The sequence below is a fragment of the Dermacentor silvarum genome, chromosome 2 (genome assembly GCF_013339745.2).
Source record: "Dermacentor silvarum isolate Dsil-2018 chromosome 2, BIME_Dsil_1.4, whole genome shotgun sequence".
NCBI lineage: Eukaryota > Metazoa > Arthropoda > Arachnida > Ixodida > Ixodidae > Dermacentor > Dermacentor silvarum.
Window position 1 is genome coordinate 87,541,725 of NC_051155.1, and position 72,089 is coordinate 87,613,813.

The window sequence follows — 72,089 nt, forward strand, 5'->3', positions numbered from 1 at the left end:
AATCGGGTAGTTGAGGCGTAGATAGGGATGCCTGTCACCGTTTTCACTTCTGTGCTTATCAGGATGTCTAGCTTGTTTGTTTGCGTCTAGGTAAGTCGGTGATAAGGTGCGTGATGGCTACTGGGGCTTTTGACTAGGGCCTGTGCGATGAGAACGACGTCCGATTCTTTTAGGCCATGGCGGGCGGCTCGTGATCCTTCGGATCGTGTGAATTGAATGTTTAATTTGTTTTGTTTTTTTCAGTAGCGCCAGTGTGTACGTGGCCTTCGCGTTCATTTGGACGTACAACGCCAGCAATCGCAGCCTGTTTACCCTGTTAACGGGGTCACTCTCGACAGTGACCATGGTATCAGGTGGTTGGTCGCCTTTTCTTTGGCACTTTCTGACTATGAGCCTTCTTTGTAATTCCGGGAATAGTAAAATTCACTTGAGGCTGTCGCAGGCACCACAGGGGAGATGAAGGCTTCGCCGCCGGTGTATAAGATGACGGTATGCACTCTTCATGTGCGCTAATCACTTTTGAAAGAGTTGCTTGAGGTCTCTCGGCTGGTAGAGAAGCTAGGTGATGGTCGGGGATCCTTGACAGATGACGAATGTGCGCTCTGAGGGAGTCGGCAGCTATCTATGTCAGGATCGTATGGTCTCTCGCAATGGCTATTGTTGCTGTTGTTGAGGTGCACCGAGGCCGCCCTGAACACGTGCGTATAGGGCTTGACCTTGTATGTTCTCCAGAGCGCGAATGTTCTTCTTGCATGTATGTGACAAAACTGGCAGACCATAACGGAGGAGTCCCAGGAACAGTACCCTGTACAGATGCAGCATAGAATGGACTGATGTACCCCCGTTTTTTACGCAGAGAAATTTGAAGACCTGAGCAATAAGAATTAACTTCTTTAGATAGACGCAGTAAGGGGCCCACGAGAGTTTGCGGTCAATGATGACACCCAGAAAGCGACGCGTCTTAACATAGGACACAGATTGACCGTTGATCAAAATAGGATACAATTAAATTTGTTTGTGCGTAAAGCCAACCAATTTCGGTAGACACATTGAGGCATTGTTCTCGTAGATAAGACGCCGTCATGGTTGCTGCCCGCTGAAGCCTTGCCCGCATCTGAGGGCGAGTCACCGCAGAGGCCCACATCGTCGGCGTATATGGAGACATGAACTGTCCGCGGTGAATACTGCACAAGTCCTACCAAGACGTGGTTGAACATGGATGGATGGATGCTATGAGCGTCTCCTTTGAAACGGGGTGGTGGGTTGCGCTACCAAGATCTTGTTATTATTTTGCTTAATTTCGTACCTTTATTTTTGAGAAACAAACAAATACAAAGAATTCTAGGCATCAACTTTTTTGAACCATTACTGCTAACTCTGTTTCTGCACGTCTCCGTTGTTTGTGGTCTCCCTACTTTTCTGCCACCAAACCTCCAACCGCCTCTTACTTATCTCTACAGTGGACATGTTTACTTTGCCACTGCTATCCCTGAACCCAAGGGCTTCAAGAAGGTCATAGGAGCCTAGACTTGCAGCTGGGTAGATTTCTTCACATTCCAACAAAACATGTTCCACCGTTTCTCTAGCTTTATCACAGCAAGCACATGCGGCTTCGTCCTTGGTGTACCTCGCTTTATAACTGCGCGTTCTAAGGCATCCTGATCGCGCTTCGAAAAGTAAGGAGCTTCCCTTTGAGTTTTCATAAATTCTTTTTTCCTGATTTCCTTTGAGGTAGTTAGTCATAGCAGGTTTCTTTTCCATTGCCGCCACCCATAACCTTGTCTCAACCTTTCTCACTTTGCGTTTGACGTTCTTTGTAGCCGTGTTGCTGACCATACTGGTCGCGTATAATTGCTGGTAAGCTTCCTAGTTATTTTCCTCCACTGTGAGTCAATGTTTTGCCTGCACTAATACCTGAAAACCCTCTTGCACCCCATCTACTTTCTTCCATTTTCCTCAGTCGTTCTTCAAAGTCAATTTTACCCTGAGCCTCCTTTACTTCAAAATTTCTCGAGCCCATATCACCCTACACAGCTTCATTAGTAGTCTTCCCGTGGGCGCCCAACGCGAGGCGTCCCACTGACCTTTGGTTGCCATCGAGTCCTGATTGTACTCCGGACTTCAAGCAAACGACCGCAGTACTAAATGTAAGCCCTCAAACCATTACACCTTTCCACATACCCCGGAGGACCTCGTACCTATTGTATCCCCTTAGCACTCTGTGTTTCATTATCCCCGCATTTATCTTCCCTTTCACGATTATTGTTTTTCCTGTGTCTCTAGATATCTATCGCCTTCGCTTATCCATATACCAAGGTATTTGTATTATTTTACCCGAGATATTTCTTGGCACTGTATCAACACTGTCTACTCACTGTTTTCATTAATACCATAAAACCTGATTTTTAACACTAAACTTTATTCCTAACTTCTCACATTCTTCCCCACAGATATCAGCCAGGCGTTGCATATCACTTTGCTTGTTAGCAAGCAACACAATGTAGTCCGCATAAAATAAACCTTGAAGCTATTGCTCAACTATTGTACCGGCTTGTTTGTATGAGAGGTTAAATCCTATATTGATTCCGTCTATCGCTCTTTCCATCCTTACCACGTACATCATAAACAGCAGCGGGGAATAAAGGGCAACCCTGTCTCAGTCCCTTGTTGATATCAACTTTATCCTCACTCGTCATCCCTTCCCATTCAACGCAAACAGTATTTTCTCGGTAAATCTCCTTCAATAGTTGTATGCAGTCGTTGCCTATACCTTCTCCTTCCAGAATATTCCACAAAATGCTGCGATCTACGTTGTCATACGCTCCGGTGATGTGTAGAAACGTCACATATAGCGGTCTCCTTTCTTCTCTGGAAATTTGAATACACTGAGTACGGACAAATAAGTTATCATCCAGCCGCCTACCGATTCTGAAACCATTCTGAAGTTCGCCCAATATGCCATTATTCTCTGCCCATGCTTGCAGCTTCAATTTAATCACCTGCATTGCTAACCTGTAAATTACCGTTGTAATGGTCAGCGGTCTATAAGAGTGAATTGTATATTTTCCCCCTTACATTTATAAATTAGATTCATTCTACTTTGTCTCCAAGTCTCCAACTGTCTGGTATTCGCCCATGTTGTAAGCATTTTTCCACTGCTTTCAACAGAGCTTCCTTACTTTTTGATCCTAGCTCATTAATCAGTCTAACGGGAACCTCGTCTAAACGTGTGGCTGTGCGTTTAGGAATTTTCACTTCAGCTTTCTTACAGTTGAAATTACTCAGCACCAACTCCTTTTCCGTCTGGTTTTCGTTCATTCTCTTTGTTTCCTCAGAAACCACCTCGCCATTGCCCTGAAATGATTCGGCTGTTATTTTTCGAACATACTTTATTGCCGCGTCTCCTTCCAGTTTATTTCCATCTTCGTCAAGGATAAGTTGCTGTACTGTTCCCAACTTCCTGCCTAATACGTTAATGTGGTTCCAACATATTCTAGGTGCGGCCTTCTTTATCTCACGTATTTCTGACAACCAACGCTCACTTTCACCTTTAATCTTTGCTTCAACTCATATATAACTTGTGTATGAAAGCGTATATATATATATATATATATATATATCCAATTTTCTGTCTATTTCGTCCTGCGGCAGCTGTGCGTTTTTGCCTGCCTGTATTCTCGTGATGCTTTCTTTCGTTCCTCGATCGCCTCCCGTATCTCTCTGTTCCACCAGTTTTTCGGCTTCCTTTTTCCTTTCAACAAGTATGTTGCTTCTCTTTCCTCATTTCTTTCGTGATTACACTTACAAGCTCACTATATTCCCACTCCTTGCTTGGCCATTTGTCAAGTTCTTTCTCAACTCTTGTGGCTACATTTGCTATTTGTTCATCGTTAAAATTTGGACTGGTGATTCTTCGTTCCTTGCTCTCTTTCCCAACCACATATCCCATTTTCAAAATGATGCGTTTATGATCACTCCCTATGCTGCTATCCCCTTCCTCGTCAATGACCATTTCCCCCTTTCAACTTATCAGAAATTCCTTCTGTCATCAGACAGTAATCGATGGCCGATTGTCTATTTCTGCCTTCCCATGTGATCTGGCCATCACATTTTGGCCCCGTATTCATGATAACGAGGGCATGTTGCTCACTATCTCACAATCTAGGGCTCAACACTCCACCCTGCGGCACACCACGGCAGATGTAATGTTCCGAAGTTGATCCGTCTTCGTTCTGCAAGAACAAGCACCTCTCAGTCAAATAGTCTCGATCGATTGATACATCTGGCCACCAACTCCCACAGCCTCAAGTGAGTTTAGTATGGCATCATGGGCGACGTTGTCGTATGCTCCTTTGACATCGACAAAAAGTGCAACTGATAGGCGCTTGAGGCTTTTCTGTTCTTGGACCCAGGTAATGAGGCCAATAACATTGTCGGTGGATGAGCGACCTCGACGAAAGCCAGCCATGGCGCCCGGATAGATTTTGAATCGCTCAACGTACTATTCCAAGCGAGCAAGAATCATTCTTTCCATCACTTTTCCGGCGCAGCTCGAAAGCGCAATAGGACGATATGATGATAAATCAAGCGGAGACTTTCCAGGTTTCAGAATGGGGATCAAGCGGCTCGATTTCCATTGTTTAGGGACGCCACCGTTTCACCAAGACTCATTGTAGTAGTTGAGCAGCTCACCACGTGCGCCATGTCCAAGGTGGCATAGGGCAGCGTACGTGATGCCATCTCGTCCTGGTGACGAAGAAAGCCTGCATGTTGCCAACGCAGCGTCGAGCTCTTCAAATGAAAATGGCACATTCATTTCTGGTACACGTGCCTCAGGGACGCCATTCAGTGCCGCGTCAGTAGGGATGATCACGGGCCCAACAACCAGCACACAGAACTCTTCAGCCACTTCAAACTGCGAGCGGTGTTGGTAGAGGGCCAGAGCAGCAAAGGACTTCCTTTGGTGCGGACATGAGCGAAGACCCCTAACCGTTCTCCATATGTGCGAGAGCGATCTTCGGGGAACACGCGTCTGACAGAAATATTTCCATCGCTTGTCTTCCAATTTATTCATACGACGCTAGACTTTTTTTTGTATGCGTCGGGGAGCCCTCAGATCGAGATCGGACTTCGTGCGCCGACACCTTCTTTCCGCCTGTCGCCGTGCCACACGCAGCCTCTCCGGTTCTGTGTCGAAGTGTGTTCGCCTTGCCGACGTTGTAAGCGAGCACATGAATGATTTCATTGCTTCCTCGATTGCATCTTCTATATTGTGTGAAAGGCTTTCCCGACATGCGTCATCCATATGCGCCTTAAACCTTGACCGATCAACTGTGCGCAAGACAGTAGAGGAGCATTGCTCAACTCCACTCATTTTATGTAGGTTGGAATATGGTCCCTTCCATGTGTCTCTATGTCCATAAACCATTGGACGCTCGAGGCGAAGTGCCGTGGCACCAAAGTTTAAGCAGGCACTATAGGCCCTGCCTCGCAGAAATATAGAGCTGTCATCATTCACACAGCACATATCATGGTCGGCCGCAAATAAGGCAAGACTCCTGCCTCTGGAGTCAATTTTAGTGCTTCCCCATAGCTGGTGATGCGCATTAAAGTCACCCAGGAGCCATTGATCATTAGCAATATTTTCTTGAGCCTTTTGCCGTCAAAGTGACCCGCTGCGTATATGTAGGCTCCAATAAGTGTAAATGACAATCTTATTTTTGACATGCTGGCGGACATATTGGTTGTCGTCATGAGGCCAATCATCCATCGCCAGCTCTGAAGCAACTGACGCTCCTATACTGCACCAGGCATATAATGACTGCATACATATATATACCGACGGTTCGACGTCACCTACCAGTTCAGCTGCCGCATTCGTCGTTCCAGCCAAGCAGGTTACAGTTAAATTCAAATTGTCACATATGACTACATCTGCGTCGGCAGAACTTACAGCCCTCCGTGCAGCTGTGACCTACGTTATCGAAGAGGCGGCAAAGAAATGGGTCATATTTTGTGACTCTGAGGCACCTCTTCACAGTTCAATTATGCCTTACATCACAGAACTTACGAGCAGATGATATCCGACATCAGGGGAAGTACGTCACCATGCTCTGGAAACAGGGTACAACATAATATTTCAGTGGATTCCCGCTGACTGCGGCATCGTCGGCCACGAATTTGCTGAGAGTGCTGCCCGGTCTGCCCACGAAGACACCCAGACGCGTCCAATACCTCTGGCGAGGACAGACACTGCCAGGAACTTGCACACAAAAAGTCGCAAGCTTTCTGGAGTTCAAGTGCCTTCAATTGCCGATTGTATTAGTTGGACCCCTTGCTACGGCTACAACTGGCCATGCAGCCTTTCCCGCGGCGAAACACCCTTGCTGTGCCGCTTGTGGATGGGAGTGGCGTTCACGAACGCTTACTCATATCGTATGGGAATGGCTGAGAGCCCAATGTGCGACTCCTGTAGGTGCGAGGAAACCACCGAGCACCTACAGTCCTCGCCACGACATACAACGCCTCTCTCTTAGGACAACTTTAAGCCAGGCGCGTAGCCAGGGGGGGGGGGCTGATGGGGCTTCAGCCCCCCCCCGAAATTTTTTCGTGCGGGCATGCACCACCGACCAAAACTACCACCGACGCCGGCAATCATTCTGGATTTTGTCTACAATGTCTTTTTCACGCTCGAAAAGACATTTCGGCACGAACATTGCGAACTGGGGCTGGATTTCGTGACAACGCCTTTGCACCTGGAGTCACATAACGCAAGGAGCCCCATCCGAGCACAAACTTTCAACGGCTTTTCGATAGCGAGCGGGCGCGTTGCGGCATCTCGCAGCGGCCGCGGAATGTACGGAGCGCATGGATTTCAATTACGAAACTTCATGGGTATAAAGTTCTCATAAACTTTTGACGCGAAAGGTGTGCTGACATTTCCAAAGGCATGCTTTAAAAGATTTTCAATTCTAGAACTTTATGGGGTTAATGTTCTTATAAACTTGGGCCAACATGCGCGCACTGGAACGCTCGTGCCCAAGCCGTTCCATAAATGGAAGCGCGCGCTCGCAATCTCCCACACACATGAAAATACTAAATATCACCGTGACTGTCAGCTAGCAGCTGATAATTGTCTCCAAACATTTTCAGGAAGCGTGCCTAATGTGATTAATCAGCTGGACCAGGGCAGCCAAAGTAAAATATGAGAAAACAGAAGAAAGTAAACAGCCTATTATTGAGATTTTTTTTTTGCGGGCGACAAGGTCTGACTCTCCGTGGCCACAGGAACAGGGGCCCTATGGATTTAAGCAATGCCCCTGCTGAAAACACAGGCATTCTCAGAGTGCTTCTTCGATTGCGAGCTGATTGTGGAGATACATATCTGAAGAACCATTTGGAAAGTTGCCCCACTAATGCCTCGTATTTAAGCCCAGACGCACAAAACCAAATTATAGAAACTTGTGGTGACATTATCAAAGAAAGCCTAGATTCAAAAGCAGGCTGCTTCTCCATACCTCCTGACGAAACGACGGACATCGCTGGAATCGAACAGCCTACTGTTTGTGCAAGGTACCTAAACAAGGATGCCAACGACATCGAGGAAGTGTTTTAGGTTTTAGAACCGGAATGCTCTTTCTCATTGCGACTGCAGGTTCTATGTAAATGTGTAAATACTGTTGCAGCTTCTAGTCACCCCTCCAGTGCCCACTGCTAGCGCAGAGAGAATATTTTTTAACAAGAGTTCACTAAAAAACTACTTGCGCTCTACAATATCTGTGGAACGCGTGGTTAGGCTGGCGCGTCTATACACCCACAGCGACCTCGGCATCAACGTGACCGCTTCGCTCAACTTTCCCGCCGAGAGAAGTTTGTCCTTTAGATAGCGAAGCAGCAAAAATCAATGCAAGTAAAAAGCACTGTTCATTCAGGTCCATAAGTTCTTAATTATGAAAACGTATGACCGTTCATTAGCTTTTAAAACCGCAGAAATTTTCGCCGTTTTTTCTAGCAGTTAACATCATGATCACAATTATCACGCGAATACAAAAATTACGAGAATACCAATAACCAATTTTGACCGACCTTGCTCATTGAAAGCCCGGCCCACGCGGCGTTCGCCAAAAACACACTCGGATATTGGGTAGTTCAACTTACCACATCATCTGTGGCCTTCGTTTGTCCTTTTCTTTCATTTTCAGCTACCTGCTTTTATTTCTTTTTTGAAACGAAGGAATACCCTCCTTTAATTTTGGGTGCAGAATAATTGTTGGCGTTGTGCAGGCAGTGAAATTACACATTTTCGTACTGATTTATGCATTATTCCTCTATTATTCTACCACATGGCGCTGTCGCGACCGCTGCATGGCCCAAGTACATATCACGATTTCTGCGATCATAGTTATGTTCTTGCCTAGATCATCTGTCTTTCTGTGCGCAAAGTTTACTATGTGTGATTGAGCAACGTGTTTATTTATCTTCTTTGACGCATTATATACACTGACGTTTGCTTAAATACGTAGATTTATTGGAGACTCATACGTATTTTTAAATATCTTATTGCGAGGTTTTGTGTATAGAAGCAGTCAACTTTGTTTCCAGCGACTCTCTTTTTTTGCCCTTTAGCGAATTGTATCTTCGCATTTGTATATTCCATTCTATCTTCGCAATTTCTAATATATAATTTGCAGAACTCCCACTTTTTATTTGTACTCACTGCTGCGAGTATTATCTTGGTGTAATTACAATACACGACGAGTTACAGCTGCCCCTGCGCAATCGATTGTAACGAGGGATAGCGTCATTGAGGTTTCTTCCTGGGCGTTGCATATGTAGAAAATCTAAACAAGGTTATTGAATGACAAAGATTCATCAAAATATTTGTCCTCAACTTATTCATTTCATGGCCTTTACGCTTTTCATATAAGCTGCATGTACTGCTTTGCTGGTTTCGAACTGATATTGACCCTTTTCGCGGCGATCCCGTGGGCGCTGCCATATTTGATCACGTGGTGACGCGTCCATTGCTTGCCTAAACTGCCTTCGTTGCCTCCTTGTTTACAATGGAAGTGTATGACACCGGCGCGGCTTAGAAAACCTCTGTTTTCGGAGATATCATAGACGGTGACTAGATGGACGACACAAAGCTTTGATCACAGCTTCAGAGAACATGCAAAAGCGCTTTCGGAGCTGATTAAGCTATGTCCAAATGGCATAAGCAACGTATACGGTGCTTGTTCTAAAAGCGGGGCTAAATATGTATTCCAAGCTGTCCGATTATGAATTCAGTGAAGATTAGTGTGTTTTGCTCTTTGTTCTTTATTCGGCAAAAATTTGGACCAGTGGCTTGTCAGTTTCTGACTCAGTGAAGTTCCTCGGTGCGGCCACTATCTGATTATTTTCTGCCTAATCACTCGTGGGTGTGCTCAGTTCCGAATCCGATAGATTTGTTCTTGCTGCGCACAAGGCTTGAAACGTAGCTGTTTTGTACATTGTAATACCTTGTAGCAAATATATATTACAGCTAGTAACTTGCTTACTCTTGTGGACCATCACGAAACATTCAGCTTCGACCATTGGTTGGCCATAGGTGTAGTCCGCCATTTATTGTGTGTATACAGTGCCCATATATTCAAGTGTGAGTCCGTTCACTTATTCTTGATACGTCGGCGATAGAGTGGGCGTAAGTTTTCCTACCATTTGGACAGATGTGTATAGATAACGTGCGCGAAACTTACTATGACAGGAAGCGGCGCTACTCCCTTTGTCACTGTTTAACGAGTGGTACTCACTGTTGCCGACGTTCTGGGGATGAAGCCCTTTCTTTGAAGGTTAGCGATACAAGGCTGGCGGATGAGCAAATTTCTGTATCCTCGAGGAAAGCCGTACATCACGAAGTGCCGGTAACACGTTCGGACAGTTGCAGCAGCGGTCCGCGAACTTCGCCACACAGATTCATTCTATTCCTTAACATGCCAGTCACTATTTTTGCAGCCAACTACTGCACACGTCTTCAATCCACATTATTCAATCTAGCATGATTGGAGCACAGTGTGTTAGCGAAAACTCAGTTGCATTTCCGACAGCTGATCGCAAAGAAGCAAGGTAGAAGCGGTAATGGTTTCGTATTCGTGCGCGGTCGCTGAGGAGAGGTATGGCGCGCCGCCGTGAGCGCCATCTCGTTTCTCTGAAACAAACTGCTCCGCGAAAACGGTCAATAGTTCTAAAGTTCATGTGATGTTTTCTTTACTTATTAATTAGACAAACAAAAAAAAACGTGGAAGCATTGATATCAGTTATTTATGGCACAATTTTTGGGGAATACGAATTTATTCCTTTATGACAACATACATGTTTTAATGGACAGTGCATAGCGTTCAATATTTCGTTTGCAGCATCTAATATACAATGGAATTGGCAATGCAGTTATTATTCATGCATTTGATCCCTCGACAAATTCTATAAGGAGGAGGCCGCGCTGCAACCTGAGCCCCCCCCGAACAAAATTTCTGGCTACGCCACTGCTTTAAGCCGATTGGACTCAAGACCGTTCTCTGAGTCAAAGGCCCGTATTCACAAACGGAACTTACCCTCAACTTATGACTTAAGTAGCCGGTCAATGCTTAACGCGTTTCATAGACAAATCTTGTGCTTAACGTAAGCTGTAATCGACACTTGAGTGCCGGAAAGTAAAGTACAGTCATTGGAACCCTTAAGTGCTACTTTCGCTACTCTCGCCTAGCAAGCAACATGTTCGACTGCTACGGCAGCCTCGCCGACTTTGCCGAATTCTCCGGACGTGTCTTCGACTGAGGGATACAGCATTCGTTTTCTTGTTCTCGACCACGCTGCGATGGCGCGAAACGAGCTCAAGGAGCGCGGCTCGTTCTTCATCGGAAAAGTTTGTTTTCTTTATTTCCATCGTCCGCGCGGGTTAAAAATACACAACACAAACACACACTACGCACAAACACGGCACGTTTTCAGGAGCAAAACCAAAAAAAGTCGTGACGGCGACATACACAACCGCAGTGGCTGCGAGAACCAATGTAAACTTGTGGCCAGACGAGTTTGAATATAGGGGTAAAACCAAATAGTTGTTTGTATTTCACTCAGTAGAATTCCCGTGCAAGCACTGCGACATATATATCCGCATTACTGTGCTGCAAATTCTTTTTTTACGATTGAACCGATCTTACACGCAAATTATTTAGGCATCCTCGACCCCAGACGACATACTTGACCCAAAAAGGGTACTTTCGAAATGATACCTAAGTGTCGTTTTTAAAGTACTCTCCTAACACTTCCCTAACACTTGTGCTTTTCCCGCACTTATTGACGCCATACTTAAGTTCCGTTTGGGAATACGGGCCAAAGATAGTCGGACCGTGGCTAGACCCGTAACTGGTACAAAAATGTCGCAATTTCACCCGAAAGGCGAAGTATCAATTGTGATAGCAAATTAGTAGAGAGCAATACGGAGAAAGGAAAGTAGTTTTATCAGCTGTATAAACTTGGACATGCAGCAGCACCAGCAACGCGCTTAACTGTTGTCGACGCCGTCGGCGTTTTGCCCGCGTTCGCACGGAACGCGCGCGGCCTTGGTGACTGTTGGCGGTGCCTCTCGCGGTAACTCGGAGCTTTTCGACGAGATCAGAACGGGACGCTCGTCGATCAGCGTCGGAAGTATTTACTACCTTCTCGCCTCACAACGTTTTATTGCGATAGCAATTATATGGACGCTCAAAGCGGATTTCTGCCGTCAGCGTCGCTGTCGCCGTCGCCGTCGCGGTCGCCGTCGCCGTGAGGTTCCGTATGACGTCAAACGGCGATGAAATCCGCCGCGTGCCGTATGCTTTATGTGCGAGTGAAAGCGCGCGAGGGACGCGTGCTATCAAGGGGAGCGAATGCACGGCGGAGAACAAACGTGCGTTCTGCGCCGTGCTTCTTGAAGAGCTGCAGAATTAAGCGTCTCTTTGCTCCTTTACAATCGCCATATATATATATATATATATATATATATATATATATATAGAGAGAGAGAGAGAGAGAGAGAGAGAGAGAGCTAACGCGACACCTTCCGTCGCGCGAAAGGCCGTGGGGGACGGGAGGGAGGGAGGGGGCGCGACGTTTAGGTGCGGCACCAAATGCGTACTTATATAAAAACTTGGACGACGTTAAAGCTTCGCCTTTAAGAGTAGAACGCGATAGCGTTATCGGGACCCGTTCGCATTGCAACGTTCGCATACGGCAAGTAGGCTTCATTCACTGCAACAGTGAACGTGGGAAAGCCAGCTTACAAAGACCAAGCGTACACCAATCCCCTTAAAGTCGGCTTCACTTTTAAACTAAAATATATTGCTGGAAAGACGTTTTTCCAGGGGCAATATAAGTGGTCATTTATTAAAACGTGAAGGCCCTAGCACCTTTTTATTATTTTAATAATTGTTTGCTATTGCCCCGACGCGCGCAAGTCTGGTAGAAATGTTTGAGTTTCCTCGTAGCAGAATTCGGTTTTCTCGTACATTCAAATTACAATCCGACACCGATTGGTAAACAATCCGACGGCCAATCAGACGCCGTATGGTAAAGTCCTACTTTACCATTTTTTGGGGGATTTCACTGGGAGAAATTCAATTTTTGTTCACCAAAACCTTGCACCACGTGGAGGGCCTGCGCGGTCGACGTGGTTGGATGATTTTCCCCGCCACCCGCGATCACACGCCGGTTGCCGTCGCCGGATTTTCTGCGACACGGGGCCCTAAACGCTATCGCGTTAAAATATTACGAGGCGAGAAGGTGGTAAAGACTTCGGACGCTGCTCGACGAGTGTCTGTTTTATCTCCTCTTTCCCCTTCCCCTGATGCTGCGCCGCACTCCCTATTGGGCAGCAGAAATAAGCGTCATTTTCTTCAAAAAAATCACTACTACTTTTGATCTTGTCGAAAACCTCCGAGCCACTCCCAGAGGCTCCGGCAACAGTAACCAACGCCGCGCGCGTTCTGTGCGAACGCTGGCAAAACGCCGACGGCATCGACAACAGTTCTGCACGTTGCTGGTGCTGCTGCATGTCCAAGTTTATACAGCTGATAAAACTACTATCCCTACTCCGTATAGCTCTGTACTAATTTTCTATCGCAATTGATGCTTCGCCTTTTTTTATATAATTATGCATTTGGTGCCGCAGCTAAACGTCACCTCCCGTCCCCCCCACGGCCTTTCGCACGACGGAAGAAGTCGCGTTTGCTGTACATATATATGGTGATTGTAAATGAGGAAAGAGACGCGAGAGACGCACGCTTAATGAAAGCGTGCGTCTCTCGCGCCCTTTCACTCGCACATACAGCATACGGCGCGCGGCGACGATTTCATCGCCGTTGACGTCATACGGAACCTCACGGTGACGGCGACGGCAGAAATCCGCTTTGAGTGTCCATATAATTGCTATCGCAATAAAAGCGATTCGGACACTAGTACACTATTTGAAGTGCACCGGTTTAAAGGAATACGGACACAAAAACTGAAAATTTCACGAAAATGCTGAAAATGAACCCTCAGTGTGTGATTACACCGAAAAGAAGTAGTCACTTAGCTCATTTTTGAGCCGATGGCTTTATTCTTGGCGTTTTTGTGAGCGCGCGCCTTGCCGCCCGACTCGCGGGAGTTGGAAGGCGTAACGTCACAACACCCTCGTCTGATAGCCAGCCGGCCGGCCGCTGTCATTCGAAGCGCGCCGACGCCGCCATCGCGAGCATGGATTCGAGTTCTGGTGCCTCTACCAGCGGTGAGTACACGTCTGAAGACGAGGACCATTCCAACTTGGCAAGAAATATTACTGCTTACGGTTACGAGCCTTCCGCGTCAAGCGACGAAGAAGAGCAGGCGGCCGTGGAAGTGCCGGCCAGGTTTTCGCGAACCGTAGCGCGAAGATTTCGCTTTGCACCAGACACTTGTGTAAGAATTATTTGTCATTTCGTCTATAAACTTGCTTTTTCAAGAGCGCACGCAGGCGAGTCAGCTGGGAGTCAGCTGCGGGGTAGAGCACTGCACGGGCCGATTTTTTCAGCCCGGGCCCGGCCCGGGCCCGTTTTTACGTTCAGCTGCCCGCCCGAACCCGATCAAAACTTTTATGGCGAGACCCGGGCCCGGCCCGGGTCCGGAAATAATGTACGTTACCCGCCCGGCCCGGCCCGTCACCCCTTTACCTTAGGCCCGAGCCCGGCCCGAGCCCTACTCGAAACCGGCCCGAACCCGGCCCGAGACCGAAAAATATGTTTTTCATATAGTTGAGACGCCCGAGAATAACTCGCTGCACGTGCCATGCACACCACCAGAAAGCCCGAGCCCGGCCCGGGCCCGCGTCGAAAAACCCGAGCCCGGCCCGGGCCCGGGTCAAAAAGCACACGCCGTGCCCGAGCCCGGCCCGAGCCCGAGAAAAAACTGCTCTACCCGGCCCGGCCCGGGCCGTGGGCCGGGCCGGGCTTTCGGGTAAGCCCGAGCCCGTGCAGTGCTCTACTGTGGGGTACTTCAGCACTGCGTAGATGACTGAATAATAGTTTATGCCGTCGGCGTGAGCAACTGCTGTGAGGTATCAGTACCTCCGAGACTCTCACGTCCACTTCGCCAGCCGCCCGAAAGATGGCTAGCACCTGTCTGGCGTCCTCCCCAGTTTTTTCTGCCTGTGGAGAAGCAGAGCTGTGTGCGTGTCTTCCCCGCTGCCATGTAGGACTGATCTCGTGAGTCGCGCTCGCGCGCGCTAGCCTTGTATTGTTTTACTATGCTTTGCCAAAATTTTTAACGACATTACTGCCTTCGTGCCCAGCCTCGGGCATCTCGCCCCAGCCTCGTCCTCACACTGCAGAAGAAGGCTGCAAGTGAACGAAAACAGTACTGACATCTTTTCGCCTCCTCTTTTCAAACGCGCCGCTGATCATTTCTTCCTTGAGTTTTCGTGAGAATACCGATGGCACAGCGTCAGGCTTTAGGCGTTGCCTTTTGAGCGGCATGCCGAGGCTTTTCAGCAGAACCGGGCTGGTCACATAATCATCGTCGACGAAGCGGTCCGCGCAAATGAAGTCATTTTTTAGAGGTCTCCATGCTGGGCGTGACGGCTGACAGGCAGGTATCCAAAGTTTACGCACCTTCTCGTCTCTGGGAAACGTGTGCGACGGCGTGTCACGACCGACGATGCTGTTACAACAGCAATGTATGGGCATTTCCTTCCGCCGCGACGAACGCGTCAATACCGAGCGACGACCGCGGGAAAGCGCGTGTAGGACGCACCACCAGCGTGGAGCGCTGAGGGGGATAATGTTTCAGACGGACCACGTGCGAAGATCGCCGAAAGAGGTTAATTAAACAAACGCTGCAAGGGACCGATACCCCCGGAAACACTGCGACGACTGTGGCCGACCTTGGCCGCGCGCGCGCGGAGGGGGGGGGGGGGGGGGGCAGAAGAAAATCGCAAAAGAAGGGTGCAACAGAAAGTGGCAAAAGAAAATCGCAAGAGAAAGGTGCAACAGAAAATCGCAAAAAAAGATGTTTCTCTTTCTTTTTTTCAAAGCAGCTTGTTGTATTCGTCATTTTCAACGGTTCAACTTTTGTTCCGACGCAAAAAACCACCCGCCAACTTTTGTGTCCGTATCCCTTTAAAAGAACGCTTATAGTGTCCCAGTGCATCGTACTCACTCTCTCCCTCTCTTTCTATTCCCCCTTTTCCATAGCCCCAGTGTAGGATAGCAAACCGGAGGCTCGTCTGGTTGACCTCCTTGCCTTTCCTCTCCTTGCTCTCTCTCTCTCTCTGACTATGAGCAGTTCCCACTTCCGTGCGGCTCAGGTTAGTCCCCGTGGCCGTGCATACTGTTGCTAGACGTCCGCTGCTGCTTGTAGCCCGTCCTGTATTTCTCCATCTGAGCCTTTGGTGGCCCAAATGCTAACGTCGGCGGCGCGCAGCGAATGCCTCATCCCCGGTATGACTTTCAGTAGCGGGGGTAGTCGCTTCATTGCTGTGTGAGGGGTTATCCTTGTGGCTTGCCTTTTACGGCCAGAGGAAAGGAGTGCCGTATGTTTCATACGCCTATCGTGGTTCTGCGATCTTTGAGAAAAGCTCGTACGTAATTGTACGTTCATCAGTTGCATTTGGTTGCCACTACACTGTCGGTCGTGGGCTTCGTTATCAAGCGTGCCTTTCAGGTCTAATGCGAAGAAGTTTGTTTGGTGCTGATCTGGTCTCGATTCCTCTCGAATTTGCATCTGTACTTCCTGAATGGACAGCCCCAACCGAAAACAGAACATTGTGTGCGGCAATAAGGCATGCTATTCTAGTTATGGCTGAAGCCTAGCTATGAAAACGCATTTGAGCAACTTTACTACACATAAGCTTAGCGAGATGCGTTTCAGTTGGTTTAGGGATGGCTGCTTGCCTGGTCAGGGCGGTATGGTGATATCGGCGTGGCGCAATTCTTGTGGCAGCGTGCCATCTTGGCAGTGGGATTGAAAGTAGGCCGTCAATTTGTTTATCGCTCTGTCATCGAGGTTTTTAAGAAACCGATCCTGTATGCCTCCCGGGGCGGTGTTGCGTACTGCTAGGTGGAGTGCTGCTCTAAGTTACTGCTGTGTGATTTCTCTGTCTAGACAAGACGCTCAGCCAGACTGAACTTCGGCCGATTCGTTCCAGGGTCCTTGGTGACCGAGGTTGCATGCTCCTCTCCGACTCCAGCGTTTTGGTAGTTGACCTTCGTTGTGACCCATGGCTTCACAACATTCATCTATGAGTGTCCTTGCGCGCGGTAGGCTTCGTGATCTTGACCTGCACCGGTCCCTAGATTTATCTTGTTTCTTTGGGGTTGTTGATCGTGGGGGTGATTGGCCTTAGTGTGCGTTGGTATTCCTGGTGCCTGGCGATGTTATTGGCCATTGAGTTGATGGTTGGCTGCTGGTGGCACCGATGGGTTGGTGGCGACAGCGTCGTTGCCACCGCTGACAAGGCCGGCTTTTCGGGGGACGTGTAAGATGTACGGTTTGCGCTGTCTGGGGGCCAGGCAGCATGGGTCCGTGGCCTCCGCACAGCAGGCAATTAGATGACATTGGTGTACCTCTGGTGGGTTTTCATGTCCGCAGTTCTTGAATCGTATGTTCTCCGGCGGGGGGCAGACGTCCGCCCTGTGCCCTGTTTTGAGTCAGATGCTGCATCCCTGACATAGCGATAGGTAAAGTGGACATGCAAGTTCTTCCCAGTGTGATATGGCGATTTATTAGACGTCTCACGCAATCGAGGCTGTCCACGAACGCTGATGGCGCGCACAGCGACAGACGCAAGAGCACTTCTTCCTCTTCTTCACCACAATGGCCCCCGGGAGAGAAGATGAGCCATCCTGGCGACCTGCGGCGTAGGTAGGATCAGGGGGTCACAGTATGGCTTAAGTCGGCTGACATGAACCGTGTCACGTCCGCGATGTCTAAGGTCGTGTGATGGCGTCACAGGCTCGACAACGTAGTTGACAGCCGAGGTACGGTCGATGACGCGGTAGGGACCATCATAGCGTGCAAGAAGTTTGGTTGAAAGGCCAGGGGTGGGATCCACAACCAAACAAGGGAACCAGTCGGAAAATGTAGTGTAGGCACGTTACTGTCATGCCGCAGCTTTTGGCGACCTTGGGCGAGGGTCGTAAGGGTACGGGCGAGCTGCCTACAGTCCTCTGCGTATTTGGCGGCTTCAGACACTGGCGTGCATTCAGAAGCGTCGGGTCGGTATGGGAGCAGCGTGTCCATTGTACACGAGGGCTCGCGGCCATATAACAGAAAGAATGGCGAAAAGCCAGTGGTAGCTTGTGTGGCGGTATTATTGGCATACGTTACGAACGGCAAAACAGTGTCCCAGTTACTGTGGTCCGAGGCAACGTACATAGTCAACATGTCACCGAGTGTGCGGTTGAACCTCTCTGTCAAGCCGTTCGTTTGCGGGTGGTAGGCGGTAGACTTGCGGTGAACGATGCTGCATGCAGCGAGAAGGGCTTGTATTACTTCGGACAGGAACACACGCCCCCGGTCGCTGAGCAGTTCGCGTGGTGCTCCATGTCGAAGAACGAAGTTCCGCAAGATGAAGAAGGCAACGTCACGTGCAGAAGCCGCCGGAAGTGCGGCAGTCTCGGCGTAGCGCGTCAAGTGGTCGACGCCTACAATTATCCATCGGTTACCCGAGGAACTGCGGGGAAGTGGCTCGTATAGGTCTATGCCGACGCGATCAAATGGCCGGGCCTGGCAGGGGAGCGGCTGTAACTCGCCCGGAGGGCGCTGTTGAATTTTACGCCTTTGGCACGCCGTGCAAGCGCGTACGTACTGGCGCACGAAGTGATACATGCCGTGCCAGTAGAAACGCTGCCTCAGCCGAGTGTACGTTTTCAGAACGCCGGCGTGACCATTATGAGGAGCGGCATGGAAATAAGCGCATATGTCAGTACGCATGTGTCGTGGTATCACAAGCAGCCATTTGCGACCATCAGGCAAATAATTTCTGCGGTAAAGGACGTTGTCGTGGACAGCAAAGTGAGCGGCTTGGCGACGAAGTGTTCGAGAAGAGGGTGTGACGGATGGATCGTGGAGGAAATTCAGCATAGTTGAAAGCGGGGCATCCTTACGCTGCTCGGCCGGCACATCAGCGACGTTGATCGTCGACATGGATGCGAAGGGAGTTGACACTGAAGCCACATCGGAAGGTAGCGGTGATCGGGAAAGCGCATCGGCGTCAGAGTGCTTTCTGCCCGATCGGTAGACAATGCGGATGTTATATTCTTGTAAGCGAAGTGCCCAGCGGCCGAGGCGACCTGACGGATCTTTCAACGAGGACAGCCAGCAAAGGGCGTGGTGGTCGGTAACAATGTCAAAAGGGCGACCATGTAGGTATGGACGAAATTTTACGAGAGCCCAAATAATGGACAAGCACTCTTTCTCTGTGACAGACTAGTTGGCTTCTGCCTTCCTTAAAGTACGACTCGCATATGCGACGACGTACTCGTCGTAGCCGGCTTTCCGTTGCGCTAAGACTGCACCAAGTCCAATGCCACTGGCGTCCGTGTGTAGCTCTGTGGGCGCTGTCGGATCGTAGTGTCGAAGAATCGGCGGCGAAGTAAGTAGACGACGTAGTTTCGTGAAGGCGTCGTCACATGAAGTTGACCACGCGGAGATGCCGCTGCTAGTGGTAAGCAAATTGGTAAGTGGTGCGATGATAGTGGCAAAATTGCGCACAAAACGCCGAAAGTAAGAGCAGAGCCCTATCTATAAAGCTGCGGAGTGCCTTAAGAGTAGTAGGGCACCGGGAACCTCTGCGACCGCGCGAAGCTTGGCTGCGTCAGGAAGTACACCAGTCCTTCGAAACGACGTGTCCCAATATTATAACATGCGGGCAGCAAAACGGCACTTTTTGATGTTGAGTTGGAGGCCGGCAGAGGTAAGGCACGTCACGGATCTCACGCAAGCGAACGAGGTGCATAGGGAAATCGGGCGAAACACGACAATATCATCAAGGTAGCAGCAGACATGTTTTCCACTTGTAGTTACGAAGGATAGTGTCCATCATACGCTCGAAAGTAGCGGGACGCGTTGTAGAGCCCGAATGGCATTACGGTAAATTCATACAAGCCGTCGGGCGTGACGAAAGCGGTCTTCTCACAGTCGTCTTCAGCCATCGGCACTTGCCGATAGCGGGAGCGAAGATCCAAAGATGAGAAGTACTCCGCGCCTTGTAGGAAGTCGAGGGCGTCATCTATCCGAGGCAGCGGATAGACATCTTTACGAGTTATCTTATTGAGCCGACGGTAATTCACACAGAAGCGTATTGAGCCGTCCTTCTTGCGTACTAATACTACAGGAGACACCCAAGGACTCTGGGAAGGCCGAATGACGCCCCGATGCAGCATATCGTCGAGTTGCTCGGTAAGTAGCTGTCGCTCGGTTGCCGACACGCGGTAGTGGCCGCTGGCGTAATGGTGGATGGGAACCGGTGTGGATGCTGTGAGTAACGGTCGCCGTACGTCCCAGGGATGGGTGGTCGCAATCAAACGACGAGCGAAAATTCTGAAGAAGCGTGAGGACTTGCTGGCGGTACGGAGGTGGCCGATCGGCATCCAAGGCAGATTCAAGAACGTCTGACGACGACGACGACGACGACGACAATGATGATGATGGTGATGATGCGCACAGCAATGGAGAAGTGAGGGCGTCGAGCTCATAACAGGCCATGTCGTCGGAAGTATCGAGAATGTGAAGCGGGTCAAGGGGCTGAACACGACCAAGAGATTCTCCACGCAGTAAGGTCACAGGGGATTGAAGCGGGTTACACACAATCATAGTGGATAATCCAGATACAATGTTGAGGACGGCAAATGGTAGAGGTAGAGCCTTGCGACGTAGAAAAATAGGCGATGGTGTAAAAATGTCACAGTTTCGCCCTAAGGGCGAAGCAATGAATGCGATAGCAACACAGCAATGTCATACGAAGTAAGGTGAGCGGCTTTGGTAGCAATATGAATTGTAGTAAACATGAGGTGATTAAGTAAGCAGGTGTGCTGCGGCGTAAGTAGACCGACATGAAGAGAGACTCGATGACCACGAGAAGGCGCGTGTGAAACGGTGGTGTTGATGAGAAGTGCTTCCCGTGGGCAGCGCGTGCGAAGGGACACACCTGTAGCGCTGCACTGCCGATGCGGGCAGCATTGCATGTGTAGCGTGCGTTGGAAAATGTGGCCCGACAATTACTAACTGAATGAACAAGCGTTGTGTGAGCGCGCACAAACAAACATGAATAGATCACACTGAATGACTGCAGACAACGACTGTGAAAACGCTGGCAGCAAGCGCATACGCCGCAGCGGGCGAAGGTACGTGCGGTCTATCGCTTCAACGGAGAATGAGCGGCGAATGCACAGCGCATAAAGGTCAGAGCCGTGTGGAGATAAGAGACCGTGCGGGCGAGCGACGAGCGCGGTTGTTGGCAGAGTAGAAGTGCGCCCCCCCCCCCGCTCCCTCCGGCGCTGGCTTCCCGCTTCCTTGCTTGCGCGTGGGATATTGAGTGCGTTCGCTCTCCGTGATAGCGCGCGTCCCCGCACGCTTCCACTCGGGCATACGGCGCGCGGCGAAGATTTTACCTATACGGAACCTGACGGCAACGGCGACGACGACGGCGACGCCGACGGCAGAAATCCGGTTGAAGTGTCCATATAATTGCTATCGCAATAAAAGCACCGTAGCGTCTGGCGCGGCGGAGCAAGATACGGGCACAAGAACCGACATTTCGGGTGGTATGTTCGTAACTTCGTATCGGAGACAACGGTGAGCTTGGCGGCTTTACTTTCGGAAGGGTCAGGCAGCGAGGCTTCGGAAAGCGGGAAAAGCGCCACTTCGGCCCGAGCACAGTCGATGATGGCACGATGGTGAGACAAGTCCCAGGCGAGAATGATGTCATGTGAACATGAAGAAAGCACGAAAAATTCAACAACATATACAACGTCGGCAATGAGCACCTCCACCAAATGTGATATGGCGATTTATTAGACGTCTCACGCAATCGAGGCAGTCCACGAACGCTGATGGTGCGCACAGTGACAGACGCAAGAGCACTTCTTCCTCTTCTTCACTACACCAGTAGTGACCATACACCATATCGTTCTCGAGACTTCGAGCCAATCGAAGGTTTTGAGAGCAGCCGTAGACTTTCCAAACCCGCCGTGGTTGCTCAGTGGCTATGGTGTTGGGCTGCTGAGCACGAGGTCGCGGGATCGAATCCCGGCCACGGCGGCCGCATTTCGATGGGGGCGAAATGCGAAAACACCCGTGTACTTAGATTTAGGTGCACGTTAAAGAACCCCAGGTGGTCAAAATTTCCGGAGTCCCCCACTACGGCGTGCCTCATAATCAGAACTGGTTTTGGCACGTAAAACCCCACAATTTTTTTAGACTTTCCAATTACGCGACCGTAAAGAATCGATACTTACGGGGAGCATAGATTAGGCATTAGTTCGTCTGAGTGGGTTTCTATTTTGATGCCGGTGACGACTCCCTTGCACGATATATAGGGAGCTGCTACGTATGCGGAGACTTGGTACTCCTTGCCGCCGAGTTCTAGGGATATGATGCTTTAGAAGCGGAATACCAGCTCCTCGTTTGGCGAGCTGGCCATGGCTGGGCTGTGGTCGTTGCGGATCCTCAGCGTGAGTGCCTCGAATTCGGTGGCGGTGGGATGGGCTGCAGCCCAGCGCTCGGGCGACCTGATGGGTGTGTCATTTGCCGAAGTTCCGGCCGTCTCGCGGACAGAAGACAACCTTGTAGTCGAACAGAGGAAGTGGCCGTGGTTTTCGTTCGTGTCCCGGCTTACTTGTGATTTGAGTTCTCCGGTCGAGGTTGTCATAACTGGGGGCTGGCTGGAAGCGTGTTGACGTTTTGCGGGCCGTGGTGACCTAGTCTCCCCCGTCGTCGTCGGTGCACTCGCCTTCTAATGAGGCTGCGGTGCTGATTTCCACTTTGTCGGAAGTTCGGATGTCTTCATGTAACGACCAGGCCGGCTGCGTGGGAGTTCCTTTGGGCCACGCCTAGGGATATCCCCTACTAGGTCTCGGCTTTCCTCGATTACGACGGGCGGGCGGGGTCAATGCCGCAGTGGGTGGGCGGTGCTGTGGTCACTGCGGCACACAAAGGCTCTGTCTGGTTAGGCCTAGCTGGGTGGCCCTCACCTCGGGTCTTCGCGAGGCGATAATTTACGCGAAATAGATTCCCGGATGTTTCTTGGTATCGGTGTGATAGCCAAAATCATAAACATGTGACATCAAAGATAAAGTGACCTGTCCTCCCAATCTTGGAGCGACACGTACGCCTTTTACCACTGTGGTCCCTCTGTTCCTTGGTTTACGAGTAGGACGGTGTTGTGTCCGGCTTTGGCCTCTCCGGACCTTGAATTGTCCAGAAATACTTGTCCTGTAATGCCCAATCAGCTGTTCGTTTTCTCGAGAGGCTGGCGACAAAGTGAATCACTGCGGGAAGTCGCTTGCCCTAGCATGATTGGTCAGAATGGCGCTTTTGCTGACGAAAGCGCGTTACTACTCAATCACGCGAGGGCAAGCTAACTGTTGACTTTCCAAACCGTTACAAAATTGCACCTCTCCGAAAATACATGACCACTTACGGCTGGTTAGTTTTCTCGATCCAGCTACAATGGACTTCTCGTTGAGTTGCTTAACGAGCCGTAGCGAAGCCAAGCCGCACTTCATCCACACACTATCTTCATGCCATCTTGCTTGACACGCATGTGGTGCTGAAACCACGCGGAATAAAGCCAAAGCGCAAGTGAAAATTTACTGAATAGCTTAGAAAAGTTTGCCTTCACATGTACAAAACTTGGAATAAATGTTGAATCTAGTTTCTAAATCACAACAGCTGCGATCGAACACCATTTTCTTATCTGATTTATTCGTTTAGTTTATTTGCCTTGTCCCAAACTGCTAGCTCCGAGAACTTGGCTTCTTTAGGTGCCAGAGCGTTTCCTTGATCACTTTTGTCTTCACGTAAGAGCGCTCGATGAAGGTGACACCGAGCTGGGTGATCTCGTAGTCTTCCCCTAGAGAGAAAATATGACAACGTGGCACCGCTTAATGAAGCATTTGCGTGCGCGCTGTTCGCGCACTACAGCTAGGTGCTGTGGCTTACCATAGAGCTCCCGAATCAAAGGAAGTGAAACGTTCCGCGGAAAACCTGCGAGAGAGAAAGAGTCACATGACATACATATAATTCCTCCCCTTTGTGTATAAACTTGTCAAGCTGAACGACTCATGAGGTCTCACATTCCCGCAATGTATATCTACACGAACCATCTTCATCTGAAAGTATTCTAGAACTCCACTTTCTCAGACACCTTGATTTTATTTCGAATATCACTAAAGAGTATGAAGGCGAATGCCTGCACGCTCTGGAGCCATGCATTACATAAATTTACATTCTCATTACTTGTGTTCTCCCACCAAAGGTTGCGCGTTCGAGTGCCTTAATTAACTCTACCTTAACTAACTGTGCTTCCGTTAACTTCGCCCTAAATAGCACCAAAGATCGTGCCTTGGACTCCCACCAAAGTAGAGGGTTGGACTCCCACTAGAGGTCGTGGGTTCGAGTGCTTTAACTCTATCTTTCATCATCATCATCATCAGCCTATTCATGTCCACTGCAGGACGAAGGCCTCTCCCTGTGATCTCCACTTACCCCTGTCTTGCGCTAGCTGATTCCAACTTGCGCCTGCAAATTTCCTAACTTCACCATCCCACCTGGTTTTCTGCCGACCTCGACTGCGCTTCCCTTCTCTTGGTATCCATTCTGTAACCCTAATGGTCCACCGGTTATCCATCCTACGCATTACATGGCCTGCCCAGCTCCATTTCTTCCGCTTAATGTCAACTAGAACATCGGCTATCCCCGTTTGTTCTCTGATCCACACCGCTCTCTTCCTGTCTCTTAACGTTAGTCCTAAGATTTTTCGTTCCATCGCTCTTTGTGCGGTCCATAACTTGAACTCGAGCTTCTTTGTTAACCTCCAAGTCTCTGCCCCATTTTAGCACCGGTAGAATGCAATGATTGTACACTTTTCTTTTCAACGACAGTGGTAAGCGCCCCGTCAGGATTTGGCAATGCCTGCCGTATGCACTCCAACCCAATTTTATTCTTCTGTGAATTTCTTTCTCGTGATCAGGGTCCCCTGTGGGTAATTGACCTAGATAAATGTACTCCTTTACATACTCTAGAGGCTGACTGGCGATCCTGTCCTCTATCTTTAATGTGCCTTAATAAACCATGGCTTAATTAACTTCACCTTAATTAACACCAAAGCTCGTTGGTTCGACTCCCACCGAAGGTCGTGGGTTCGAGTGCCTTTAAAGTGACTGTCAACGTTTTCTGTTGGTGTTACTTGTAATCTGCCCACTAAATATCGCTACGTACGCAAAACCGCGCACGTTGCGTGCGTGGCTGTCTAAACTAAAGCTGTCTATTGACATTTGTGTCGCCACGAAGATGAAAAGAAACCGTGAATTGCGTTTCAAGTACCACGAGTTGACATGAACATCTGAGATACAACATAAACGTGTCAACCCTACACACGACGTTGCACCTTCTGTTAAATACCTCAGCAGAAAGCCAGCGCCACCTACGTGACCCATGAAACATAACCTCAAGAGTAATCCAGGCACCTATAGAGAAAGACCCTCCTCGAAGGCTCAGATGTAAGTGGAGGTATAGCTACGCAACGCAATGCACAAGTTCCTGTAGATCAGACCACCCTACCGCTCTTCGGGCCCCAACCAACAAAACAAAATATGGTGTCAGAAGACTGAACCTTACGGCCTGCAACGCCGTAAGACCCGCCCGAGCTTGGAAAGTGATTTAATTTGGTGTAAAGGTAACTGGCGCGTGCATGTTCTCTCGCGCATCCGGTCTACGCAACGCGACACACGCAGCGATCATCTCAAGGAGTTAATTGGCATTGGCACGGTACAAGGAAACGTGCGAGTACAGCCTAATGATTAGAGCATCGGGGTGCTTCACTTGGACACCTATAGAGTCGATCCCAGCATCGGGGTGTGAGCTAATCGACAAGACAATAGCAGCACGCAGCAGCCACGGTCACGCAAGTCCTGGAGACCACGCACAGAAAGCTTCCTTTTCAAGCGAAGCTTGTATACGCTAGCCTGCGCCGGCGATGTAACGCTAAAACTCCGGCTCCAGTGGCCGCTCGTCGGCGCCGGAGATTGTCATTAGGCACGGTGCCAGCTGCGTAGGCGCGCGCTCACGCCACGTGCGCAGCCAATCAGCGCCGTTTCGATTCCGCCGAGCCCGATGGGACGGCCGCGCATTGTCGGTACCCCCGAACAATAGGCAGCTCTCGCCCAGTGCCGACGGGAGATCGCCCGTGAAAGGGGGCGCCGTCGACGGGCCGTTCCTACGGTGCGAGCCGCTGAAGCTGCGGCACCGCGCCAACGCCGAGCAGATCACCTGACCTTCCCTTGGCCACGGTCAAGCTACTCACAAGAAACATAACTGTCAAACACAGGGTGCACCCAGCAAAAGCTTCGCTTACCCCCATTTTCTGGTATACGGGAAAGGCCGACGATTTTTAAAAAAAGTGTGTGTGCGTGTGTGCGTGTGTGCGTGCGTGCGTGCGTGCGTGCGTGCGTGCGTGCGTGCGTGCGTGCGTGCGTGCGTGCGTGCGTGCGTGCGTGCGTGCGTGCGTGCGACCAGGACTGCCGCACACCATGCGTCGCCCATTGGGCGCTCTGTCTGAACAGTCAGCACCAAGGTGTCTTTCCTAAGCTGGAATAAAATATCCTTCAGGCTCTCAGTGCTCACCTTGGAAACCGGTGTCGTCGTACTCGGTGGTGTACAAGGCGTAGGAAAAATTGCGCGCCAAGAGGGACTTCAGAAGCGCGACGTACCTGCGCAAAAAAAAGGACACGGCGTTGTCACCGGCACCCAAGCAACGTGTCGCTCTCCTCACCGGCCTCTGTCCTCCTCCCTGACGGACACTAGGCCACCACGGTCCCACACGATGTCCATGGTGCCTTCGCAGTCCCTGCGCCCAAGGCCACGCTGCCACTTTTGAACGGCGTACGACCACCGTTGAAACATTCGATCTTGCGGCTCTTGTAACTGTCCTCAAGAAACTACTAATAAAGCATTTTAACCACGGGCATTAGCCCCTGCCTAGCAGAGCATTGCAGTTATGTGCGCGTGCGTGCGTGCGTGTATACGTTATAAAACTTTGATTGAGCAATTTCACTGCGAAGGAAATTCTAGAAGCATGAGTGAAATACAGTTACCAGACAATATAGATGCCAAAGGTGATGGATTACTGATTGAATAAGGTAACACTAACGAATTTCTCTTGAGGAGTAGGAAAGTGTGGAGGAGAATTTGTGTACAGCAGAAGCATTAATTCTGCTTTTATTTCCGTTGTCTTCTCTTGTGGGTCTTTATATATCATCTTCATCTGTCTATATTTATGTCCACTGCAGGACGAAGGCCTCTTTAAGCACTTGCTTGAAGCACGTTCAAGCATGTTGAAGCACTTACTTGCTGAAGGTGTACAAGTCACAGATGTAGATGCTCAACATTAAGTCGGGTGTCTGAAAAGCAAAGGAGCCCAGTTTATTTTTTCAAATGACGCCATGCTTTCAACATCAGCGCATCAGCGCAGAAAAGTTGCTGCTGAAAACACAAAGAAAAACTATAGCATCGCCTTGTTCAGCAAGGTTTTCCGCTCAGTGTTTAACTATGCATGTGTAACTGCAGGGTACTGTTGGTCATTTGCAAACTAATTATATTTTGCTAATTAACAACACGCGCATTAATGAGCACGATCGTGCAGTATGCATGACAAAATTATTTCGTGACTGCCATCTGAATATTTTTGAAAGCATATTCAGGCCACTTTCCTGTCCGTCTTTCCTGTTTTAAAGGCCAGGCCTTTAAAAGGGGTACTTTACTGATTTTTCCGGTCTCAAACAGCACTAACCAAAGAAGAGAGACCAATACATACCTGGATGTCTCTTCTACGTTACCTACCTTAACGATGTCCCAAACTATGAAAAAGAATCAACTGCTTCAACTTTGTTACTGGTGTTAGTAAAACGGTTTATTCCGTTCAGCTTGTAACTCCACATTCTGAAAAACTTAGCAACTTGCCATGCCCAAGCATCTGTCCTAAAGATGTGTTTCGGACGCGACCAACATATTTGCGAAAGAGCCTTTACAAAACGCCTGTTCCCCCGACGCACTAAACCCTTGAACATAATTTACCTAGTATCTTAAACAGGTACAAGCGTACCATGGGCTTTACTTTGAAAGAGCATAAAGAATATTTTCGGAACATATAGCCTTATATTACTGTTAACTATAGATGCAATGCCGACTGTACAAGTGGTTTTCTTTTCAACGTCGACTAAACTTCGAACCTATACTATTGTTGGAAATGGATATGTTTAAAATTTTTACTGTTGGTATATCTGTGCGCTGTTGAAGTCTAATCAGTTTATTTTTCTATGTGTGTTTCTATGACGCCATGGTTTATATATGTGAGTATATGTGCAAGAATATGTGCATGTTACCTGTATGTGTTATTAATGGCTATGTTTTATCATTAATCTCTTTCATCTCCTGAATGCACCACTGGTAACAGTTTCCAAGTTGCCCGGGCACAGTCAAGCTGTCAAAAAACAGCTTTTTGCCCAGGTATCCCTACCAGAAATGTGTATTTTTTTCTGTAAAATAAAACTGAAATGAAATTAATTGATGCGAATTACGAAATACCATGAGAAAACATTCGCACATATTGTCTACTTTGCACTGAATGTCCATGTCACTGTACGTCTGTGCTCGCCTTGTCGAAGTCCTCTTGGAGAACAGGCCGCCCTCGATGACATATGAAAGCGCCAATATACGCAATCTTTCTTGTAGCTAGAACAAACCTGACTGCAAAACTTATTGGGCATACAGATGTAACGAATGGCATATTTTTCGATGTCGTCTAGAAATAACCGAAGCATACTTATAGCGCAATGATTAGCTATATTATGCTAAGTTTTAGATGTTCGATTTAGGCAAAAGTTGTACTTATGAAGTTCTATTTGCCTGTGTATAAACACAGCATCACGAAATAAAATTCTCCATGTACATAGCGTGGCAGCAAAGTCGCTCTTTTCGCAGTCGATTCCCCATCGTGTTCGGGCTGTTTTCCACAGCAGCACCCAACCAGAACGGGCCGTCGTCGCTTCGTTACGCATCACACCGACGGCGACACTTTAGTGGTAAGTGTACATCTTTGTATGTGAGATGGCATCGTAACGTAACCCTCCCCGTCGCCGCCCCCCCCCCCCCCCCCCCCCATTTCGTGACGTCTCCGAGGTCAATGCCGGTTCGGCCCCGCGAGCAGCTTGCGTTATCTCCGCGCTGTCTGCGGCGTTCGCAGTCGACGCTACAGGCTTATATGACGCCGTGCCTGCTGTATCTAAAAGCCCAAGGAGCGGGGTTGGCGCAACAGCCCAACGTGGCGCCCGACGGAATGACGAAGCAAATTTGGCGGCCCAGCGGCACTGAAGCCATATGCCCACGCCGCAGACAGCAAGAAGGTGAGGCATGCTGCTAGCGGAGCCGGACCGGCGGTGACCTCGGAGACGTGACGACAGGCGAGGGGGCGGCACCATCGAGGACACAGACGCGCTTTTTGCGGCCAGTTTCTGTTTCAAGGAGCCTGCCAAGGGGAACTAATTGTTCGCGTAGCTCCCACATGAACTCCGCTATTCAAAATTTGATCGTTGAGATAGGTAGTGTCTAGGACGGGCCCCAAAGTACTCAATTGTTGTAGCCACATATTGTTGATAATTAGAAAGTTCATTACCGTAACTTCGCTAATTAGGTATGTAAGTGCGGAAATTGCTCTGTATCTAGAGGCCGCCAATCCGTACACTCTAATGGTAAACATAACGTGACCAAGATTTATATTTTTCTCATTTTAAAATTTTAGTGCCGCCAGAAAAAAGCACCCTGCATAAATGCATTTCCTTTAGACCTATGTAATCGGGACAACTCGTTGAGACTGCTTTTATCTAAGAAAACGCTTTTGCTAGGAACTTCCAGCTATTCACCTGAAAATCACCAAGTATTGTTTACAACTTCAAAGCCAGAACTTCTCATATATAATATACGTAAAATGGCGCGTACTGGATCCAATAGAAGGCTGTATTGTAACTATGTAAAACACCGTTTTGATCACTACGGAAACATCGAACACAAAAGGTAAAATTGCCAGTTTATTTTCGTTGCATCCTGACAGTTCCGTTCTTCCCATTCAAAGCTAATTTTAGAGACTGAACCGTTTATAGAACAATTTGTGACCCTAAATGCGTGTAAAGTAACATGTCGGTCTTGTCATTTTTTTAGAGTTAGATGAACGTTCATGCTTTCTTAATTCCAGAAAAGGACACTGGCAAGCGTCAGAATATACATCACATGATTTATTATATTACTTGTTTCTGTGAACCAGCTTCGGTTTCGGCACACAGGAAATGAACGCATCATGAATTCATAATACATCGCCTTAAAAAAAAAAAGACGAATAAAAACGCGCGTACAACAATTTTTTTTCTCAGTAGCAATGGCGTTATTCCTTATCCCATTGCTACAAAACGTCAGCGAATTTCGCTCTATGTAATGACGTCCTGATCCTGTTGATATTACCCGCTCCGCATTTAGAGACCAGCTTTTGTGTGTACTAAAACGCTTTGTGTTTCCCGATATTCCTGATTGCGAAGTGTTATTCCTTTGCGTGCGAGTGCTTTGCGTGCGAGTGCGAGTGTAACCCCATTTGATATGAATTAATATAGCGTTTGAGAACATAAAGCTAGCTGTATGGCACTATCTGTGTGGTATAAAAATCTAATTGTTTTCAAAGGCATTCCATCAAATAGGATTAGGGAACTGGACCCGTTTACTCCAGTCATGTTTAATCGCGTGTGTACTTGTTTGGTCCATCATTTGCACCTATTTGCTCCCCATTTTGGTCCACTATGAACGAGTTCATTTGTAAGAGCAGAATGCATACAACATGAACGAGTTTGTATATACAACGTACGAGTGCATGTAGCAGGAACACTATTGGTGCTTTATTGTATCCTATAAACGTGCTGTTTTGCACAGTACTCATTTAAACTAACTCGCTAAGGACACCGGAAGGTATCTTGCTGGTGGAAGGTCTGCGCATCAAAAAGCACATTTACAAAACATCAGTCAAACTGCTATCGGTGTTACATTACTACAGAACTGAACATCCAAATGGAAATTCCAGCGTAGACTCCGTGTTTCAACTCCGCGCGAAGCATCCAATACGCACAAACTGCACTACTCAGCCCAGTGTAACCGATGTTTAATCACTGATTAGTTGACGCTGTATCAAAGTTTACATACAGACCTGCGCTGTGCGAGGATCCGGACCTGTGACGTATCCCTTTATAGCCTTGTCTTCCATGCCGTCACATCCACTAACCCATTTAGCTGTACCTTGTAGCGCTAAACTGCACACTCACTTGCAGGATCTTGCAGCCGTTTACGTTAGAGTGGCCTTCCAAGGGCGTCAGGTCGTTGGCGGCAAAGAAGCTACGAGCCACTGTCTCCAGAAACTCGACACCCACCACTCGAAAGCCTTGGTCGTAGAACCTATGCAGAAAACACTTCAGTTGTCGGGCTCTATTCTAGACTGCAAGCGACACAGTGTTTGGCACGGTAACACAGTGCACTGAATGTCCCATGAACCTAAGAACCCCTCCTGGCATATTAATATTGTCACATTGCTCTGCCAAAGAACAGACAAGTGAAAATTACGTAGAATCTCCTCAGGGAGTTATCTGAATGATGCGTAGGAATTTCGTAGTAACTACGTGGTGTTGAGTGCTCACACTCAACACTGCTGGTAACCCTAGCACTGCTCAGCGGCTGCGGTCGTATTCGCGACATTACGGTAACTGCGATGCGGCGACACGAACTGCTGTGGAAGGTGGCGCAACGTCAACTGATGAACGTGACAAGACGGCAAGTTGGGCCAGTTGGTTGGGATTCATCTTAAGTATCGTAACAGCGCAAACAATACAGGGACAAAAGGACAAAAGTGTTGTCGTCTTTCCTTCCTTTTGTCCCTGTATTGTTTGCGCTGTTACGATACTTAAGATGAATCCCAACCAACTGGCCCAACTTGCCGTCTTGTTGCAATATATTTCTTGTACTCAGGGCTCTTTTCTTTGTGTTGTCGTCTTTCCTTCCTTTTGTCCCTGTATTGTTTGCGCTGTTACGATACTTATGATGAACGTGAGCCGTGGAAGAAGACGACAACGAACGCGCGAGCAGTGGCACGAGCGCGACTCTGTGATCACGTGGCGTATGCGATAAGGCACGCACTAGGCACACCTTTAGTAAGCCAGAAATGTGGAGCAGCCGTGGCTTCGGATCGGAACGTCATCAGCGCACCTGGCGCCGCCACCTGCAGTAGTTTGCTTGCCTCGTCAGTTCACGGTGCGACGCCTTCCGCGGCAGTTCGTGTCGCCGCAGCGCTGTCGCATATACCGTAATGGCGCCAAGACGACCGCAGCCGCTGAGCAGTGCCAGCATTACCAGCATTACCAGCAGTGTTGAGTGTGAGCACTCAACACCACTTCGTTACTACGAAATGCTCACGCATCACTCAGATAACTACCTGAGGAGATTCTACGTAATCTTTTGTCAGATTATCGCACTTTTTTTGAACACCACTCAATAATAACGCCGGCTCAGTATAGCTTCAGGTCGGTGTTGTCGATAAAGACAGCATTGCTACCGCAAAACAAAATTATACTAGCCAACATAGAACACAGAAAAATTTACTCTAGGCCTCTTTTTTTTTACTTTACAAAAGCATTTGACCAGATTAATCCCCATACTCTGTTACAAAAATTACCGTAATACGGCGTTCGGGGCATTAGATTGGATTTCATTACGAGTTACCTGAAGAATAAGCAACAATGTGTAACAATAAACACAGAACAATCCTCTGCAAATATTACACAGGGCGTACCCCAAGGAAGCATATTGGGGCCCTTACATTTTATTATTTATATCAATAACATTGTAAACATAAATCAATCTGTTCCCTTTGTTATGTATGCGAATTCGACTACCTTATTTTCCATAGGGACGGACACGGCGACCTTGTTTTTGTACTTAACACATTCAATGATTTGTGCGTATGGCCTATACTCGTAACTATTTATAAATAAACTTTTTTTTTAAAACAAAGGCCGTTCTTTTCTGTTCCAAGGAAACCAAGTGCCTTACTAAGATTAAAGATTGGGCGACTTGGCTTTGAAGCATGAGGTCATAGCAACGCGAATTAAAAGTTATAGACAGAGAAAAAGTTAAGACAGAGACAGAGAGAAATTCTGGGGTCTTACGTGCCAAAACCACTACATAATTATGAGGCACTCCGTAGTGGGGGGCTCGGGAAATTCCGACCACCAGGGGATATTTAATGTGCCCCCAATGCGTGATACACGGGCGTTTTTGCATTTCGCCCCCTTCGAAATACGGCCGCCACGGCCGGGATTCGATCCCGCCACCTCGTGCTTAGCAGCGCCACACCATAGCCGCCAAGCCACCACGGCGGGTAGAGAAAGAGAAATGTACATTGTCCTCGTGTGTCTCTTTCTTTGTGTATATGTGTTAGTTCGCACTGCTATTACCTCATGAAACCATGCGCGCTGCTACAAAAAATTATACTGGAATAACACTGTCGCTGACCTTTCTTCGACAGCGAAACGCCTGGGAGTTATTTTCCATGAGCACATGCTGTGGGATTCACAAAACGAAATGCTACGAAGCAAGTTAAGCATACTATAGGCATACTTCGGATGTGCCAGTCGTTCCTCCCAGTTATTCAGAAATTGAGAATCTATAATGCACTTTTTGGTTCATACTTACGGTATGGGCTCTTGTTGTGCGGTACGAGTACCTGGCAATCTAAACCAAAATTGCTCGTACTTCAAGAGAATGCATTGCGCAATATTACAAATGTCGAAATTAATGCTCATACTTAATATTTGCTTAACAAATGTAAACATTTAAGATTTTAAAGTATACTTGGTCATATAACTAAAATTAAGAAAGGAAATGGAAACCTTAACTGTACAGCGTGTTTAGAGCGAAACGCTTCGTCCCGAACCACTAGACATAAGGAGCACGACCATTTCCTTTTGCCGAACAAGCTATGCTATCAAAATGTTACAATTTAAAAAAAAACTAGATGATGGGGTTTTACGTGCCAAAACCAATTCTGATTATGACGCACGCCGTAGTAGAAGACTCCGTAAGTTTGGAGCACCTGGGGTTCTTTAACGTGCACCTAAATCTAACTACACGGGTGTTTTCGCATTTCGCCCCCATCAAAAATGATACAATTTACACTTCTACACGCAGTTAATGAAGTTAATGTAACATGAAGGAAATTGCGCCTCCTTTCGCGAAATGGCGGGTTCATTATGGTGTTTTGATAATATTGTTCGGAATACATTATTCTTTATTAGCTAATACCAGCAAGACGCCCCATTTTATATTTTGCATTTCTTCTACTCTTTTGTACCTTACCTTCAACACACTTATTGCATTTTTAATGCGACGCTTTGCCACCTTCTTTCGCTGAGAGGTGGGGCCAGTCAAGCTGCGTTTAAAATCGCAGCTCTCTTTCGCGCCTTCAAAGCGCCATTTTTTTTTTCAAAGTGTGTTTCTCAGAGCAATGTAACATGGTTGAGGTGAAAATAAGCTCAAACTCAAAGCCACTACCCTACACTCATCAGCAAGATATCATGGCCACTGAACCACAGCTAGTAACAAGACAGCGCTGTCGAACACAGCGCAGACTTGTAACAGCCAAATCGACTTCCTCACCACTTGAGTTCGGTAGCGTCTCCGCACATTGGGAGGAACACGGTTCCCTCACGCTTGCCAGCTAGGACAGCGTCTGCGTTGTCCCGAAGGAGTCTGTTGAGGAAAGAGGGAAGAGCACAGAAAATGTCAGCGAAGTCTTAAAGCTGTAACAACTTCCTTGACATCATTAAACGATACGGAGGACCGAAACTACTGCATGACAGCTTCGAATAGGTTTCCAATTTGTTACAAACAAAGTAAAACCCTATTGCTCTACGTAGACTCGCAGAATAGCTAAAGCCAAATCAAAATACGAGAGAAAGCCCGCCTGGGCCATTCGAAAACATTTGGACAAACAACTATTCTATATAGAGGTACATCAGGAACGCGAAATTAATGGCTTACAGATACTCGATGGACACTTAGTGTATTTCTTCAAATACGCTGTCAACGGTAATTTTATGTTTTCTTGGTGATCATTAGTTCCACGTATGCACCTTATCGCTCATGAGTTTTTATTGCATCGCCTTTATTACCGCCTGTTTAATTATTTTTTGCGTGTGTGCAAGTGCGTTTGCGTGTTTCATATATAGGTGCAACGTCCAGCAAGATTTCTTGCAGTAGCTGCGTTTGTATCAAGAAACAGTTCGGTGTTTTTACCAGTAAATACATGAAATTGCCCTCTATTTCGGCTCAGTAATAAATTACAACAATTCTATGCTTTAACAATGAACAACCTGTGTTTTACTGCTCTTAATGCGTTGCTTTAGATCACGTTTGCGTTTCGTTGTTGTTCTTGCTGTTTTTGTTCTGAGCCTCGCATTGAGGCTGACGCTGGGCACGCGCGAAAATTGAGCAACCGTAAAGCTCGACCGCGACACGCACGGAGTTATACATTCTGAGTGCCACAGGCGTTGCACGCGAAGCATCCAGCGCAGTGTGTGCGTACGTACGCGTAAATTGCACAGCGTTGTAATAGTCCTTACAGAATAAGCACTTAAAATTTTGCGCTAGCGTTACAGTTACTTTGGATATAATAATTCTAAAGCGCTGCACAGCAACGAAGCGAAGATCATGTGATGCGAAAGAACAACGCACTTGCTTTTTCATACCTGCTATAGTGACTGGTGTCATGGCGAGCACACAATTCTACAGTATTTCGCAGCCGTACGAAGCCAGGCAACTTACATCTTTCTCCGGATATTTCCCTAGTGCAGCATTGTGAAACAGGGGCCGAATTCACACAGCTTTCATGCTATCCCGGCCGTTCCCCTAATATAGCATTGAGAATGGCTTGAATTTGTTCTTATGAACAATTCTAGCGTGAAAACTGTTTGTGAATATGGGACCTGATTCACTTTACATACCCGTGACCAAGAGTACCAGCCATAATTTCTGAGAAAAAGCTTTATTTATTTGCAGCTTGGTCACGCACCCTGAAATGAGCTACCGCAATTCAAACTTGACTACAGAAACATTCCAGTGCACTTGTCAATTTTCAGCTTCGCGTCTATTAAAGGAACGATATGTTTTTGTTTCGAGTGGTCCGTACACTTTTGCTCACGAGTGTGCAATTTTCAAAGCGCCCTTCTTGATAATGCGGACCGCGGCCAGTACTAACACAACGTTCACTCAGTTGCCTGGCAATGCTGTAACAATTTTATCGCTGAGTGAGGTCGTATCGGCGGTCCATTGTTCCACAAATAGTGCTATAAGCCAGGCGGCGTCAGTATTCGTTGTTTGCTGTGCCAGCTTATCGCGCAGCTCTTATGTAGTTGGGCTTCCGAAGGCCGTGGGGCAATGCGCCTAGCTGCTTTCAGCTATGCAAATAAGCCTTTTGAATTGAGCCAAGGTGCTACAGCTACAGGTGCTGTGGTATTTTGCTTTTTTTTCGGACAGATTGCTTTGTGACCTGTGCAGGCATTCGAGTGAAAGTTGTGTAAATTGGGTGAAAATGTCCTTGAATATGTCTTATGCTGGCATATGGTCACAGCCAGTGGCGTAGCCAGAAATTTTGTTGGGGGTCTCAGGTTGCCGCGCGGCCTCCTCTTTATAGAATTTGTCAAGGGATCAAATACATGAATAATAACTGCATTGCCAATGGCATTGTACATGAGATGCTGCAAACGAATTATTAAATGCTACGCACTGTCAAGTAAATTATGTATTTTTTCATAAAAGAATATATTCGTATGTCCCAAAAATTGTGGCAGCAATAACTAATATCAATGCTATCGCGTTTTTTTTTCTATTTAATAAGTAAAGAAAATATCACACGAACTTTAGAACTATATCAGTTCGAAACCAGCAAATCAGTGCATGTAGCTGATATGAAAAACGTAAAGTCCATGAAATGAATAAGTTGAGGACAAATATTTTGATGAATCTTTGTCATTCAAGAACCTTGTTTACATTTTTGCACATATGCAACGGCCAGGAAAAAACCTCAATGACGCTGTCCCTCGTTGCAATAGATTGCGCAGGAGCGGCTGTTACCGGTCGTGTATTGTAATTACACCGAGATTATACGGTGTAAGTACTAATAAAAGTAGGAGTTCTGCAAAATATACATTAGACATGCGAAGACGGAATGCATTATACAAATGCGAAGATACAACTCGCTAAGGGGCAAAAAAGAGTCGCTGAAAACAAAGTTCACTGCTTGTATACACAAAACCTCGCAACAAGATATTTAAATATACGTCTAAGTCTACAATAAATCTACGTATTTAAGCAAACGTCACTGTATATATTGCGTCAAACAAGACAAATAAACATGTTGCGCAGTCGCAGATAGTAAACTTTGCGCATAGAAAGACAGATGATCCAGGCAAGAACGAAACTATGATCGCAGAAATCGTGATATGTACCCGGGCCATGCAGCGGTCGCTACAGCGCCATGTGGGTGGAATAATACAAGAATAATGCAGAAATCAGTACGAAAATGTGTAATTTAACTGCCTGCACAGCGGCAATAATTATTCTGCACCCAAAATTAAAGGAGGGTATTGCATCGTTTCAAAAAAAAAGAAATAAAAGCAGGTAGCTAAAAAGGAAAGAAAATGACAAGCGAAATCCACAGATGATGCGGCAAGTTGAACTACCCAATATCATAGTGTGTTTTTGGCAAACGCCGCGTGGGCCGGGCTTTCAATGAGCAAGGTTGGTCAAAATTGGTTTTAGATGTCCTCGTAACTTTCATATTCGCATGATAATTTTGATCATGATACTAACTGCTAGAATAAACGGCTAAAATTTCTGCGGTTTTAAAAGCCAACGAACAGTCATACGTTTTCATAATTACAAGCTTATGGACCTGAAGGAACAGAGCTTTTTACTTGCATTGATTTTTGCGGCTTCGCTATCTAAAGGACAAACTTCTCTCGGCGGGGAAGTTGAGCGAGGCGGTCAATGACTTTGGACATGTTGATGCCGACGTCTCTGTGGGCGTATAGAAGCGCCAGCCTAACCATGCGTTCCACAGACATTGTAGAGAGCGCAAGTTGTTTTTTAGTAAACTCTTGTTAAAAGATATTCTCTCTGCGCTGGCAATGGTCACTGGAAGGGTGACCCATTTACTTTCTTCTGTTTTCTCATATTTTACTTTGCCTGCCCTGGTCCAGCTGATCGATCACATTAGGCACGCTTCGTGAAAATGTTTGGAGAAAATTATCAGCTGCTTGCTCACAGTCACGGTGATATTTAGTATTTTCGTGTGTGGAAGATTGCGAGCGCGTGCTTTCAATTCTGGAACGGCTTGGACACGAGGGCTCCAGTGCACGCATGTTGACCCAAGTTTATAAGAGCATTAACCCCATAAAGTTCCAGAATTGAAAATCTAAGCACGCCTTTGGAAATGTCGGTGCACCTTACGCGCCAAAAGTTTATGAGAACTTTATACCCATAAAGTTCCGGAATTGAAATCCATGCGCTCCGTAGATTCCGCGGCCGCTGCGAGATGCCGCAACGCGCCCGCTCGCTATCGAAAAGCCTTTGAAAGTTAGTGATCGGTTGGGGCTCCTTGCGTTACGTGACTCCAGGTGCAAGGGCATTGCCACGAAATCCAGCCAGAGTTCGCAATTTTCGTGCCGAAATATCTTTTCGAGCGTGAAAAAGACATCGTAGCCAGAATCCAGAATGATTCCCGGCGTCGGTGGTAGTTTTGGTCGGCGGTGCATGCCCCCCCCTGGCTACGCTCCTGGTCACAGCAGTATAGTCAGTGCCTCGGTGAATGCCTACATGCCAACGATAATGACGCTGGGAACTTGGAGGCAGGGTTTTCGACGTCACTTCACCACTGTGCGATACGTTTGCGAACTTCTGCGCTCTCAGAGTCTGCTTGGCGCGCATAACCCCCCCCCCTCCCCCCGCAATTTACCAAGGGCAAAACGTGTGTGTATATAGCGCAGATTCAGTTGAACTCCCAAGTGCACATTTCCGCAGCGACATAAATTATATGTGTAGAGTAGTGCTGGCGAAGTTTTTTTTTTTTCTTCGCCCTATGACGAGGCTGAAGCACAGTATGACGACATGGGCCGGCGATGACGAAACAATAATGAAGACGACGGTCGTCATCGTGAAATGGAATTGATGAATGGACGAACGGCCCCAACAACTCACTTTTGAGTTTTTACCTTGTCGCAGTAAAAATGTGAGTTTATGGTCACAGGTCCTGTCTCATGCTTGTACTTCTGCTGGTTAACTCTCACTGTAGCTCAATCTCGATCGGAAACCCTTATTTAATTTTCACGCAGAGAAGCAAGCTTCATGTAAATACCTGACATTAGGGGAAGTATGGTTATGCCCACGCGGACGCGGCAGTGTGCTGGTGGGTACGCGAAGCATATCAAGTATTGAAAATGAAAGGTTTATTTGGGCAACATTCTACATCGCAAAACGGAACAAACAATTTCGGGTCAGTGAGAGCGGCGATAGTGCGGCCGGCGGTCACCAATTCACCGGTCACCCGTTCAAAATCAATCAGCGGACCATGCTCAAAACGCGTCACATACAATCTGCTCAGTCTGGTCTTGTAACAAAAAGTTATCTCATATACATGGAAGGGCACGAAGGACAAGCGCTAATTTTGCAGCTGTTTTATGATGGTCTTAATTTCAAGTCCCCCGGCATTAAAAACAATACCGGTACTAGCCTATGGGGGAGAAACTCGGTAGTTAAGTACGAAACTTGAGAAGTTAAGGAGCGCACTACGAGCGAGGGAACGAAAAATAGTAGCCTTAACATTAAGAGAGTGGAAGAAAGCGGCGTGGGTAAGAGAATAAATAGGGGTAGCCGATATTCTAATTGACATTAAGAGGAAGAAATGGAGCTGGACAAGCCATTTCATGTTAAGTCAGGTAACCGGTGAAGCACAGAGTCTGTGTTACAGAATGGGTCCCAAGGAAAGGGAAGTGCCGTCTCGGACGGAGGAGAATTGAGTGATGTAATGAAATCAGAAATTTTGCCGGGAACAAATGAAATGAGCTGGCTGGAAACAGGGGCGATTGACGATCACCGGGAGAGGCCTTTGTCCTGCGGTAGACCTAGATAAGCTGATGCTTCCGATGACGATGATAATTCTTCGAAGAAAGCTTTTAGCTGGCGAGCTCCTATCTAAATACATGGAAACGGGGAAATCGTTTTTATCAGCAACCACTGCACTGATTTCGATTAGGTTTGTTGCACTTAAAATAAAAAATTGCACCAGAGTGACTGTAGAAGAGGATTTTTATCATTATCAGCCTATTTTTATGTCCACTTCAGGACGAAGGCCTCTCCCTGTGATCTCCGATTGCCCCTGTCTTGCGCTAGCTGATTCCAACTTGTGCCTGCAAATTTCCTAACTCCATCACCCCTACTAGTTTTCTGCCGTCCTCGACTGCGCTTCCCTTCTCTTGGTACCCATTCGGTAACTCTAATGGTCCACCGGTTATCCATCCTACGCATTACATGTCCTAACCAGCTTCATTTTTTTCACTTAATGTTTATTAGAATATCGGCTATCCCAGTTTGTTCTCTGATCCACACCGCTCTCTTCCTGTCCCTTAACGTTAGGCCCAACATTTCCCGTTCCATCGCTCTTTGTGTGGGCCTTAACTAGCTCGCGAGCTTAATGCAGCTCTGAGCTTAAGCGGTTAATGTTTTTACAAAAATTGTTGAAATTTCCAAGATTAAAATAAGTATTGTTGAAGTTTAACTCTATAACTCAGCAATAAAAAAAACGTCATGATTCTGCAAGCTGCACTCAATAGTAGGTGGTGGTGGTGATGATGATGAAGCAGGCGGGGTTAGCCTGGCATACATAGCCAGCAATTATTCCGCCTGACCCTCCTTTCAATTGAGATAAGGGGTGTGTCACCAAGCGTAGGTGGCTTTGAAACGCTGTGCTCAAGTGGTCCAGCACAAGAAACTTTACTTCGGCAGCTGAAATGTTGTGTTTCGCCGGTAGGTGGGGTACACTGAGGCTGCAGGTAACGCCCGAAAAAGACCATGGCGGGTCAAGGCGACTTCGTTTAGGCCATTCCAATCCTAAAAATCGGAAGGTGTTCAGCACCGCATGGAAATGGGAGCGAGTGCTTGCTCTTAGCCGCCGGAGAAGAGCCTTGCCTGCGCGGGACTCGCCCAGCCTTAATAGCTGCGTCAGCAAGGCCTGAGATGCCAAGAGGCGGAGTGGAAGAGAATCTGCTATATTAGTAATTTTCTTGTTTGAAGCCGCCTGTGGAACTATCATCGCCAAGCGAAGTCCCTTTCTGTGCACTGCCTCCAAACGCTCGAATTGACTCGATGATGGTAATATCATCGGGAGCTGATAGAGGATGCGGCTTGTTATCAGTGAAGCGTTCAGCTTAAGCCTGGACGCATAGGATTGCTTCCCCAACGTACACCTGCCAAGCGAAGAAGTGTGTTGACACTTTCTACTGATGCAGCGACAACACTTTCGATGTGTCATGGTCTGGCCGCCTGGATCGCGTAGTTTCCTTTACAACAGTAGAAAGCGCCGCAAATTAGTCTTTCCATCAACTTTGATACACGTGATGTTAGCGATACTGGCCGACATGTGGCGGGGTTCGCAGGACCCTTTCCGGGCTTGAGCACTGGCACCACCCATGCTGTCTTCATCTGGCAGATCAGCAGGAGTGGCGAACCCTCTGTTGTCTCAAGCATTCCATACCATGGATACGCCATTCACCTTTCGTGAGTCGGATTTGGCGCTTAGCAAATTAAGAAAACGCTGTGCTGTGGGTCCCGATTCGATCAGCAATGAGATGCTGACAAATCTGCCATACGAACGAATACCGTGCCCTGCTGGACATATTAATCACGTCTGGAGCACATGAGAGAACACAGAAGCAGATGATTTGAAACTAAAGAACCTCAGCGCAATGCGGAGTTGAGCGGAGCGCAAACTAATGAGAAAAAAGGGAAATCCTTCTGGGAAAACTGAATACAACAGGATAAATGCTGTCATCCGTCGTCACACAAAAAGATTAAGACGAATTCAATGGGCTGCTTTCTGTGAGAGCTTATCGGCGTTTACTCCCATGACAAGGATATGGGGAGTAAGGAATAGCCGATCCGGAAAAATTCGCCCGCACAGGTCATTCGAAGCACTTGCTTTAAAGCAGGCGAGAAATACCTCACGTCGCCTTACCAGTGCAAGACCTTTGTTCTACCTCCTTGGAAGTCGCCGCTGTGCAAGTGTGCCTAGGAAACCGAGAACTCAGTGAGGTGTCGGTGTATATCGTCGTCTCGCACCAAATACTACAACTAATGTAGACAAAATTGTTGTAATACACGTCGTTCTAAAATATACCATTAGCTTGTGAGTAGGACTTTTGCAAACCCTTTGTAAGCATTGTACAATTTCATGTAAGCTATGCACCTACCTTCCAAATCTGTCCACTTGAGATACTCTAACAGATGCAATTCACTGAACTGCAATATCTATTGTTGATGAAGAGTTACAGACTTAAACATTTCGTGCTTCAATTTCTATAATTCGCCGATCTTCTACAAATTTTTTTAGCCTAGGTTCTAAATAAAAATTCTGCTGTCTTCTGCGGCTAGAATTTAACTTTCTCTCTCAAATGCAACAAAATTGATTAAGATCAGTCGAATGTTTTTATTTATTAAAAACATTTCTGCATTTGCATGTACTTTAACAGGACAATCTGAATTTGCCCAGGGCTAGAGCTTCTTCTTAAGTCTTCTGGAAGCTGCTAACCTATTTGTAGTGCACTTAACGATCACTTGCTCCGAGCGCACCTACCGTAACAGACGCCTGATAACACGTATAGCGCTCAGAGAAGAATACTTCCAAGATAAACAAATCACACGTGGGAATATCATGGCTGCTGCACTCGAGGACACTTACTGCGCTGTAAACACAGCGTGGTATTCCCATCGTGGTCTCAGCGATAACAACTTAGGACTTGAAGCTGTTATGGGAAACACCCAAACGTTTTCAACCTCCTGCTTTGGTCTTTTGTAGGTATCGGGAGTTATATTATTTTGTCACACAGTTTTGCCGCTCGATATGGCTCTAACAGTAGATGTTCGAACAATGTATTTTATCGCCGAGGTTATCTGCAATGCAGTGAACCCCTCGGTTGTATATTCGAGAAAACGACAGCGTCATGGCACTGCTGCCCCAGAAATTTTTCCATTCACGAGAGCGTTGACAGGAGCTCCGTGTTTGTCAGAATTTTGTTTCATCACGCAGTACGTAAGAATGAACTCACTTTGGAATCGCTTTTTCTCACGCTCCCAACTGTCTCCTGACATCCACAGTTGGGAAAACATTTGGCTAATGCATGCTTCGGCTTCGTTTGGCCAATCAGCAATTGATTTCTCCATTGTCACGCGGCTTCCTAGCCCTGGTTCATTAAGTCAACTAACAATAGATATTTTTCGTTCTTGCTGATATATTCGTGAAAAAATAACCACGTTTCTTATTTACACCGTAGCCTCATGAGACCCGAATACAGACTATGGAAAATAATCACTCTTATAGGTAGTTTTTAATGTCTGCTGTTATGTTATGAACGTGAAAAAAACAATTTAAAATTTAAATACCACCGTTGGACTGCAAAACCTGCGTCTCAAAGTTCGTGACAAAAATAACTATCTCCTCATGTTTTCTATGGTAAAACTGCATTTAATCGCCTAAATGCAGCGATTAACATCAAACTACGTGCAGTACATTGTCATATTGCTGCCGCGTCGGGTATTTTCACGCAATCTGAGTTATTTCCTAGCTTTTAGACGTTTCTAAAACTGCACGAAAAAAACAAGAACACACGAAAGAAACACACACTGCGCTCGTGGTGTCGTGTGTGTTTCTTTCGTGTGTCCTCGTTTTCTTTCGCGCAGTTTTAGCTGTGAACCAATTAGCCCGCCAGAACGTCATACATGAGTGATTTCGAAACACACCTCAAGGTTACTTTCCGCCCTCTGGGACGACACAGATGTCTACATCAATTTAGTGTCAAATTTCTCGAAAGCGCATAGACAAGAGTATGAGTGAGCCACTTATTTACAGTTACACATGCACCGTACTTCATACCCAGAATGAATATTTTGCGTAATCATTTCCGAGTGAAATTCAAAAAAAAAAGTTGAGCGCAATGTGCAATATATTGCACAAAGGGTCTTGGAAGGATAGCGCTATAAAAATGATACGAATAAATCTGACGAGCTTCTTTTTTATTCTGAATTATAATTTATTAGGTGAGATGCTGGCTGTAACAGGCATTGCCAATTTTTTAGGTATCAAGTTTTTTTTTTATTGGGTGGTCAAATACTCGAAACGCCAGTCTTGTGACTAATTAACTGTCACAATCATCTGTTATGATACGTGACTGTGAAATATTCGCATTTAACGTAGCTAATTGAATTTAATTGTTGATTAATGTGCCCAAAAACAGCGTGCAAGCCTTTTAATTTGGTTCACAATTAAGAAATAGAAAGAGACAAGGAACAAAATACATATGAATTACAGAAGCCATGCAATACTATTTTTAAAAACAGAGGTATCATACATGAAAATGTTAGCATTGCCATTGACTCATACTGCTAAAAAACATTGCAATGAAGTTATGCTATCAGACTCAGATTACAAATTTTATGAGTTCTAAACAGACGATTCCGCCAAAATCTCCTTTTCCGGAAATAGCGTGAAGCAAAATCGGATTTCCACTATACATACATATGAATACACGAGATAACTTTATCATGGGCACATCCGGCTTCTGTATTTAATAAAGATTTAAATGCGAAGCATTTCTTGGCGAACATTTGGTACTTTGAAAGTATCTGTCTATCTATCTATCTATCTATCTATCTATCATCTATCTATCTATCTATCTAGTCGCCTACGTCTTTGTTCTCTCATGGTCGTTTCGTTAACTTGCTATGTACCAAAATTGGCATACTATGACAAGAGCGTATGGCGAACATAAATGATATGTCATGGCATGAATATCATGACATGCGTGTCATGTAGGTCATGAAACAGCCGCCTACGTCATGGTGCTCTCATGGTCATTTCGTTAACTTGGTAGGTGCCAAAATTGGCATAGTATGACAGCAGTGTATGACGAACATAAGTGATAGGTCATGACATGCGTGTCAAGTAGGTCATAACAATGACTCGGCGAAAAATATTAATACTAAAAAACCATTGAAATGGGTTCGGACGTGGGTACTAAGTGCAGGAAACACTACAGGATGCAGGTAGAAGTAATAGCCATGAGCATGACTGAGCAAAAATGACAATGAATCAGCGAAAAAACATTAACATTCAAAAAACACTGAAATGGGTTCGAACGTGGGTGCTAAGTGAAGGAGACACTTAAGGATGGTGGTGCAAGTCATAGTCATGAGCATGACTCAGCAAAAATGACAACGACTCAGCGAAAAGAGATTAACACTCAAAAGCCACTGAAATGGGTTCGGACGTGGGTACCAAGTGAAGGAAACACTAAAGGATACTGCTAGAAGTCATATTCATGAGCATGACTAAGGCTTTCGCCTAAGTTGTCTTAAATGTAGCTAAAGTGACTCCTGAAGACTCATGACATGAATGTCATGAGATGCATGTTATGTAGGTCATGAAAGAGCCGCCTACGTGGTCGTTTTGTTAACTTGGTAGGCTCCCCACACACTGCTTCGCATAACATAGATTCCCACAGGGCGTGGGATCTGCCGGCTTTTTTTTTTCTTCTAGTACTATTGGCCTCCATAACACCTGGGAAGAAATGAGTGAAGCGCACAGGGCCAGCCAGCTGGAACGCCTTAAGCTGACTCAAACAGGAAGAGCAGTACTTCGCAAACTCGCATACAGCGAAAACTTTATAGCAGACTCAGACGTGAAAGCCCCATTGCCGCCACTTCTCCGTGACTCTATTTCAGTCGCTCCAATACCTCGAAACATGCATGCAACACACCACAAAGACAGAAGACAAGCAAGAGTTCGAGCGCTAAGCAAGAAATACTCAAGGAACCCCAACACGAGATATACAGATGCGGCAAAATACCCAGGTAGAAGAGCCTACGCAATTACCGTGACCAACAACAAAGGGAATGAGCTAGTCGCTGCCACCATACCGGCCAGAAATCCAGAAACGGCGGAGGAAGTGGCCATCATCCTCGGCATCGCCACATGCAAGGACACCGCAATCATCTTGAGCGACTCGCAAACGGCATGTAGAAACTTACAAAAAGGCCGAATCTCTGCCGAAGCCGTGAAAATTCTAAAAGAGCTATCAAGACGCCAAGAACTACCCGAAACCTACGTCGTATGGACCCCAGGCCACGAACACCTGGCAGGAAACGAAGCAGCACATGCTGTCTCCCGAGAACATACCAGCCGGGATTTCCTGCCGCACGGGATCCGGAAATCGACGAGGGTGGAGGACATTCCCATCAACTACGCCATAATACTGCAACATTACCGACTCGAAAGAAGAGAATATCCTTTACCACATCCAAAATTAAGCAAGGAAGAAGCCACCGCCCTCCGCAGACTACAAACTAATACATATGTCCATGGAATTATCATGCACCGGATGCATCCCACTAAATTCTCATACCTATGCCGATATTGTGATGTACCAGACACCCTACAACACATGGTGTTGGTGTGCCCACACCGCGAGAAAAACAGTCAAGACGATGCCTCAGAAACGATACAAGCCACCGAAGAAACGTGGGAGGCAATGTTAACGGCACAGAGCCTGGAGGATCAGCGAAGTCTGGTGGACCGGGCCCGGGCTGCGGCATTAGCCAACGGCTTTCTGGACTGAGAGAGCCGCCCACCTAGGGCGAAGAAAGAACACTTTCTCGCTGTTTCTAGCAATAAACGTTCATTCCTCCTCCTCCTAGTACTGTACTACTACTACTTCTGCAACAACTATCAAGAATGCCAGAGAAGTTTGATATTTTCTGACAAATTATTTTTGTTCTCAGAATGCGAATGCTGCAGTCACTGGGACTGAATATATTGTTACGGTGAGATTCTATATACAATGGATATATTTACAAGGCAAGGTGCACAACGCTGCAGCAATGGTAAGGCGAGCGCGTTCACACCAGATACCAACACCGTCGTCGTCGTCCAAGCACCGACCACAGGATCGCCGCTCGTGACATTACCCGACGGCGGCAGAAGCACCGTCCCGGTGCAATTAGGGCTCGGGCCGAGAGTGGTATGGATTAAGGCGCGAGACAGACTATGTCACTAGCGATTGTTGCAGAGGCTGGCATAGGATTTAGCGAAGCGGTCTCATGGGTAACATTAGTGACTTTGCGTATGACGCGGTAAGGGCCAGCATAACAGGAGAGGAGTTTTTCGCATAGGCCAACGTGACGTGACGGGAACCACAGCAAGACGAGCGATCCCGGAGGGAAGTTCACCTCCCGGTGTCATAGAGACATTTTTGATTGACCTGTGAAGCCGACAAGCGATCGCGGGACACCTGGTGGGCGATGTCAGCACGGGCAAGAGCATCACGAGCATAGGCAGAGGATGTGTCTGCGTGAGGATGGAGTATGGTGTCCATGGGCAATGGTGAGTCGTAGTCAAACAGTAGATAAAAAGGTGAGTAGCCAGCTGTGTCATGACGGGAAGAGTTGTAGGCGAAGGTCACAAAAGGCAAGGTGATGTCCCAGTCTCGGTGGTCCTCCGACACGTACATAGCAAGCATATCTGTGAGAGTACGGTTGAGGCGTTCGGTAAGGCCATTTGTCTGTGGATGGTACGCAGTGGTGAACTTGTGATTGGTCGAACAGGAACGAAGAATGTCGTCGACTACTTTAGACAGAAAGCAGCGGCCACGGTCCGTGATTAACTGACGAGGAGCACCGTGGCGCAGAATGACATTGTGAAGAGTGAAATCGGCTACATCAATCAGTAGCACAGCTGGTGGGAACTGCTCATGTAATAGCGTACCGCGTTGCATAGTCAGTGGCCACTGCAACCCATCTATTTCCAGTGGTTGACATGGGGAAAGGCCCTAAAAGATCGAGCCCCCCTGGAAAAATGGTTCATCAGGGATATCAAGGGGCTGAAGGCTTGCAGCAGGCAGTAGGGTAGGAGTCTTGCGTCTCTGGCAGAGGTCACAAGCCGCAAAATACTGTGGCACAGAAGGGTAGAGACCAGGCCAAAAGAAGCGCCTACTCATTCGATCATACGTGCGTGACACGCCTAGGTGTCCGGCGGTTGGTGCATCGTGAAGCTGGCGCAAAACAGCAGAGCGAACATGTGCGGGAACAAGCAAAAGCTCAGCGCCGTCAGGCCGGGCGTTGTAGCGGTGTAAGGTGTCGTTGTGCAGCACAAAACTCTGTAGGGAAGGATCAGGGTGCGTTGATTTGAGATCGTCCATAATAGGCCGCAAAGATGAGTCGCGGCGCTGTTCGTCAGCTATGTGGATGAAGTCTGTAATGGCCCGAACGAAAGTGTCAGGCTCATCTTCCAGGGTATCAGGGGGATCGACCTGGTATCACGATAAGCAGTCGGCGTCTTGATGAAGCCGTCCAGATTTGTAGAACGCAGAAAATGAGTATTCTTGCAAGCGGAATGCCCAACGGCCAAGGCGACCAGTGGGGTCCTTGAGTGAGGAAAGCCAGCAAAGTGCATGGTGGTCTGTATTTACTGAGAAATGCCTGTCATACAGGTACGGTCGGAATTTTGCGATGGCCCAGACCAGAGCTAAGTACTCGAGTTCTACTATAGAGTAATTTTGCCCCGACGGCGACAGAAGGCGGCTTGCGTAGGCGACCACGCGGTGTAGGCCGTGCTGCTGTTGTGCAAGGACGGCGCCTATACCGTGGCCACTGGCGTCGGTACGAACGTCCGTGCTGGCTGACGGGTCGAAATGTGCTAGAACAAGTGGGTTCGTTAGGATGGCAACGAGCGATGAAAAGGCGTCCGCTTGTTCACGACCCCAAGTGAAAACGACGTCCTTCTTGAGTAGGCCAGTGAGAGGGCGTGCTACTTCCGCGAAGTTCTGGACAAAACGACGGAAGTACGAGCACAGGCCAAGAAAACTGCGGACGTCCTTGGCTGACCGTGGAGTAGGGAACTGACGAACCGCGCGGACTTTGTCAGGGTCTGGCTGCACGCCTGCAGCGTCAACAAGATGGCCGAGGACGCAGATTTGACGGTTACCAAAGCGACATTTCGACGAGTTAAGCTGAAGACGAGCACGGCGAAAAACATCAATCACGGTGGACAGGCGAGTGAGATGGTTTTCAAACGTAGTCAAAAAAACGATAACATCGCCCAAGTAGCAAAGGCATATCGACCACCTGATGCCTCGAAAAAGAGAGTCCATCATGCGCTAGAAAGTAGCAGGAGCATTACGTAGGCCTAGGGCATCACTTCAAATTGATAGAGGCCATCAGGAGTCACGAAGGCAATCTTCTCGCGGTCTTGGTCGTCCACAGCGATTTGCCAGTATCCTGAGCACAGGTCGATGGAAAAGAAATATGTGGCACCGTGCAAGCAGTCCAGCGCGTCATCAATACGCGGGAGCGGATACACATCCTTCTTGGTAATCTGGTTGAGGTGGCGGTAGTCTACACAGAATCTCCAGCTACTGTCCTTCTTTTTCACAAGTACGACGGGCGAGGCCCAAGGACTGCATGAGGGCTCAATTTTGCCTTAGCCCAGCATTTTCTCCACTTCCTGTTGGCTGACCGCACGCTCTGGAGATGATACACGGTGAGGCCGTCGGTGAATAGAACTCGCATCGCCGGTATGCATGCGATGGGTGACGACGGAAGTCTGGCCCAGAGGACGGTCGCCAAAGTCAAAGATATCCTGGTAGGAAACCATCACGCGGCGAAGTGCAGCGGACTGTGTCGGAGGGAGGTCTCCTGATATAATGCTTGTGAAGTGGTCGCAGGACGAACCTGACTGCGATGACGGTGGTTAAAAATCCGGTGGAGGTTCTGTGGTCAGGGCAGAAATCGTGTGGCCGGCCAATGGGGTCAGAGGAGTGAGTGATATGGCGCGAGGAATAACTTGCGTCGAGAAGCCAAAATTGATGATGGGAAAAGAGGTGCGGTTGTTTGTAACTGTCACCACAGTATAGGGGGAGCGCGACGTTGCGTGTCATGGCGACCTCAGGAACAGGGAACGCAACGTAGTCGCCGTCGGGTAGGGGCGGAAAGGCTGAAAGCTGGACGTATATCGCGGCTTGCGGAGGCAGTCGAAGAAACTCGACGGAGAGCAGGCGGGGTGTGCCGGCATCGACCTTGTCGGAGCACGAAGGAAGTTCTAGCCGGAGAAGTCCCGCGGAGCAGTCGATAAGGGCAGCGTGGGTGAACAGAAAGTCGATTCCAATTATGAGGTCATGGGGACACTCTTCTAGTACAGCAAAAAGAACAGATTTGTGGCGAGCCAAAATCGTGATGCGTGCAGTGCACATTCCAAGCACCGCAGGTGTACTCCCGTCGGCTACTCGGACGGTAGGTGAAGTCGCGGGCGTCAGGACTTTCTGGAGGCGGCGGCGGAGGTTCGAGCTCATTACAGAAATTTGTGCGCCGGTATCAACAAGAGCTGTAACTACCACACCACCAACCAGAACTTCAAGAAGGTTGCATCAGGTATGGGGGACAGAGGATTTTCAGGCCGGGTAGCAAATGCAGCGTCACCTCCGGTGGCTGCACTGGCTAGTTTTCCGAGAGGCGGTCAAAGGGAGACCGAGAGCGGCGAGGTTGGGGCGAGCGGGACTGACGGCGCTGGGGCGTTGGTGAGCGGCTGATCCGGTTTTCCCTAAGAGGACCTTCAGCACTTTAGGCCTCAGTACTAAACTACGAAGCATATGGTGCACGGTCTGGGCGATTGTAAGGGTTTGGTTGATAGGACGTGGGCCAGCGGCTGCGGCAATGGCGGGCGGTGTGTTCAATCCTAAAGCATGTGAAGCAGATGGGCCGGTCATCAGGCGTGCGCCAATCAGCTGGATTTCGATAACGTGACCTGAAGGTAGTGTTCGATGTAGAGCAGCGACGACAGGGGCGACTGGGTTGGTAGCAGCATTACCGTTATCAAATGCGGGTACAATGCCCATGTTCGCGACCTCTTGGCGAACCACGGCCTGAATTTGCGAAATAGTAGCCAGGTTGTTGCCTTGCATACCTTCACTAGCGGTAACTGGTGCCATGGCCTCGAGTTCTCAACGGACGATGGGTGCAAGAGAATAACCGGTGACGGGCCTTGCTCACACTGGGTCACTTGATCGGTCATTGTGGTGGCAGCAACGCGCCGTCCGCTGCGAAGATCCACTTCCCGGTGTTGTAGCGAGCTTACCCCGCACGTCCACCAAAGATGTTACGGTGAGATTCTACATACAATGGATATATTTACAACGCAAGGCGCACAACGATACAGCAATGGTAAGGACGAGCGCGTGCACACCAGATAGCCACACCGTTGTCGTCGTCATCGTCCAAGCACCGACCACAGGATCGCCGCTAGTGACAATACTTTAGCAATAAAAACGTATGAAACGTTTCAGAATAATTCGGTAAGGACCAGTGTTCCCGTCAAGCGTTCCCACCACACAAAATCGTGCTACCGTCATGCACCATGCCTCTGTTCGCGATTTCGTTTAATCCACACGCGTTGTCCGCGCGACTTCTCCTGCAGCACCACCTTTGACGGCACAAAGGTCTGACTGACGCGCCCAATTAACTACTTTGCCATTTCGCAAACAATTTAATTAGCCACGTTAACTCGTAGATCGATTCAGCTATAACTGCGAAAAGTTTCCACTCAAACTCTTCATCGCCCCAGTCACAGTGATTTAAATTATTTACACCCCTTTATGTAGCGTTTTTGGGGGCCCCACAGTAATTTCTGAATTTTGGGAGCCTACGCGGACTCCTACTGTTTAAAATAACCCCATAAGTATGGTGTAATGTGTACAACGGAACGTATAACTTCGATCCAAGCTGTCAGTTTTAGTGGGGTTGCTTTTGTCCAGGCATGAACTGTGCGGGTGCTCTCAAATCAATGCGATTTAGTTGGACTCTGAGTGTGGGAGCGGAAGGCGAGACCGTCGCAGTGGCTTTTGTCGTAGTCATCACTGGAAATTGGAGCGCCGATGTCTGAAGAATTACCGCTCAGCTAAAGTAACGCTCGCTTTGCGACAATGCATCAAGAACGACCAATGATTACAGGTTGACGGGCTCGCGTTCGCAAACGGCAGCTAAGTTGCGTATCGGCCTTTCTCCGAAACTATATTTCGTATCAAAGATGAAGAGGTAATCAGGAGAACGCTTAAGCGCAATGTGGTGATACTGAGACAAATTTACTCCACGCTACCGAAATATATGCGACGAATGCGTTCGCTACTGCTTCACTGGTTGCCCTTCAGGTGCCGCTTTCACAGCGAGAGAAGAGCTACACGGAATTCTGGCTTCCTATACTCACGCGTGGATACCGTGTCGAGTCCAAGGCGAGTCTTGCGTGCTCCACCGTTGCGACCAATAGTCGCGTAATGACGCCTCGGCGTGGCCAGTGTCCGGCATGTCGCTGCGAAAGATGAAACATCAAGCGCTGTCGGTAACAAATAATCGGCCCTCCGCCGAATTTGGCTGGACTTTTCATAAGCTTAATACACTCCGACCATTACATTCGGCGTGTCATCTGCTGTGCGGTCATACCGGTAGCGGTATCCGACATAGACGCCAACTTATTACTGTATTTCCTACGTACATACGAGCTCTACGAACACGACAGGCACTAATAACATCAAATTTCACTTCGATCCTCCGTTAAAAAAACACACAGAGACGCACACTTTCGCCGCTTGCGTACAGCCGCTTAACAGTTTGGAAGAATCGTTTCACCGCCTGTCACTTCTGCCTGTGTTCGTCTGCTCTTCGCATAAAATTAGGTTATGCGCCAGCTATAAAACAACGTGCGCTACCTAAGTCGCGAAATAGTCTTGAAAAGCACCTGCTCCTCTGCTGTTGGCCGCGGGCTAGTGACGAGATGTGCGATGACTGTCGTCGTGTCCCACTGTGAACAAGAACGCCATTTAGCGATGAAGCATCAGTCGGCCTCGCCTGGAATTAGTCGTTTTTACGGCACATCGTGCGGATATCTTGGCGAAGGCCGAACGAAGGTTCTTCCCTCATGACAACGGAGCACATTTTTGTTTGAAGTACAGGGCCCGCGCTCTTATCGCTGGCCACACAGAGATCACCGGCGCTCTTGTTGACCTCAAATTTGCCCTATACCCTCGGGCGGCTCTCCGAGACCTGTAGTACAACACTGGGCACATGTCGGGGCCTACCGTAATGACAGACTTAACTGCCGACTCGCATCTCGCGGCGGCACGGGCCATTTGTGATTTCTAATGTTTCCGCGTGCGTAAATACCATGCGCAACTGCTACGCGTCAAAGCACTTTCCCGCAAATGCAGTCGATAGGAAATTCTGGAATTATAGTGATGCTCCCGCTCACTTAACGCATATGCGCGGTATAATCAGATACCCAAACGCATGGTTGCTAAAGTCCTATATCTTCGGAAATGCAAGCAAGACCGAGCACTGTGGCCTTCGGCTGTGGTGTGCAGAGTACGCTTTCACGACCTCGCATCTGCTCCGACTGAACACTGCTAAAAGGATGACTAAAGTTCAGCAACCGGTCATCTTTTGGGTATCAAGCATTCCCATCTTTAAGCTATGCTCATTTGCTCAAGAAAGCTAGGATAATCTATTAAAATGGTGAGCCTTACTCATATTTGATCAGACCAGATTCTGCGCCCTCTGCAAAGCTAATATGTGAGACACTAACTGCTGATCGAATCAAACGAAAATTATGCAGGTCCAGCGCACATGTTTGAATATATCTGAAGCAAAGCTTTCGTGAAGCGGGTAATCAAATGGAAGCCCACTTCATTACTGCGTCTTTATAGCATAAATAAAACTGGCCCGCGCATGTGTCCCTCGCGTGCACTGGCTACGCAATGTGGACAAACCTTATGAAGACGTGCATTCCTTCACTGCTTCTCATTTATTTGAAATGCACCGTTCGCTTCTTGGCCAGTCACTCAGTTTCGGTACGTGCCATAGCATGGAAATCATCATCAACATACGGCAATCATCTCAAAGAGCTACTTGGCGTTGGCTTGATATATACCGCCAACTTCTTGGCCCCGTTGTGGGTATGTGGCATAGTGTCATCATTATAATCAACACGCGGACACGCTTCTTGGCCTATCTCCCATTGTGGATATGTGTCATTGCGTGGAAATCGTTATCATCATAATCAGCACATCAACGCGCAGACACGCTTGGCGAATTCTCCATTGTGGGTATTGTCATAATATGGAAACCATAATCATTATCAACACGTGGCGAGAATCTCAAAGAGCTATTTAGCGTTGGCCCGGTATGTACCTCCCGCTTCTTGGTCAAACGCCCACTGTGGGTAAGTACCACAGTGAAATTCTACCTGTAAGCGACAGTGCAGGATAGAACCCTGACGTCAGCGACTTTACACAGAGGGCCGAGAAGCACGTCAGCTGGCGCGACACCGCATTCACCAAAGGCAGCGCATCGACGCGGACCGATTCAACTTGCGGCGAAGAGAAGTCAAGTATGCACCAGGTGACAGAGTATGGGCACGCCCAGGTGAAAATTTCCAACTGGGAATGCAACTGGTTCCAGTTAAACTGGTTTATGGAACAATTCCCAGTTGGCCCCATTGCAACTGGTCCCAGTTGGTCCCCATTGCAACTGGCCCATGCAGAAGCCTATCAAAAGTGTATTCTGCTGGTGGATTTCATACAACTAAGGCAGTTCAGCTATTATTGCTTAATTCCCTAGCAAAAATTCTAATACAAACATTAATAGCCTATTAGTTTATTGACACTACTACAGTCTGTTAGTGAAAGAAAATGTTGCAATGTACCAATACATAATGAAAAACAGGTAAAATTGCTAAAAGCATTTATTAGCACAGCATGTATTTTTACAGATTCATCTTTCGAGATCTTCATCAGGTCAGCAATCTTGATTGCGAGCTTTTCGTTGACTTCGACCAAAGGACGTCCTTTTGAGGAAGTGGTTAAACAACCTGGGCACAAAAATACACACATATAGAAGAATTAGAATACAGAATTACCAAACTAATTTTAGGACAGTGATATATGCTAGCTCAAAATGTTTATCATAATAAAAAATGACGCCACGTGACACGATAGGACAATTATAAAGCACACAATATCAACATAAGATATGTGTTCCATCGAAACAGAAGGCAGATATAAAGAACTCTAGACAGAAATCTTGCATAGCGTTGTCGGAAGCAGGCATGTCATTGCTGCAACGCACACATTAATCGGCCCGACGGCACTGTACAGAAGTACTTACGTCCACCGTCAGGATAAAAAAAAAGAAGAAGAAAACACTTCACACTAAGAAGAATAAGAAGTATAATTACCTCGAAATTGTGAATCGGCGCCGGGGAGAACACTGCACATCGATGCACGCTGAAAAATCCACAAAGCCGCGAAGGGCAGGGGTAAAACAGTTGCCTTGCGTTGTTTTGAAGTCACAACAGCAGCCATAGATAACACTATTCAAATATACTACTGCACGAATGAGATGCGCAGGCGCTAACACCACGGGTTCCTTAAAAACACATCGTTCATTCACTAACATGCACGCACGCCTCGCGTGACGCCTCGCCTTGACATGGCAGCCGCCATGGCACACATGCTGTGCGCAACTATACGGCTGACTACGGTCGCAGTTTTATATTCTTCCCTCCCGCCGTGTTCCCTTCTCTGCGATACTGCTCTTTGATGTCAATAAATATTACAGCTTTTTATATGCGATAACAATTTAGTAATTTAGATTAAAAGTTTAACATCTACTTTATGCGCACTTCAACAGAAAATACGACACTGACGAAACTTCAGCGGCAAACAAATATGGTTGCTGCTCTTGACCGTCGTTCGAAAGCTGACCGGGCACCGCGATCTGACGGCTGGTTGTTCGGGTTTTTCTTTTTTTTTTTTTTTTTCGTGTGCTGTAAACACTAGCTGTTTCCTTGACTCATCGTGACGAGGCTCAGTGAAGCAAAATTGGCAAGACCATGTAGGCGCACGTCGCTTTTGTGTATGTCGCTGAGAGATGGTGCGCTGAAACAAATGCAAACGTGCGAATGCAATCTGCTGCACAATTGTACATCAGAATTTTTAATTTTTCAGTGATTAATTAGAAACACCTCTCCATGCAAGCAAGCGGTCCAATAGTCTAATTTTTTGTCGATTAACTTTCACCAGCAAACAAGAGCTGCGGAATCTAGCAGTACATGTTGTAAAAGACCCGCAACAATCTGCATAAGGCCAATAGGACCTATTAGTCTAATAGAGAAACTAGTAGACACGCAACACTGCTTGTATAAGACTAATAAGTCTAATACGCACGGCCTATTGATCTTATAGGTAAATCAGTATAACTAATAGAAATTTATATTGGTCTAATACAAAACTTAATACAAACGTATTAGACTAATTATTACAAGCTTCTATTAGAATGTTTGCTAGGATTGCTAAAACTGCCAAATTTAATTGCTCAGTATAAGTAGGACTAGCTGCTGCTGTCTTAGCAAGCACTGCATGTTACTTGCTTTCATTTAAACATCTGGTCACCATTTCATTTGGATTCAAACTGGAACCAGTTGCTACCAGTACAACTGGCCATTGTTTAAGTTGGTTCCAGTTGCTACTGATGCAACTGGTCAAAGTTCCAGTTAGAATCCAACTGGAACTTTGATTCCAGTACAACTGGTGAAAGTTCCAGTTGCCTCTCTACTGGGACCAGTTGATTCCAGTACAACTGGTGAATGTTCCAGTTGGATCCCAACTGGGTCCAGTCACTCCCAGTATAACTGGAAATTGTTCCAGTTGGATCCCAATTTCGGCGTGACACCACCACCATCGCCGACACTTGTGAGCCTATAAGGCTTCGCTTAAAAACAAAGACGAAGACATACTGGCACCTGCATTCGCCGCCCGCACTATCAATCGTATGTGACCGTTGTCGGTGAATAATAGAAGAGGTGAAGCGCCGCTCGACGAAAAGAGAAGAAGGCATTCTTGATCTGCTGCTTGGAACGCTGCAGTCATATTTTAAAGCGAAGCTTTATATGGCTAGGCGAAATCGCCTGTGTGCAGAAAACTATCATGATCAGCATTGGCTCGAGCGTCGTCGTCTTCTTCCGCAGCTGGCTCGCTGGCGCCCCTCGGGTTGCGCTCGTGCTCGACACGCGCTCGTGCCACTGCTCCCGCATTCGTCGTCGTCGTCTTCTTCCACAGTTGGCTGCGTTGCCGCTCATCATTCCAGCGTAGAATTTCACTTCTCTTCTGTCGTCGTAATGGGGAGGCCGCGGTTACGGGGGTATGAGCCATTCATTGTCTTACGTAACGGACAGATTTAATTTTGAAGCAATTTAATTTCGAAGAATCGCAAGCGGCAATGGCGGGCGAATGCTACTAACCACGCCGCCGAGCAAACTCTAGACATCGAACGCAAGCGACAACCGGCGGACTGTGGGCATACAGTCAGTGACGTCGTTCTCTCCGTCACAGCCGAACGTGTGCGTAACCTCATCATTGAGAAATATTTCAATGAACCCTCGGGATTAACCCAGTGATAAACACCGGGGCCGCACGTTTTGGGTGGCTGGTTAACCATCTTCACGGAGTGGAAGGGCCGACGAATTTTTTTTATTTACTTGCCGGGCACAAGTTAGCCCACAATCAATAGTTGTTTCTGAGTGACTTGACCTGTTCTTTACAATAGTATGGTAATCATCATCCAAATGAGCACGTCGCTACGACCTGAAAGTGCTGTTTAGTGTTGGCACGAGAGAGGTGCACGTGTGGTTGTGGCTTAATGTAGAACCGTCATGGGGACGTGGGAAATACATTGATATTAAATCTATTTACAGTTATTTTCTCAACACTGTATAGAGAAATACAGTAGAAAACCAAACCAAGAAGTGCGCCGCGAAATATACCTCATACATAAAACCCCACAAACAAGGATGTCGATAATATAGGGATGAAACTGCCAGGTTGGGTAAAGCATTGAGTAAATTAATTTCTACGAATGATCGTAATATTGGGTGTGAAATATCAAGAAAAAAATAAAGAAAAACATCAAACTAATCTCGCACAAATAGATGCACCAGACCAAGGCCGCCCGCACGTGCGGGTTCAAGGATATATCGGCTCATAGGTAAAGACCGCACAAAGGTTGCGAATATTCTGGGAACACGCTGAATGTAAGTCCTGGCACAATGAAGGCTACGCAGTACATAAAATGTTTCTGTAGCTAAGAACAAGTTACAAGCCGCCGCCTTACTAAATAGAGAAAGGCGGTGTGTAGTAAAAGTATCCGCATGGCGCTGGAGTGCCGGTACGCGTTTCACGCCGGTAGTTGCCGGTAATGTGCACAAATCTTATATGCATCAAAATGAACATCGAGGTATTAAGTGGTACGCTTGTCCATTCTATACCAGCATAGTGAGTCTCCCGGTGTACATCCCCATAAACCAAACGAAAGACCTGAGCTTTTTGACCAATTTATGTGGGCACCAGAAGACATACCAAATTGTCAAGTCAATGATAGAACTTTGTCAATGCTAGGTTTGCCTGAGCAGAAAGGCAAGATCATCAGCGTAAGCCAATACTTCCGAGTTTGTGGCCCAAAATGTTGAGACGATGTGTATCACTGCCCTTTATACACAATGGCTCTAAATAAAGGACAGATAGAAGTGACAATAACGGAAAACCCTGTTTTCCGGAGGAAAGAATAGGCACCGGCTCTGACAGATTACCATTAATCTACGGGTGGAAGAGTCTGTGCTGCACATGCTAACGCCTTTGTAACAATGGAGTCAACATTAACGTACTCTTCTTCTTTCTGGGGTTTTACGTGCCAAAACCAGTTTTGATTATGAGGCACGTCGTAGTGGAGGGCTCTGGATTAATTTGGACACCTGGGGTTCTTTAACGTGCACTACAACGCAAGCACACGGCCGTTTTTGCATTTCGCCTCCATCGAAATGCGGCCGCCGTGGCCGAGATTCGATCCCGCGACTTAATGCTCAGCAGCGCAACGCCTTAGCTAATTGAGCTACCGCGGCGGGTAATGACGCACTCTGAACGTTTGGAAAGAAAAGCGTTGTTCACTCGATCGAATGCTTTTGCTAAATCGATCTGAAGCAGCGCAAGTTGGTCATAGTGGGAGGAGCAATACTGAAGTGCGGTCCGGACTATGTCTAAGTTGGTTTGTATGAAACAGTCTTTCAATCAGCACGTCTGGTGAAGTCCAGTAACTAATGTCACTGCATAGTGGAGTCGAATACACAAGACATTCGCATAAATTATGTATCCTACACTCGTCAGTGTAATGGGTCCATAGCATTCTACAGCCCGTAACTTTTCTGTCACTACTTTTAGGGATTAAGATAATATGACTTTTGGTAAATGAACGTGGAGGGTAATCTTCATCAAAACTAGCAGTAAAAAAATTCAACAAGCAGGACTTAATATAGACCTAAAGGCTTTATAAAATTCTCCTCAGATTCCATTAGTACCTGGTGTTTCGGAAAAGCGGTAACTGGTCAGTGTCTATATCTTGCTGGGTAAATGGTCCACACATAAAAAAGTGTAGTCTTCTGAGAGAGGATTTATTAGGGAGAGGAAATATGGTCTGCCAGGGCATGACGTACTGCAGCTAGTCTGCCAGTTACCTTTATCTCGATGTACAAAAACATTTTTCTGCACAGTGAAACGCTACCTGTGAAATTTTGGCTGCATAAAAAAGGCTTTGTTCAAGTTAGCGCTTAATTTGTGTGTCAATCACCGTGGTGGCGTAGTGACTTTGGCATTGCGCTGCCAGGGCCGAGGTCGAGGGATCAAATCCCGGCCATGGCGGCCGCATTTCCATGGGGGCTAAATGCAAAAACGACCGTGTACAATGCATTGGGTGCACGTTAAATGACCCCAGGCGGTCGCACCACAGTTAGCAGGCACAAACGTGTGGGGAACGAATCACAGACGGGGGGAACCGGGATGTGTCTTCCATCTGCGCCCGAGCTAGAAGTGCCCAGTCCACAGCAGATGTAGAAGTGCCGAGGCAGGTGATGCGTGAAAGTACATCAGCTGCCTCGTTGTCGGTGCCTTTCATGTGCCGGATATCCCTTTGAACTACGATTTATAGGCCATTTGACGAAGTTCACGTGCTACGTACTTGGAAGAGCTCGTACGGAAGACATGCACCAGAGACTTGTGATAGGTTAGAATGTAAAATGGCTGGCCCTCCGAGAAGTGCCAGAAGTGCATGCTGGATGGTGGAGTAGATGGCGAGAAGCTCACGACTAAAAACGCTGTAGCGAGTCTCGGCAGGTTGTAGCTTCCGAGAGAAGAAGCCCAGTGGGTGCCACTCGAGAGCCAATTTTATCTTGTAGAACAGTGCCAACGGCCATGCTGGAAGCATCCACCATGATGCGAATGGGCACGTTAGTTCTCGGGTGGATGAGAAGTACTGAATCTTGTTTAGCAGCCCTGAAAGCAGCCTCAGCTACGGGAGGTCAGGAAATCGCGGATGAGGAGTCGAGCGAAGAAAGTCAGTAAGTGGGTGCAGAAGCTCGGCGCAGTGCGGCTTAAAGCGGCACGAGAAATTCACTAGGCCCAGGAACTTACGCAACTGGCGTGAGGTAGTTTGTGCGGGGAAGTTTTTCAAGGCCTAGACGTGAAAAGGCAATATACGAATTCCCAGCACCGAGATGTGGTGGCCCAGGAACTCGAGCTCGGAAGACCCAAATACGCATTTCTGGGGGCTGACAACCAGGCCAAATTGTTGAAGGCGTTGAAAGAGTTCTCGAAGGTGACGCTCATGATCTTGTGGAGTGGAACGAGGGACGAGGATGTCGATGTAGGCAAATAGCAGAGAGGCAGCGCGTTAACTCGGCAGTGAATCTTTGGAATGTTTAAGCAGCGTTGCGTAGCCCAAAGGGCATGCACACATACTCAAACAGGCCGATCGAGGGTGTAGTAATGGCGGTCTTCGTGATATCGACAGGCTCAAGGGGGTTTGGTGATACGCCTTGAGAAGGTCCACTTTGCTAAAAAATCTTGCATGCCAAGTGGCCTGTGAAATCTTGGATGTGTGGAAGGGGATAGCTATCGTGGATCGTGTGAGCATAGAGCGCCCGGTAGTCGCTGCACGGACGCCAGTCACACTGTTCTTTCTTGAGCAACAGATGGAGTGTGGTGGCCCAAGTACTGGAACAAGGACGAATAATGCCCAACTGGAGCATGTGATAAAATTCCCGTTTAGAAACGGCAAGACGCTCACCGAAGAGACTGTGCGGAGGAGCTGCGATGTGTGGACCACACGTGACAATGTGGTGGGTTACGCTGCTCTTGGGCGGCTAATTTAAACGGCAGGGCCTCACGACCTCAGGAAAGTATTCGAGGATTCTAGCGTACGGGCATGGTGGTATCAGTGTGCGGATGCCCGTGGGAGCGACAGCGGACAGAACGTGCAGATCGAAGATGGCTTCAACCTGGGCGAACCAAACCTGCGGGTTCTTGCGCCAAAACGTGGGCAGGCGGAGCTGGAGTGCTGCGACGTCCCGTGGGCGCGAGGTAGCGTCACGCGGAAGGTTGCCTGAGGGCGGTAGGTTGCTGGGGTCGGTCATCTCTTAGGCCGGAGACGCTTACTGTCAGGAACCGAGGAGTCGCAGCTGAGCGCCAGAACAATACCAGCGTAGAAGGCTTCTAGAACAGATTTACGTACCCGTGCCGTGTTTGCCCATCGAGCACGCGCTGCCCATCTTTATTAATAAACGACCTTTAACGTGCTTGAGCAAGAACCATGTCGTCGAAGCGAAATCCTACACGACGACGACTCGGTGTAGTAATTTTCTTACTACACCGCCCCGGCATCGTGTCTTACCTTTAACCCGCCGGAGTGGCTCAGTCAGCTAAGGCGTTGCGCTGCTGAGCACGAGGTAGCGGGATCGAATCCCGGCCGCGGCGGCCGCATTTCGATGGAGGCGAAATGCAAAAACGCCCGTGTGCTTGCGTTGTAGTGTACGTTAAAGAACCCCAGGTGGTCAAAATTATTCCGGAGCCCTCCACTACGGCGTGCCTCATATCAGAACTGGCTTTGACACGTAAAACCCCAGAACGAAGAATGTCTTACCTTTATGCAAACGCTCACGCAACACTTCTGATGATGTGCGGGTCCACGTCGTCATCGCGTTATTAAGCTAGAGTTCATTCAAGCACTCGAACACACGACCTTCGGTGTGAGTCGAACCCTCGAGATTATGTGGGAGTCGAACCCAGCTCCTTTGGCGTTAAGGCGAAGTTAATTAAGGCACTCAAACCCACGACCTTTAGTGGGAGTCGAACTCATGAACTATGGTGCTAATTAGGGCGAGGTTAATTAAGGTACAGGGATAGTAAGGGATAGGGGTAGCGGCAATTAAGGCACACGAACCCGCGACCTTTGGTCAGAAAAAACAAGTAAAAATAGGTAACAACGCATTCGAATGAGAATGTCAAGTAATTAAATGAATGTCTCTTGAGCGCGCAGGCTTTCGCCTTCACCCTCTTTCACGTATGCTAAAGTGACTGTCAATATTTTTCCTCGTCTTTCGCAGTTGGCGTCAAGGCGCAGGTTGAGAGCGCCGACCTTAACGTCTTCGCGTTGCGGCGTCGGTGCGCTACAAGCTGTTCCCATGTATATGTACCGTCTAAAAATGTGGATCGATCCCGAAGGTAATGCCGTCTACAGCAATTCCAATGAATATGTGGAGCCTAAAGATGTGGGCGGATAGCGAAGGTAGTGATGTCTACAGCCGCTGCCATATAATGTGACGTCTAAAAATGTATACATTTTACGATAGCAAAATGATGTATACGATAGCAAAAATGATGCAGTCAAAGCCATTCCCATAGGTTTGTGGTCAAAACTGTAGACAGATCCCGAAGGTAGTGCAGTCAAAATGTGCAGTCTAAACATGTCTGCCGATCCAGAACGTAGTGCAGTCTGAAGCCATTCCCATGGGTATGGGAAGTCTAAAATGTGAACCGATCCCGAATTTAGTGCAGTCTGAAAATGTGGGCCGATCCCGAAGGTAGTGAATATGAAGCCGTTCCCATGTGTATGTGCAGTCTATAAATGTGAGCCGATCCCGAAGGTGTTGCAGTCTAAAGCCATTCCCGTGAGTACGTACAGTCTAAAATTGTGGGCCGATCCCGACAGTAGTACAATCTAAAGCCGTTCCCATGGGTATGTGCTAAAAATGTGACGCGATCACGAAGGTAGTGCAGTCCAAAGCCGTTCCCATGGGTATGCGTTCGTTTCGTGTTAAATATTCAATTGAACGTTATACTAAAGTTCTTGTTCATGGCTGGGCGGGGCATGCGGAGAGCTTGGCCATGTGGCACGTACTCTTCCCATCGCCGACGACGGTGCCACTGGTTGAGCGCCGAAGACGCACTGCGAAGCGGCAAACCTTATGTTAGGTGTGTCGTTGCTGCTAAAGCCGGGGGCGCGGGATCAAATCCTGGCCGCGGCGACCGCATTTCGATGGGGCCGAAATGCAAAAACGCCCGTGTACCGTTAAAGTACCCCAGGTCTTCGAAATTGATCCGGAGCACCTCCCTCCCCCTTACGGCATTCCTCACAATCATATCGTACTTGGTTTTGGCACGTAAAACCCTAGAATTTAATTATTGTCACTGTTCGGCGGCGGCTCACGCCGTTTTCGCGCACCGGCTCCCTTTGAACATGTGTACTGGCGCTCCTGCGATGCCACCAGAGCCCTAATGGCGCATTTTCGCGACATACGCATGCTCACCGTCACATCGGATACATGCTAGGCGTCATACCTTATGACGCCTAGCTGGTAGCGTCCTTGGTGCTAAACACGCTGCTCAGCAGCACAGGCTTCAGATGTTTGGAATTATTTTCATTGGTTAGCCCTTCAAGCGAAACTGGAATTAATAGATCGCTGTATACATTTATGGACTTGTATTTGTGAATGTGCAACGAAACTGCCCCCTGCTACTGAGAATACACTTTTCACTTTCGAGTTATGACCAGTTCCTCTGTAATAGGAATCAAACAATTTTCTAATGGCGTTGGGTACAGTGCTCGCTAGGTTGGCACAATTATTAGCCGTGTTGGTAACCGAACGCCGCCTAACGTTTGGCCAGTACCAATCCCTAATCACGGGCATCTCATGGCAGCTAAATTTGGGCCGAGTGCCGTAATGTTCGCTAGGAACGCTCGGTGGGTTTTGCACGAACCATTTTACGGCGATAGCACTTACACTGTTACGTTGCGGAAGTCGCAGATAAAGATCTTACCTTTCTTGTATATATTGTAAATACATCTGATGTATTTACAATTTGTACAAGAAAGGCAACGATACATAACAAAGACGGCATGGCGAGACCGATTCTACGTCTACAGGTCAAAATAGTCTTATGAATGACGCCACTCTTGGTTGCGCCGTAACATAAACCCCGCCGTTGTCCATAGGAGGACAACGTAGCCAGGAGAAAATCGAACGTCCCGATGTTGGCTGCCGTACCGGATCTTCTGTGCGGCCTGAGACTCAGTGAGCCGGGAGCCAGAAATCTGGCGTGCCGTGTGAGCGAAGACGTCTTGAGCATATTTATTATTCAGTGGGAGTGTTCGTCGATGAACGAAGCAGTTTGTCAAAGGGCAAAGTAGCCGAAAAGAAGGTAAAAGGGCGGAAAGTCAGCGGCCTCGTGACGGGTCGAACTATAGGCGAAAGTCGCGAAGGGTAACGTGCTGTCCCAATCACTGTGGTCGTCAGAAACGTACACAGACAGCATTTCTGTCAACGTGCCATTAAGCCGCTCCGTGAGTCCGTTTGTCTGCGGGCAGGCTGGAAAGCTTGTGCTCGGCAGAACAGGAATGAAGTAATTCTTCAACAACTCGGGACAAGAACGTGCGGCCGCGATCAGTGAGGAGCTGCCGGGATGCGCCGTGATGGAGGATGATGTCATGTAAAAGGAAATCCGCCACCTCAGTTGCACAACTTGTGCGCAAAGCTCGCGTGATCACGTACCGGGTTCGCGTAATCAGTCGCGACAACGACCCACTTATTGCCAGAGTTCGACGTCTGAAAGGGCCGAGAAGATCGAGACCGACGCGAAAGAATGGTTCTGAGGGCACATCAATGGGGTGAAGGCGTCCAGCGGGCACCACAGCACATTTTTTTTGCGGCGCTAACAGAGCACACAGGCTGCAACGTAGCGGTGCACAGAGCGGTACAGGCCTGACCAGTAGAAGCGGCGCCGTACGCGGTCGTAGGTACGCGAAACGCCTAGGTGGCCTGCAGTATGGGCGCCATGCAACTGCTCAAGAACTGAGGTCCGGAGATGGCGTGGTACAACGAGTAAAAATTCTAGTCCTTGACGGCGTAAGCTGCGACGGCAGAAAACGTTGTCGCGGAGCGCGAACATGAGCAGCGTGGGCTCCGAATGCCCAGAATTGAGACGATCGATAAGAACACGTAAGCAGTCATCACACTGTTGTTCAGTGCGGATGTCGCGCAGATCAGAAATGGTGAGGACGCGAGAGTCGGTGTCACGCGCATCATCTTCAGGGCGGTCGCCAGGATGACGGGAGAAGCAGTCGGTGTCCTTGTGCAAGCGGCCTGACTTGCATAAAACAGCAAATGAATATTGTTGGAACCGTATTGCCCATCTGCCCAATCGTCCAGTGGGGTCTTTCAGTGACGAGAGCCAGCACAAAGGGTGGTGATCGGCAACCACGAAAAATGTGCGGCCGTACAAGTATAGGGGTGGAATTTGGCTACTGCCCAAACTAACGCCAGGCACTCCCGTTCTGTGATTGAAAAATTCCTCTCGGCGGGTGACAGGAGGCGGTTGGCGTATGCAATTATACGCGCTCTGCGTTACACTGCCATTGAATGAGTACAGCCCCAGTTCCATGGCCAATGGCACCCTTGTGAAGTTCAGTGGTGGCAGATGAATCATAATGAACCAGCAATGGGGGAGCCTTTAGAAAGCGTACGAGGGCGGAGGAGGCTTTGGTTTGAGAAATGCCCCATGTGAAAGTAACGTCCTGCTTAAGTAAGCCGGTGAGTGGACAGGTGGTTTCGGCGAAATTCTTGACGAAACGACGGAAATACGAGCACAGTCCTACAAAGCTTCTTACATCTGCGATGGAAGACAGAACAGCAAAGTTCTGGACAGTGCGAATCTTGTCAGCGTCGGGTTGAACGCCAGCGGCACTGACGAGATGGTCAAGTACGATAATTTGACGACGTCCAAAGTAGCACTTGGATGAGTTCAACTGCAGGCCAGCGCGTCGGAAAACAGCAAGAATGGCCGGCAGCGGCGTGAGAAGACTCGCGAAAGCTGGTGAAAAGACAATCACATCGTCTAGATAACACATACATGTGGACCATTTAGAGCCGCGAAGTAAGGAGTCCATCATTCTTTCGAAGGTTGCCGGGGCATTACAAAGACCGAACGGCATAACCTTGAATTCGTTGAGGCCTTTAGGGTGTTACGAAGGTCTAGGGATGAAAAGTACTAGGCTCCGTGCAAGCAGTCCAAAGCGACATCAATAACCGGCAAGGGGTAGACATCCTTGCGCATGATTTTGTTGAGGTGTCCGTAATCGACACAAAAGTGCCAACTGCCGCACTTCTTTACAATGACAACAGGGGACGCCCACGGACTGCAAGATGGCTCGATAACGCCAGTCAACATCTTATCGACTTCTCGTTGGATCACTTGTCGGATCAGCATGTGAAACACGGTACGGCCTGTGGCGTATCGGATTGATGTCTCCGGTGTAAATACGATGGGTGACTACCGATGTCTAGGCTAAAGGGAGGCCGTCAATATCGCGGTAAAGTCCCAATAAGAGACAGCAGAGGTCAGCAGCTTGTGCAGGAATAATTAAGGTCAGGTGCGATAATCTTGCTAAATTCGTCTGTGCATGAGAGTTGGTCAATCGGAGGTTCCTGTAGAGAGCGACGGAATTTGGGCGTCGAGAGCAGATATTTCACAATCGTTCACATGCGAGATGTCGGGCAAGGACATATGCCTATGGGAACAATTTGAGTCGAGCAGATAAAATTAAGGAGAGGGAGTGAAGTCTGATTGCCTGTAACCGTGAGCACGGTATGGGGAACGGTCAACTTCCTTTCAAGCAGTATGTCAGCGGTGGGACATAGCACATAGACGCCGTCAGGAACACATGGGAACGACATTATAGAGTGGCGTGCGTAGTGGCTTGAGGCGACAGGCGGATGTCTTCGGGAGAGCATAACCATGGTTTTGTCACTGGTGGCCGGTGGGGAAGTTCAAGCTGAATGACATACACGCGCAGTCAAAGAGGGCTGAATGGGACGATAAAAAGTCTAAGCTGAGTATAACGTCGTAAGGGCATTGTTCCAAAACGGCAAACGAATCAGTTTCTAAGTGCCTCGCGATGTCAATGCGAGTACTGCACATACCAAGCACGATATACGTTCCGCCGACGGCAACGCGCAGGGTGCGTGATGCCGCAGGTATGAGAACTTTGTTCAGGCGTCGGTGCTAGCGGGTACTCATCATGGATATGAGCGCGCCAGTGTCAATGAGTGCTGGGACACTGACGCCATCAACTAACAACGTCCATCAAGTTCTGTTTGGTCGGTAAAGTGATCAGAGGGTTTTGCAGTCGAGTCGTCAATGCAGCGTCACCTCCGGGAGCTGCATCGCCTAGTTATCTGGAGACCGGCGACGGGGCTGCATCGGGGATGGTGCGCGACGAGCCTGCGGCGATAGGGACGATGGTCGACGAGCTGGTGGCGAACGGAACTGGTGACGTCGTAATGACGACGAGGGGCAGTTCCAAGGGGCACGAGCGTCATTGCTGGCTGTTGCGGTTCAAATGGAGGCTGGTAACGACACTGGCTCTGTTCGGTGCGATAATAACTGGCTAATGGCAGTCGCAGAGGGGAGGTGGCATGACGGTTGTTACAATGGTGAGCAACGTGACCGATACGCTGGCAGGCAAACAGATTGGCCGATCGTCTGCGGTTCGCCACTCAGCTGGATTTCGGTAGCGTGCAGGATAACGCTGACCAGTCGATGGACAAGGAGCATGAGAAAGCTGTGAAGCGGCAACGGCACATAGAGAATGAACTCCAAGATTAGCGAGCTATTCGCTGACAAATGGTGCTGTAGGCAAGTTGTTCGCCTCACCAAGTTGGGAAAAAAAGGGCTGCAGGAGCCATGGCTTGAAGTCAATTCTCGCCGCACTATCCGCGGGTCCGACAAGCCTGGCGTCACAAAAGGATGTCACAGCTGTGTTCACCGACGTGCGAACAGCGTACGTTGCAGTGCGGCGGCTCTTGGCCTGCTCAAAGCGTTGACACTATATTTTGTGATGCCCTGTACTGTTTCACAATTTTGGCACATGAGCAGGTTGAAAGCATCGTCAGCGATCCCCTTCAGTACATGCCCAACCTTGTCTGACTCAGGCATATCGCTGTCGGCCTTACGGCACAGAGCCAGCACATCCTGGATGTAAGAGAAGCACGATTCTGTGGATGTTTGGACGCGGTTCGCTAGTTCTTTCTTAGCGGCACACTTCCGCCCGGCCAAGTTCCACAGCTTCTGTTTGCATGTGTCCCAGTCGTTAAGCTCTTCCTCGTGGTTGTCATATCACACCTTCACCGTGCCTTGTAGGTAGAAGACCAAGTTATCCAACATAATTGAGGAATCCCATTTGTTGTGGGCACTTACATGCTCATACGTGGTGATCCAGTCTTCCACGTCGAGGTGGTCGGTGCCGCAGAACGTTCCTGGATCGCGCGGCTGAGCCAGCACAACCATCGGGGTTGTAGGCAAAAGTACTGAAAGTTGGGCGAGTTGGTAACTATTCATCTTGACATTGATGCAGGCCGCGCCATTTCGGGCGCTTGTGCACTAGGCATAACAAATCAACTCTTAATTACACCAGTAAGTCGAATCTATGCTGAACACTGTAGGCATACGCTGAAGGTGTGTATGGGAGCTTCGATATTGGCCACGACGATATTCATGACAGTGACATATCCAGATATGAATTTACGGCTGCTATACACAATTGGTTGAATATGTACAAGCACAGGCACTGTGCACATCCCGACCATTCACTGCATAACTAAACTAATAAAAGAATTATGAACCAAGAAGTGACCATCAATGCCCTTCGTACCAATAAAACTAAACCGCCACAAATAGATGTAGGAATTCTCAATCACATTCCGTAGAGTTACATCCGCCTGGGTTTCTTGCTGTAACATCCCACCACTTTTGCGATAAATATTTGAAAAAGGCGTCGGTCATTGTCAGCGGCGTCTCGGATTTCTGGCAGTTCCGGGACTTCTATGGTGATGCTCAGCAGCTCATTCATGTGGTTAGGGAGAAGGCGGCTTCTTTCCGACGACAAAACCCGGTTAACGAAAAGGAGCGCTCAACGGTGGTTGTGGTGATCGGTAGCAACAAAAGATGACCGACATCTTGCAACTTGGGAAACATAGCGACAAAGTGGGGAACAACGAGAAGGTGAGTTAAAAATGCCGCGGATGTCAAATCCTCCTTCATGCGTCGGAAGATGTTCCACTACGCATCTAAATTCCTCGCGTGTTCTTCGTCGTACGGCAAGCCAAATGCTGGCAGGACTTCCTTCGAGTTTACTGTGTCTTGCATTTGCGAAAGGCACACGTAGAAAGATCGCAGGGTTGAGGTGGGTTCGACAAGTCGATGCCGAAGGTTGTACATAATTAGGGCTTTCTACTAGTTTAACTTATGCGTGAGGTTGCTCTTGTTCTCGTCTGCTAATACCTCCACAAAAGTACCTCACTTCTTTGAGCCCTGCTTCCATTGAAATATTGCTGCAATAGCCTCTGGTTGCGTCACGCACAGTGCAAAGATCTACCGCTGTCGTTGTAGTTGCCTGGATGTCATTGTTTAGAGACGCCAATGGCCCCCAGGAAACGATCGACAAGTGTAACAATTTTAAAGCTCCAGGCAAATTTTCGCCACCGTCATTGCCGTGATGTTCCGTATAAAGTCGAAGTGCGATAAGGTCCCATCGCATGCCCTATATTGTGGGAGCGAAGGAAAGCGAGCGAGGATGATGGCTTGATGCGCAGCATCTTCCCGCACGCCTTGTATTGAAGCTATATGCATAATCTCAAGTTTCGGAGACACGTTTAAGTGAAACAAAGCGCAAGGCATTCGCTCCCCGCTGCCAGCGCTCTTATAATCACGCCACTGTTGTCACAGCAACTGCTTGCGGTCATCGAGTGAGATTGTTCATGTTTGCCTGTACACGGGCGTGACCCCATGCTTGTTACTTTAATTAGTAAGCGAATGTTTACTGCAATTTATACGGCCGATAAAATTACGAGCCTTAACTTCGTGTTTTGCCTAATGCATTGCTATCGCTAGCAACACTTCGCATTTCCGGCAACACTGCGCCTTTTTTATTGCGATAGCAATTACATGGACACTCCAGGTGCATTTCTGCCGTCACTGGGGCGTTCCGTATAAAGTCCAAGGGCGATAAAATCGTCGCCGCGCGCCGTATGCGCGAGTGAGATCGTGCGAGGGTGAGCCGGCGATGGCGGCTCAATTTCGCGCACACAAGGGAGGAAAGAGGGCAGGACGTGCGCTGTCTTCCGTCGCGCGCAAAGCTCCGAGGGAGGGGAGGTAGGGGGAGCACGTTCTACTCCGGCGGCTGCTGCGTAAGGCGCAGCCGCGCATGCCCGCCCGGGCCGCGCTATCTTGAAAGCCACGTGCGTCGGTTCACAGTCCGCCGCGCGCTGTGTTTTCGTGGCTCAGCGTTGATGCGAGACGCAGCACAAAGGCAAATTCTCTCGCTGCTGCTGCCGCGCTTCATCACTCCAGCGTTCTGACAGCGAGTTTCCGCAGTCATCGAGTGAGATGCGTTCATGTTTGCTTGTGCGCGCGTGACACCATGTATGTTAATTTAGTATGCCTATGTTCACAAGTTTACACGGCCAATAAAACTACTATCCTTACTTCGTATAGCTGTCTAATAATTTGCAATAGCAATCGATGCTTCGCCTTTTGGGCGAAACTGCGACTTTTTGTCTCAGTGGCATCAGAGGAGCTGCACCAAGGGGCGTGCCTGATGCGTGCGTACTTAATAAAGCTGCAGCTGCCACTTGGAATACTGCGGTCGAAAACTAACGGCTATTGCAACAGCACAACTTTCATATGCAGCTAAAATTTTTGTCAATTTTTGGTTAACCATGTCACTAATCCAATTTTGATTGGGCACAGATAGTGGAAAGCGCTATGGAGGACACAGATAGTGGAAAGTACTATGGAAGACTATTCATGGGCGTTCAAAAAGCAGACAGAAAACCAGAGGGTAAAGTCAGCCAATGTTTCTTTTGCACATATGGATGCTGGAATGGAACATAGCAATGTTGTAAATGGAAGCACACGAGGGCTGAACCGACACTGTAGAGTTGATTGTTAACAAACATATTGCACATTTCTTACTCAAAACATCCTGTCATCACAGCAAGTTTAATATATTCTGCACAGAACACATCGATATTCTTTCTATTATGTTTCAGTGGTGGTGGTCAGTTTTAGCTATACAATAAGAATAATGAGGACCGACCTGCCCGGGTAGCAATTTAAAGTTCGAATATGCTGACAAAAACATGCAAGACACATTCTCAAGCTAAGAATAAAACTGTCAGGTACCCATTAACTAAAAGCAGCAAACAAGAAAATACATTCACCAAATTTTATGTCCTTTTCCTTAACATAACCTTTCGAGGCTACAGCCAGCAGTCCTGATAATACACCAAATTTTCCTGATATGATATTGATAATGCCACGTTGTCATTTTCTAACCGAAATACTTTGTGCCTCTATCACTTCAGCAGGGTGTCAGTGTCAATGGTTACTAACCACCGTAACTGAACTTATTTTACCATGTGTCCCAGCTAACGTTAGCCAAGCTGCTCAGCAAAAAAGAAAATGTTA

The 72,089-nt window shown here is 48.0% G+C and overlaps 2 protein-coding genes across 2 annotated transcripts in view; both read right to left on the minus strand.

The window, feature by feature from the left end:
• Nucleotides 1-23,432: 23,432 nt before the first annotated feature.
• On the minus strand, nt 23,433-53,024 carry LOC119441015 (probable thiopurine S-methyltransferase). Its single transcript, XM_037705762.2, has 9 exons — nt 52,931-53,024; nt 52,403-52,504; nt 34,486-34,578; nt 31,104-31,233; nt 27,097-27,149; nt 26,522-26,596; nt 26,374-26,459; nt 23,692-23,736; nt 23,433-23,602 (listed from the first exon to the last, which is right to left on the minus strand). The coding sequence occupies exons 2-9, from the start codon at nt 52,498-52,500 to the stop codon at nt 23,487-23,489; spliced, it is 696 nt and encodes a 231-aa protein (XP_037561690.1). The 5' UTR covers nt 52,501-52,504; nt 52,931-53,024; the 3' UTR covers nt 23,433-23,486.
• An 18,437-nt stretch (nt 53,025-71,461) lies between these two features.
• The window catches only part of LOC119441596 (putative glycerol kinase 5), a 213,748-nt gene continuing 213,120 nt past the window's right edge, over nt 71,462-72,089 (minus strand). Inside the window, 1 exon segment of the mRNA XM_037706205.2 lies at nt 71,462-72,089. This exon segment is cut by the window's right edge and continues 5,532 nt beyond it. The gene's annotated coding sequence lies outside the window, so the exon portion shown is untranslated.

Bases quoted from the DNA above. Each gene is read 5' to 3' on its own strand.
- LOC119441015 (XM_037705762.2), bottom strand. From the start codon at position 52,500: ATGCCGGACACTGGCCACGCCGAGGCGTCATTACGCGACTATTGGTCG. The intron at 31,234-34,485 runs GTGAGGAAGTCG...TTTTCTGCATAG, and splicing joins GACGCTACCGAACTCAAGTG to GTTCTACGACCAAGGCTTTC. The intron at 27,150-31,103 runs GTGAGTGTGCAG...TTTGCTTTTCAG, and splicing joins ACGGCTGCAAGATCCTGCAA to ACACCCGACTTAATGTTGAG.